This window comes from Acomys russatus, chromosome 14 (genome assembly GCF_903995435.1).
Source record: "Acomys russatus chromosome 14, mAcoRus1.1, whole genome shotgun sequence".
Classification (NCBI taxonomy): Eukaryota; Metazoa; Chordata; class Mammalia; order Rodentia; family Muridae; genus Acomys; species Acomys russatus.
In genome coordinates, this window is record NC_067150.1 from 24778004 (window position 1) to 24838951 (window position 60948).

General features: G+C 47.7%; 1 protein-coding gene and 1 non-coding gene across 2 annotated transcripts; both read right to left on the minus strand.

Annotated features, from left to right (window-relative positions):
• Nucleotides 1-12414: 12414 nt before the first annotated feature.
• Nucleotides 12415-12523, minus strand: LOC127198855 (U6 spliceosomal RNA). The gene has a single exon (XR_007831891.1). It is a non-coding gene; the product is annotated as a U6 spliceosomal RNA (small nuclear RNA).
• Nucleotides 12524-19319: 6796 nt separating this feature from the next.
• St14 (ST14 transmembrane serine protease matriptase) lies at nucleotides 19320-60431 on the minus strand. The gene is made up of 19 exons (XM_051156114.1): nucleotides 60144-60431; nucleotides 36016-36175; nucleotides 35540-35667; nucleotides 35261-35331; nucleotides 34056-34213; nucleotides 33823-33858; nucleotides 33344-33584; nucleotides 29810-29949; nucleotides 29025-29122; nucleotides 28461-28570; nucleotides 28207-28337; nucleotides 25572-25676; nucleotides 25091-25201; nucleotides 24872-24985; nucleotides 24474-24596; nucleotides 23693-23879; nucleotides 20769-21043; nucleotides 19835-19971; nucleotides 19320-19505 (listed from the first exon to the last, which is right to left on the minus strand). The coding sequence occupies exons 1-19, from the start codon at nucleotides 60219-60221 to the stop codon at nucleotides 19344-19346; spliced, it is 2565 nt and encodes an 854-aa protein (XP_051012071.1). The 5' UTR covers nucleotides 60222-60431; the 3' UTR covers nucleotides 19320-19343.
• Between the last annotated feature and the right edge of the window lie 517 nt (nucleotides 60432-60948).

Here is a 60948-nt window from a genome sequence, read left to right on the forward strand (position 1 = left end):
TTGTATATACAGTAATATTTAAGGGTTATTCAGAGTTAATTTAAGAGGAATGCCTACATGTATACTTTTAACCAGATAATGTGGAAAACATTGTGAAGCCAGTCAGTCCTATGATCCCTTCATAGAAATCACCAGGGTAACTAAACAGAAAAGCATTCTTCTTTAGAATATTTAAGGTAGCTATCTTTTGTAAGGCCTAAGAGGATAACTTTGTGATATTTAAAGGGCTTAAATTTTAGAAGGCTGGATAAATTACTTTTAAAAACTAAGCATTTTATATAAGAAAAGCTTTGTTTTCAGCGTTTTTCCAACAATCAAATAGATAGGCTGTGCTTTAGAAGTAAAGTTTCACTGTGCCGTTAGGAGTCGTAGCTCCTCTTGTCGCTCTGCATTTCCAGACTCTAGCCTTCAAAGCATCACATCAGTGATTCACTTACTCAAAAACAAGAATTTAACCATGGCTTTTACTTTCTGCATTTAAAATTTCCAAGAAATGGATGTAGATAAATGTTGTTATCCACAAATATTTAAATGAGTTTCTCTTAATAGGCCATTTTAAATAATCCCAATTTCTATTTTAAGTTTAACCACCATTCATTATATTACTAGGCTTTATTTTGGAGGCTCCGGGGGTTACGTTTACAATTTTGTAAGACAAAATGTACTAAATAAGTGGCCTCATTTCAGTCTTCTGTTGAAACATCTTAAGTCCCATTAAATAAGTTCCATGTTGAGATACATTCCCTTTGTTATTTAAAAAAAAAAAAAAAAAAAAAAAACAAGAACAAACTACTTGTGTTTTGTTAAAATGTTTTACAAAATAGAGTGAAGTAGTCAGTGCCCTGATGTGCTGAGTCACTCGTGACCCTGCTGCCTTCTGACTGCTGAGCCAGGGTCTCCTGTTCTAGAAACCAATCCCTGTCCCTTTGGAAGCTATATTAAATCTTTCACTCCTTCAAACATACAACCACCTACTTATTTTATTCTCTTAGTCTAATTAGTTAGAAGCCACTTAATGCAGTTAGTGGCTTCTGGGTCAATTTTCATGTTGTGCTTTAGTCTGTTAGCTTTGCGTTCCTATAAGGTACATAACCATACAATGTTATGCAGATGGCAGTTTTCTGACAGTGTCACAGAGAATTATTTTTTATGATGGCAAATGGACAGTCCTAATGTTTAACTGAAGAGATTATGATTTGTGAAACTAATGAGCAAGTGAGTCGGAAACTTCAGTGTACTGCATCCGTCATCTTCAAAAGGGCCTTAAAACCCTGGAGTGTACATCTGTGTGAAGGAGTGATTTTTGAGTTCTTAACTAGGGTTGGAGGAAGGAACCAGGAAAGCTCACATATGGTACAAACAGCCCAGAGGTAGGAGAGGAAAATGGATTTTAACTGTAAGTTGTTGACATTGGATGCCTTTTTTTTATTTTGATAGTTACTAAAAGACCAAACATAGAGAAACCAGAAGGGCAGTAGAACAAAATTGAGGTGGAGAGACATTGTCATAAACACAGGTATGAGGAATATTTATAACTAAACACAGGTTTTAGGTATGATCATCACAATTAAGATCTCTTGTTTTGCTTTTACTAGTATTTATCTCTGTCAATTTTGACAGAATGGGATGGCATGGGATATTTTTATTTTAAAAAATCCTTAGCAAAATGAATTTGCCAAAATCGCAATGGTTCAGATAAGCAGTGAAGTGGAATTGAGCCAGTTCTAATGCACACTGGGAAGTAGGCTGTAGGTGTTTCAGTCCAGATCACCATACACAGGAACTAAGTTTTGCTGCCTCCTAGAAACGTTGAACAGGGAATGGTACCAGCTACTATCAGGAGTTAGACTTTTCTTTCTTAATTTATACATACTAAAGTGATGTTAGATGTTTCCACATATTATAATTCTATTTTTATAATAGAAAAAGGTAGTCCCATGTTCTTGGAAATAGTTGCTGTGGAGATTTCAGACAGCGCTTTTAGAACCTTGGTTTGGGCAGTGTCTGAGCAGTGGTGCTACCCTAGCCTGCTTCTGTGACTTCAGTAGTAGTACTCCCTCCGAGTGAGAGCCAGACTGCTTCCAGCAAACACCAGGCTTCCTGTGTGCCAAGGAGAAGTTCACAAAGGACTTAGCAGTTCAGACCATAACTGAAACACTAAAAGTAGTGTTTATATTAATTTAAAATGAAAATTAAAGAAAAAATAAAAATTAAGTTTTTATTTTAGTTTTGAAGTGCCTAGTTTATAAAAGTAAATTCTTCATTTCTTTCCCTTTTAAGTTAACAAGCTTTGCTAAACCTAAAGCCCTGGGCTCAGTTGTGATGATTTATTGGTATAATCACTGATAATCATTTGAGGAGCTATGGTGTCATGACTTTTACTAAATTCCTTGTTTTCCCAAATGCCAGTTTGATCATACTTAGAGCTTGAAAAACATCCTGTAAATGATGTTGCTTACCAAAGCGCATCTCCTGCTGAGCAGTCGGTCTCTCTGTGCCAGGAGAGGTGTTAGTGCTGTCTTCAGGATAGGGGAGCTTTTTCTGTCGTTCTCATTTCCAGAGAGACCTTGTCTGACAAGGGCATGAGTACGCTTCCTCCGGGTTTTTCTTTTTAGGTAGCAGTTTTCAAGTTGACAGCTGTTGTGGAAAGTCTCCCACACTGAGAGAGTATTGTACTTCTGAAAGTTGCACTGCTTTTCTGCTCCCCGGTATTTGGGTATTTAGAAGTGAGATCATAAACTTTGTTGTTTTGCTTATACAAAATGATGGCTTCTAGTGTTTATATTTGAAGGTATTGTTTAAAGAAACAACAGTCTCTGATAGGGTAAAATTTAGTTTTAACCCAAGTTCTAATGATGTATTTAGTTTATTGATACTGGTGTCTCCTGTTGCATCAGCTAGATATTGCCTGCCTCTTTGTTAAGGCACCTTGTGGCACCTTATGTTCAACTTGAAGGATGGTATGTGGCCTCTTTGTGCCTCTACTGTCTTTTCAAAAGCCATTTTATAAAAATCTTAGGTATTTTAATATTTAAATATATATATTTGTGAAAGATACTTTTAGAACAGACTTTTTTTTTTTAACTTTAAAATTCCTGTATTCCCATTTTTAAGAGTAAACTAAAGCTTTTCCAGGCTTAGGAAGTACCTTTTTTCAGAGCCGTGATAAGAAAGTCAGATTGAGGTAATAAAGAGTTCAGTGATAGGAAAAAAGATGTCTGGTGAAGAGATAGAAATTTAAAAGTGAAAAGTTACTTTGATGTAACAAATTAACTTTTTAAAATAAAATTGTGGTTTTGCTTCTGTAGTTTCATATTTGCTGCTACAATAGCTCAGTATTTTACAGGGCTAATATATAAATATGGCCCCATTTCAAAACTGGGGTCTTTTCTAATACAAGCAGCCTAGAAAGAGACTGCACCACAGTCTGCCAGACGGTGGCCAAGTGTCCTGTGTAGCTAACGCATGCTTTAATATTTGCCTATAGCTGGCAGCACGGAGCTCCCCTGCCAGCTATAGCATATGACTCTTGGGGAACTGGCATCTGTGAAACAGGCCAAAGAGGGGACTGCTGAGGAGAAAATGTGAATTCAGCTACATGAATGGGTGTTCGGGTGTTTCCGTGTCCTCTACCCCACTCCTAGAACAATACTATTACTCTGTCAACCTGTGCCACTCCCCAGTTCACCAGCTTTGTACCAGTTGTCGTCATCTCATTCAAGTATAGCTTTAGTTGGTGACAGTGGCCATAGCTAAATTACTTGGCATGTTTGACTTTCTACAATAACAAAAAGATGGTCTTAAATTTTGTTTTGTTTGATTTCCTTTTAAAAAAAAAAATGTATACAGTGTTATAACTTCATGTTTTATATACTAGTATCTGGCTATTAGTATTTTACAGAAACCATGGTTCTCTGGTGACTACATATATATATATATTTTTGTGACTTTTTTGTAAACTAAGTGCCGTTTCAACGTTACATTTTTAGAGTTACTGTAATCAATGTGAATATCATGTTTTTCAACTCTGTTCTGAGCCTAGTGTTTGCTTTGTGAACATATGTGTACTGTATATATTCTGTATAGTTATACTGTACTGAAATATTAGCTTGTTTGATATGAGAAAGTATGTATTGAGTATCTTTTTGCTAGCCTGATTGCTTAGTTTTTTTCTAAAAAAGGTTTAAACTTTTTTTTCTTTTTAATCTTTAAACTGGCCTTTATTAATGGTCACAAATAAAGTTGCAGTTAGAAGGGATGGACAGGGAAAAATTAGCCTTGAGTGTCTTTGGATAGAAACATGAGACTAAGATTTGTTTTTGTTTTTCCTCATTAAAATATCTTACTGGTGTTTTATGAAATAAGTTTTCCTGTTGTTGTCTTTGACTCTTGGCTAAAAGGAGGAACTAGTTACTGTGAATGTGCAGACTGGAGACTGCTGTAGTGGACAACGTCTGTCAATGTACCTGAGTACAGATCCCAACACACCCAGGCAAGGGAGGGAAAGGGAACGAGGGCAGCTGGGGAAGCCATCAGGTCTGAGCGCTAGGGAACTAGGTTCCTGGGCACAGCTACTCATTGCATGGTGATTGCCTCTAGGTTTGGTTTTTCTGTTGTTTGTTTTCTTTTTGCTTCTGAAATTGTTTCATATTTACTTATTTATCATTTTGTAAATTTCTATTAACTTATGTGTTATGAGTGTTTTGCCTTCGTGCATGCCCATGCACTGCAAGTGCCAGTACTTGAGTAGGTGGGGAGCCTCCATGTGGGTGCTGGGTGCTTTGCAACAATGTCAAGTGCTCTTAATCCCGAGCCAACTCTCCACCCTCAGCTATTTCGTATTTAATGTTGATTAGATAGAGACCATTGCTCCCATTTCAGTGATGACTGACAAATGGGAAAGCAGCTTATTACAAAAGTGGTGTGCCTGTGCAAGCATAAAAGGGGTCTCAAAGAAAATGACTGTAGTGAACTCCGTCAACTAGGTTCAGGAACAAAGAGGGAAATTTTAAGACATGCTTTGGTATGGGCATTTTAACAAGTTTACCAGACAGAGTCAGCAAACTGGTTCCTCAATATCCTGAACCCGAGCCATGGATGACAGGGCAAAGGTAAAATTCAAAATGATTTTATCTTGTAGTTTTCTTTGCATAAAAATTATGAATGAAAAGATTCAGAGAATAATGCTAAAAGCAGTAACCAAAGATATGTTTTCTAAATTGGTAGAATTAAAATTAACAATTTGGGCCTTCTTTTATGAACAAGAAAACTTGTTCTAAGAAATAAAAAGAAAGTTATCAAAATATGAACATGCTAAACCTTAAAGGAGGGGAGGTGTATATAACTATGCTCAGTTACTGTGACTCTGTGGTGTCAGCAAGCTGCACAGGGGTAAATCGGAGCCTGGAAAGCAGTCCCTCCACCAGACTGCTCTAACTAGAATCAGAACGCTCTTGGCAGAAGAGCTGGTGTCGCGGTTGCTCCTGTTGTTTCTGTCAGTTCTGATTGGTGTACTTGAGTTTTCCTCCCAAACAATATTGGAGTATTTGTACTTCATAAACAAGGAACAGATCATTGCTAAGGCCATGAGCAGAGTTGACAGTACTCCCTCACAGGGCCTCGTCAGTCCCTGCCTAATTTTTCTTGCTGCCATGTTTTTAGCCGCTTTTTTTCCCATAAAAATTTACTAGTAGGCCCCAAAATAACTCTTCGTTGTGGGCAATAGGTAGCAAAAGATGTTATGCCAGAGAATCTCGATGCTTAATTAGCAATTAAAAGTGGTCACCATCATCTTACGGAACAGCTTACATTTTGCCAGATTTCTTTCTTTTTTTTTTTTTTTTTCTTTCGAGACAGGGTTTCTCTGTGTAGCCTTGGCCATCCTGGACTCACTTTGTAGACCAGGCTGGCCTCGAACTCACAGCGATCCGCCTCCCTCTGCCTCCCGAGTGCTGGGATTAAAGGCGTGCGCCACCACGCCTGGCTGCCAGATTTCTTAATTCCACCTGTGGCCGGAGTGCCCTTCAGTGCCACCTTTTTCCAGCTTCTTGGGCTGTTTCCAGGGACTTTTTCGTGCTACCTTTGCAGCATGACCTAGGCGGTGCCTTTGCCCCCTTCCCCTGAGCCTAATCCTAAGCCCTTTTGCTACTTTGACTGGAAGTCATTTACTGAGGGAGTCTCACTTACCATAGAACTTAAGAACTTAGGCAGGATCAATTTTTACCCACCTCACTTCCATACCCAGCTAGTATGTGACCAGCCTCAAGTGAATCACCTTTGACTCTTGCCATCTGGAGAGCAGCATCCACTGGGAAATTTGCTGTAGAACACAATCAAGACTCCCAGACTCTAGTTTGAAGACAAAGGCAGATATGCTCTCTTAACAATATAGACACAGCATGTGGTAGGATCCTCCAGTAGAACACTTAAGAGAGGCTGACCTTGAACTCACTGTGCAGGATAGACTGGCCTTAATCCTCGGGACAACTGCTCTTGTCCTACTCAGGTGTCTCAAACCTTTCCATCTGCTTCCTCAAACATCACAGTCCATGTTTCCCTTGTCAAGGGGGCCTCCCCGCTCTCAGGTGGGACTCCCCCTTCCATTAATATAATGTTCTGTATTTTCATTACTTGTCATTGACAACTGCAGGCCCTTGGCTTAGTAAATAAATGAATCCTCTTGATCTTTTAGAGGTGGCTTCTGAAGTAAAGAATGTTTAAAATGAAGAAAAATTAAAATAAAAAAAGAACCAAGATTGGAGAAACACCAGAAAAGGCTGGAAAATGGAGGAGCAGCCTGGCTAAAGGGATAACAAGAAAAAGCATGGGGAGGAGCCAGCACTTTAGTGTGTGCTTGAGAAGGGTTTGTGCACACTGAGGAGGCGCGTGCTTCAGAGACTCACTCTGAGCAGCCTTCGGCTGGAGAGTTATTTGCTGACTTTGTGGCATTTCTGAATGGGAGGAATCGAGGGTTGTGTTACATAGGCTTGGCTGAGGCCGAGCCAGGGAAGTGCAGAACTTCATGCCTGCCCATAATCCCATCACCTAGGATTGTCAGGAGAAGTTCAAGGCTGGCCTGGGTTTTTTTCAGTCACTGTCTCAAAATGAGAGGGGGTGGAGAGAGAGAGAGACAGACAGAGCGCGCTCTCCTGCTAGCTGGTAGGGAAACTAGTCATATTAACCAGGGTCAGAGCTTTCTAGGTGAGAACAGGATTTGCGGGAACAGATAAGACTTAACTAAGCCCATCAGAGTTCAAGTTAGAGCCTAAGAGAAGCAGCAGGTTAGGGTTAGCTGGAAAATGGGCCTTGAGCTTAACTCCCAGTAGTAGGGAATACCTGCTTTGTCCATTCCATACCCATTGCCTGTTCACTGCTCAGGCAGCCTGGCTTTGCCTCTGACTGGGAGACTGCAAGAGGACTGCAGTGCAGCATGGGTAGACTGCACACTCATGCCAGAGCCCGTCACGGCAGGTCAGAGGAGGAGCTTGCATTAGGCTGAGGAAAGTATCTCTCCTCAGAACTGTTGTACAATACTTGTTGCTAATGTACTTGCTTTCTAGCCCAATTCACCTACTGAATCAGCCTCGTGGGGTTCTGTGATCCAGACATTCTCTATGGCTTGCGAGTCATCTTCTGTTCATAAGTATTAGACAACACAAAAACCAAGTGTCTTGCCCTGGGAGGGTGGGGAGCATGGCCAACAATTAAAAAACACTTGGGGAGTATGTAGGTTAGTAAGGGCTAAAGGAAAACGTGTTGGTAGGCTGAGTGAGGTTAACACTCAGTGACAGTTAACTAAAGTCCCTAAAGAGTAGAGTGTCACAGACACACACACACACACACTCTCACTCACTCATTCACTTACTACCCTGCTTAATCTGTGACCAGGAAGGTAAGCTATCCAGAACAGAAGAAGCTCAAAGCAGGCCCTGCTGGGAGATTTAAGAGCATGAAATGGGATGACAGTGATGCGCTTGTTTCCAGGTGTCTTCTTGCACAGACTCAGAGGCCTGTCCTCCCCAGAACAAGCCTCAGAGTGGCTTAATCCAGGCAAGGATGCACAGCATTATAGATCGAGGGGTTTGGTGTTGTTTTGTTAGAGTTTGGCCATGCTGTGCGTGGTGGCACACACCTTTAATCTCAGCACTCCACTCGGGGAGGCAGAGGCAGGTGGATCTCTGAGTTTTAGGCCAACCTTGTCTACAAAGTGAGTCCAGTACAACCGAGGCTACACAGAAGCCCTATCTCAAAAAACAAGAACTTTTTAAAAAAGGCATAGCCTTTTTTCCATATCTAGATTTCTTGTTTTAACAGCATTAAAGTGTCATTTAAAATACTCTGCAGGCTAGAGATGTACTCCGTTGTGTTGTAGCATGCTCAGGGCAAGACTTATACGTGTGAAACACATGCCTTGGTGCAGAACCACTGGCCAGGTAAACAGCTATAACTGCTACTCCCAGGATGTATACACATCCATACCTGTTGTGCTCTGCTCATCCAGGAAACCTGAAGCAGCTTTGTAAAGCAAAGTAACCTGATTGCCCGGGAAAGACCTATAAAGGGTTGAGGTTTAAACGGGAGGCCATGTGTAAGTGGGACACTGCTCCACTAGTGTGCAGGCCATGCTGCTACATTTGTGTAGAGTTTCTCCAGAGCTGGGGGTCCAAAGCATCCCACCTGTGTGTGACTCCTATGAGAGTTCCAACTACCATGTGGGCAAACTCATGCAGCAGGGTTATCTGCAGAGAGTCATGTTGGACTAAACTGTGGGAAAGATTTAAGTTTTGTCACAGGTGGAAGCAGTCTTGGCGGGCTTTACCCTTGGGGCACCCCATGAATACCTTGTGACAGACTGAGTGGAGCCATCCTGGGCCTGGAATTCAGGAAGCAGACCCGGGAACCCCAACTGGGCTATTGTTTTTCTAATTGACCCTCTACGGGAGAAGGAGACCGCCCTTCCCATGTGACTGAGGCAGGTAGGGAAGAGAGAACAACAGGTTGAGCCCAGGCTTGGGCTCGTGGAGAGCAGTGAACAGGCTGGACCAGCACGCGGGCCAGAGAGACACCTAAGGACCCGTCCCGTGGAACGGATACCAGAAGGTTCACTCTTTTGTCCCTTTAACCTTTTTTCCTTCTTGTGTAAGCTAGTTGGGTTGTATAATAAAGTTTAATTGTTAAGAAACAGCCAACACTAAACAGTACATCTTTATGCACATCCACGTGCACATGTCACCTTTGTGTAACAGGTGGGAGACCTGGGGACGAGGCTTCCCTGATTGAGTGGCATTGCAGTGCTGCTGAAGTATTAGGCCCTCACAAGGCCCCAGTCCTAGCTCTGACTGCTATAAGACTGCCGCAGCTGGTGCACCAAACGCCTTTCCAAACCTGGTGAGCCTGGCCTCAGTGAGTCACCTGCAGCGCCCTTTCCTGTCACATTTCCATCCTTCTTTGGCTCTAAGGCCCTAAGTGAATTCAAGATTCCCCAGGGTGCTGGCCATCCTTCCACCAGGACCCTCATGCCCAGTTCTTGCTTGCCCCAGCTCTTAGTGTGTATTGTGGGTGTTGCAGTTCCCTTCCCATTAGCATCAAGGAGGATGAGCAGGGCATCCTCTGACAGTTCTAGAGTCCGGGAGCATAGCCTTCTGACTGGTGTTCGAGAGCATGCTAAAGATGTCAATACAGAGGTTTGACCTGCTGCAGTTCTTCACCAATCCCAAGCTGAGATAGAAGTCAAGACTGTCTAGGTTATCCCCGGTTATGTGGCACCAAACGTGCTTATTTTGTGTCCCTGAAGCTGGGTGTCGATGGTGTTGAAACACTCACTTGTACTCCTGACTTTCTTTTGTATATGCATGGAGCTTTTGCTTGCGTGCATGTCAGCACACCACATGCATGCTTGGTACTTGCAGAGCCCAGAAGAGGGCATTGGATCTCCTGGAACTGAAATTACAGATAGTTTTAAGTTGCCATGTGAGTGCTAGGAATAGAACCTGCGTCTTTTTGAAGAGCAGCCCATGATCTTAACTATTGAGCCATCTCTTTAGCCCTTAATTAGCATACTACTAACACAAAATAATGACTTTGTAGCATTTTCATATGTGAATAATGGATATATCATGTCTTGTTCATGACCATAATTTCTCATCCTCCCTTTTTTTCTTTCTTTTAGTTTTTCGAGACAGGGTTTCTCTGTGTAGCCTTGGCTGTCCTGGACTCACTTTGTAGACCAGGCTGGCCTCGAACTCACAGCGATCCACCTGCCTCTGCCTCCTGAGTGCTGGGATTAAAGGTGTGTGCCACCACGCCTGGCTAATAGTCTCTATTTTTAGGTCATCTAATGTTTTGTTTTCACATGCAAAGATACATGTCCTTTTACTCTAAAGTATGCCCTGGCTCCAGCTCTGATTGGCTGGTTGCGATGCTGCAGTTAGAACCCAGAGCCTCCAGTGTGCTAGACAAACACTGTACCACTGGGCTAGCTATACCAGACTACAATACTTGTCTTCCTGTGGATGCTTACATGATGCCATCCCTTTTCTTGCAGATGACATAATCTCATTCTTTATGGCTGAATAAATTCTCTCTCTGTGTGTGTGTGTGTGTGTGTGTGTGTGTGTGTGTGTGTGTGTGTTACATTTTCTTTATCCATTCATCTGTTGATAGGTGCTCAAGCTGATTCTATAACTTGGCTACTATGGGTAGTGCTGCAGTAGACATATTTGGGCTAAGTAGATTGCTCTTGATGTTCTCAAAAGTGGTACAGTTCATTTGGGTTTGGGGGAAACTTCCACACTGACTGCATGATGTAAGGGCCCTTTTGCCAAAATTGGGTGTTTTTAAAAATCAGCATTATGATTGGAGTGAAGTGGAATCACAATGTAGTTTTGATTTGCATTTCCCTGATGGCTAAAGATACTGGAGCATTTCCCCATATATATTGGCCATTTGTACTACTTTTAAAACGATCTGTTTGGGTCACTTAGGCATTTTAAAAATCTGGTCCACCCAGCCACACTTTATTTTTAGTCAACTGTTTTGAGTAACTTATGGTAGCAATTAGCCAGGTAAGGTGGCGAGTGGGTAGGCTTGTGATCAGGAGGCTGGGTCCTGTGTGAGATCATGCTCTCCCTGTACCTCACTTGCCTCGTTATTTTGGAGTTCACAGCTGTACTCAGTGCTTGGGGAACAGGCCTGGTACCTGGTAATAAACTAGTAAGTGTCCATCAGTTGAGTAAACGAGGAAGTGGGAATGTAAAGCTGTAGAAACTTGGGCCACAGTCAACAAAACGGTGTATAACCAAGGAGCACGGCACACATCACAAGTCACAGTGACTTAGAGGCTGCAACAGGAGAATCACTTAAGCCCAGGAGTCTAAGACCTGTCTGGGCAACATAGCCAGAACCTATCTCAGAAAGGGGTAAGGAGAGTATGTTGGGAACCTTAGTATACTTCCTCCTCAGTCACTTGAACCCTCAGCAATGAAGATGCGCCCGTTATACTCAGGCTCCTCCCAGTTCCCGGGTGCTCTTCGAAGGCTCCACGACTAAGAACGATGTCAAGAGATGATTTTCTTCCGTGAACATGCCCCAACCTTCAGCTTCCCTAGTAGTACAGATGAGCAGATAGGCTTGACAAGCAGGCCTAAAGGTGTTAGACTTATTTAACCTTAAGGAAGAAATGCTTTGGGGAGTGAGGGTTTCCAGATACCTGAAATGGAATGAAATATGAGCTGTGCCCAAAGTGACCTGAGGGACACGTCCAGGCTGGCCATAAGAGGGAAATGAAGGGCATTTCCACCAAACTTGACATATCCCAAAGAAATGAAAGTGTACTGTAAAACAAGTGCTTGCTAATGGGAGCAGATCCAGAGACCCACAGCCAAATATTAGGGAGATTTCAATCAGGTCCCTCCCTTTGGAGCTTGGGGAACCCCACAGGAGAACTGTAGGAGCCAGAGGTCAAGGACACCAGGAGAATACATCCCACAGAACCAACTAAGCAGGGTTCTTGGGCCCTCACAGACTTGAAGTGGCAAGTCATAGTCTGCATGGGTCTGTGCGAGGTCCTCTGCATATGTGATGGTGGTTGGCTTGGTGTTCTCGTGGGAACTGGGGTGTCTCTGACTCTTTGACCTACTTCTTAGGACCCTTTCCTCCTACTAGGTTGCCTTATCCAGCCTTGATATGAGGGTTTGTGCCTAATCTTACTGTATCTTGTCATACTGTGTTCAGCTGATATTACTGGGATGCCTGCTCTTTTCTGAAGGGAAAGAGGAGCATTGGATCTGGGGGAGATGGGAAGCGGGGATTGAGAGGACTGGAAGGAGGGGAAGCCACACTCATGATGTATTGAAAAAAAATAAAATAATAAAATGTTTAATAAAAAATAAGAAAATTTTTGTTTTCTTTTTTTATTTAAATATGGAACACTTCTCGAATTTGCATGTCATCCTTGTGCAGGGGCCATGCTGATCTTCCCTGTAAAATCTTCCAATTTTAGTATATGTGCTGCCAAAGCGAGCATTTTTGTTTTCAAGAGAGGGTTTCTCTACATAGCCTTGGCTGGCCTGGACTCACTTTGTAGACCAGGCTGGCCTGGAACTCACAGCGATCTACCTGCCTTTGCCTCCCAAATCCTGAGATTAAAAGTGTACGCCACTACAGCCAGGAAAAATACAATTTTTATAAAATGTTTAATTCCCCACAGCTGTGACCATGCACCCATTTCCCTTGGCCTCCCACAGACTAACACTAACCTCCACATTTGCCAAGGAACTGTATCTATTTGTTTTGAGAAAGTGGCTCACTATGTAGACCAAGTTGGCTTCAAACACATAGAGATCCACCTTCCTTTGCATGCCGACTGCTGAAATTAAAGATGCATGTCACCAGGCCAGAAGCCTGCATCTTCAACCATTAACTGACAAGAGATCCACCTGCCTCTGCCTCGTGAGTGCTGGGATTAAAGGCATGCACCAGCACGCCTGGCTGAATTACTGAGTCTTAATAGGAACCTGTCAAGTTTCCCTGCTGTATTGAAAACAACAGTCAGCTTGTCCCATCACCCTTGGATGTTCACACATTAGGACTGAGCTTATGGGGAAAGCTGACATAGCCAGTCATGGAAGGCCACCTTCCCAATGCCACACAAGTCCATTGTCACCTTTTATGGGGACACAGGTGATCAACATCTGTGCTTGCCAGCAAACCATAACTGCATGGGAGGAGGCTGCCTGGTGCTTCCTTCTGAATCACTTCCATCTCACTGCCTTGCTCCGGCCACTGGCCACACTTACAGTGTGTGAGCACCCTCTACTGTTCTTACCTGGAATGAATTGCAAGGTATATGGTATTTGCCTTTACAAAATGTTTAAATCTGATCAAAAGGTTTTTGTTTGTGCACTTAATGACCTTAGTTGTGTGACTTTTTTTTTTTTTCAAATTCTCTTAATAACAAAATGGGGTTGTTTGGTTCTTATTCATTACCCCAGTTCCATGAAAATTCTTGTTCTCAGGTATATCGGATATTCTACCAGATCTTTTGAGTCTGCCCTAGGCACAGTGGCACCCTGCCCCTGCCCCCCAGCAGAGTCCAACCAATTTTTCCAGGCCTGGCCCAAGGCAGAGGTACCTGCATCATGGACTCTGTTCCCTTTGCAGCAGCATCTCCTGAGGCCGTACAGCTTTCCATCTTCAAAGGGAGGATGGTGAGGGGCAGGGGCTAGTCCTGAACTTCAAGATGGAACATGGTGTTCTGCTGCCTACAGCCAAGACCTCAAGGAAACATTTCTCCTTCCACACTTCCCCAGGCAGAGTAGTAAGAGAAAGCAGATGGTTTGGCCCCTGAGAAAGGGAAATGCCCAGGGGCTACTGGAGGTAGCCAAAGAAGTGGAAAGGGAAAGATTTGGAAATGGAGCCAGTCAGCCTAGCTAGTGAACGTTCTTTTAGCCTTTTCCACATGTGCCTCTGCCAGGGGATTTATTACCTGGCAAGAGTTCTGGCAATTTAGAGCTCCAGGTGGACATGGCCTAGCCACTAGAGAGTGGCAGAACTCCACTGTTGCCCAGCTGTAGAACTTAAATCCACTTTCTGAGATACCTGGAACATTTACAAGGCAACTCTGGGCCTGCTGCTCCCGTGTGGTAGGAGTAACTGGTCCTCTTCCTGGCTGTGGAAAATAAAGCAGGAGGTATGTACAAGGTGGTTGTGCCTACCACTTACACTATTGAGCAGATGAGCTCAGGCCCTATGCACTGCAGAGGACACAAAGGGACACTAATCCCATTTGACAAAGGGAGGGGTACAAGCAGAATGAAAACGCAGTGAGTTCTCCATCCAGGAAGCCCATCTGCTCTCACAACATAAAGTCATTCGAAGTCATCCCCAGAAGGCTAGCCTAGGGGACCTCGAATTTGAAGCTCTTTCTCACTAGAGTGGGTGGCGTAGTATTCTTCCATTTCTAAAAGGGTGGCCTCGGCAATTATCTCTGTAAATCCTTTACACTGAAAAGCTGAAGGGTTGTGTAAAAGTCCCTGCACACAGCAAGATGGCTCAGTCCATTAGGGTGATTGCCATGGAGTTTGATGACTAGTTGCCCTCTGTCCCAGCCACAGTCGCCACCGTGCTGAGTAAATGACCAGGTCCTTTTTTCTTCCTGCCATGGCTTATATGAATAACTTGGTGTTTCGTTTTGTTTTGCCACAGTTACATCTTTCAAACAGATTTCCTTTTTTCCTAAATCTATATTCCTTTGTTGTCCTATAGACTGTCGAGGCTATGGCCCTCCAAGAGCTAAGGTGTGTTCTTCGTGAACTGGTCTCTGGATGTACTTGTTTGAGGGGACCTCTGCCTTCCCCTGAAGGACCCATTCCTCTCATTGCCTCCACACACACACACACACACACACACACCATGTTCTTGGAGTTCTGGCGTAGCCAGAACTAAATAATTCCCCTATTAAGCAGGACCATATGGAGTGGCAGAAAGCAGGCATGGAGATGTTATTATGGATTATAGGAGTGGCAGAGGAAGCTATGATAACCTCCAAGGCGAAGGCAAAGGAATGTATAGGGGAAGCACATGAGCTAAGAGGAAGGGAAAGTTGAGCCCACACCCCAGGAAAGCAGGGCCCTCCTGCTGGAAGATGCTGAGACAATGGAACAAACAGACAATGGAGCCTGTCCACCTACGCCTGGAAACACTGGCTTTTTAGGAAATGAAGGGAGGTGAGTGGAAAGGACAAGGAGCATACAGCTGCAGGCAGGGGAGGATGGAACTAGAATAGAGGTGGAGAACAGGACGATGCTCAATGAAACTCAGTTTCCAATTGGGAAGATGGAAGAACCGGTTTCCCTTACACGTGGTTGCAGGTGGCCAGCACACAGACTGCAAGCCTGGAAATGTGAAAATTGCATCACCTAGTCACATGGCATAGACTCAGAATCCATAGGTGCCTTGCATGGGTCACAGCCAGGTCTTCTGACATACTCTGATTCCCCCCCCCCCCACAATGTCTGTCTGTGTGTGTGTGTGTGTGTGTGTGTGTGTGTGTGTGTGTGTGTGTACAGACATGTCCAGCTGTTGTAGGCACCAAGCTAAGCTGTGACAAATACCTGTTATGTCTCATGGGATACTGCTTTATCTCTGCTTGCCACCTAGAGATGTAACATCTAACAGAAGGCTTTGTCTGTGCTCCCTCTCATCTTTTGATCCTGCCTAGTAATGAGCTATCCAGGCTCTGATACTGAAAGGCAGCAGGTCCCGCCTGCACACTGACTAGGGAAAGGCTTTGTGCTAGGGCTCCTTCCATGCTAACCCGAGACAGGCACTATTTCTACTGCACTGAAGGGTAATTAGAAACTAGAAGGCCTAGTCAGGCCCCACCTCCTGAGGGGCTCTCACTTGTGTGACAACACAACATTGCCACCATGTGGACAAAAGCCTGAATGACCACTTACCAGCCAGCCCTGCCCAGTGGCTCAGGGTCTGGAGTCCTAACCTTAGATCCGGGGATTTGAAACCTTCCCTCTTTTGTTAGGTTCTTTCACTGACCCGTGTTTCACAGTGTCCCCTGCAGGACCCTGATGGAAACAGGAGTCCTTTGTAGATGAAACACACAGGATCTGAATTTCTTCATTAAGCTCCTAAGGTTTTGATTAGTGACAAATAATTGAGATGCAAGGTAGTTTGGGAGGACCAGAAAATGAAGTGCTTCAAGATTCCCAACGTAAGATGGTCAGCCAGGGAAAAGACTCCATTGTGTGCGCTGAGCTGATGAGGCCAGTCGTAATCCTGGACTGTCTCAGGGAAGCCCAGCTGCACAGTTTTATCTGTGAACAGGGGAGCAATCAGCTTTGCACTGCCACTGCCATCACCTCCTCTCAAAGAGATCCAGCTACAGCCATGTGACACTGCAGCACCGATCTTCAGGTGACTTTCATCTATGCAGTGGACAGAAGCCAGGAGGCTGGATGTTAGACACCACATCTCACCTGTCAGCCTTTCACCCCACATCAGAATGCTGGAGAATGGCACAGGACACAAGGCTAGCTAGAGAATCCACAGAGCAAAATAAAATATTCAGACCCTTGTTCAAAGGCAAGAGCGGAGCATGGAACCTAGTGCAGGGCTCTTCTGGGCATGGAGCCCGGAGCACACAGGGGAGACAGCCCTACCTAGCTGCGTGAGGTAGAGGGCTGTCCAGCTTTCAGTAGCTTTCACTCCAGGCTGCAGTGCCAGTCAGTGGTCTCAATGCATTGTTCAGCCTGTTCCTCACACAGTGGCCTTGGCCACAGCTACTGCAGCCTGCACTATGTAAATCGAATCTTCTGTCACATACTTGAAGCTGAGTTCATGAATTGGAAACACAAATGTGTGCAAAACATTTTGGTCCATTGAGCCACACCCCCCAACATTCCTGCCTCAGTAAACTTAAGATGGGACAATACCCAATACCATTGCAAATACCAATAAAAGTGCTCCACAGTGCAGTGGCACCTCTTGTCTCCCCAGGCTCTTCAGTGGTACTCGTGACATGTTCCCATCAGTAAGCCTCAGTGATGAGTCTGAGTTCCTGCTGGCTGGAGGTCCTTAGCCTGTGTGTCAACAGAAAGGCCAGATCTAGCTTTTACACACACACACACACACACACACACACACACACTTTTATTTTTTGTTTTAGTACACTTGTTTGTGCACCTGCCATAACATAGGACAACTTGAGGGAAGCCTTCTCTTTCTAATGTGTCCTCTTTCCTTCCACCATGTGGATTCTAAGGATAGAATTCAGGTTGTCAAGCTTAGCCACAAACACTTGTACCCACTGACCCATCTTGCCAGCCCTCCATAATCTTTTTTGGAGACATCAATACTCAATCAATTACATAGGGATTAAATGTGACTATCATTCCAAGTGAGTTTTCAGGATTCTCCCAGCAGTGTGGGATCAAGAGCACCCCACCAGACCTTGCTCAGGGGCCCATAGAGAACCCTTGATGGTCATTAGTTCATGGCCCCTGCTAACAGTGCTTCTCCAGATGACTCATGTTGGTGACCCTTAGAAGGCCTCCAGAGTGGGCCGCTGCAGCCTGTATCTCCAAAATGAGGTCTCTGGAGTTCAAGGACCACTCTCTGAGAACCACTATCGCAGACCACAGGCCTAGGCTCCACCTCCAGGATCCTGGAGAGGAGGGGTGTGGCTCCAAAGGATAACAAGTTCCCAGGTAGAAAACCGTGAGTGTGATGGCTGCATTAACCTAGGACAGTGGGGCTAGAAACACCAAGGTCAGAGCAAAATGTTTTGCCCGTGAAGTTCTCAGGCAGCCTCTGCCCATGTGTTTGCTGCTGGGGAGTGAGTTCTTACAGCAGCTGTGGTGGACACTGAGGTGCTGTGTGGGTGGCCCAGGCTGCACCAGCGTCCCTGAAATCACGTGTGTGTGTGAGCTGGCTATATGCACATGCACCTGTGTGGAATCAACCCACACATGTGCCCTGCAACGCCTCACTCAGCATAGGCCCTGGCTCAGTCCTTCTGTCCCATGTCACCAGAAAGAGCAAAGGAATGACATTTACATGGTGAGTCAGGCTACAGTCTGAGGCACAGCACGAGTACCACGTGAGCAGTCAGACTGACTTTCTTCCTTTTGTTAAGAAAACTCACCAGGAGCAATGGTAAGTAACAGCACCAGCAGGGAGCTCAGGAGGCACAGGAGGCACAGGAGGGCTAAGTGCTGAGCTAAATGATGTCTCCCTTCACGACACTAACAGTCGCTGCGAAGGCTACAGGAGGCCACTCCTTTTTCTCCAGCCCCAGACCGCACAGGGGCCCAGCAGCTTTCTAAGGGCCTTTCAAAAGATCTCTAACCTCTCCCCAGATCCACAGCACCACTTCCCTGGGCCACTCCAAGCAGGGAGAGAACATTTTATAAAGTAAAAGGCAGAGCGGCATAGGAGATACAGGCACCCATCACTGATGCAGCATCCCCCTGTATCCATGTGCAGCCTGTGGATGCACATGCGCGTGCACACACAGCACAGGTAAACAATTCTTCACTGAAAGCAAGCCACTAGCACTGCACCTTCCTCTTCCTCTGACATGTCACCACCACCACCCATGCCCTCATCTGAGATAGAACCCGGCCTAAGTCAGGCCTGGGCAGCTGCGCACCCTGTCTACATGCTTCTCCCCCAAACTCCCTCCTGACCCACCTACTGTTGCAGTCAGGGCACCAGGCCCTGGCTTCTAAGAGAACATCAGTGATAACTGAGGACAGAAATAACCCCTGGCCTATGGAGACAGGTCTGCACCCAATATTGCACTAGAGCCTACACTAAGGGAGACTGAGTTCCAGTGTAGGGAGGGAAGGAAGAGTCCACTACCACAAGAAAAACAAGTTACCTAAAAAGAAATAAAATGTTTTACTCACACAAATACCCACCCCTGGCACCCTCGAAACAATTCCAACCTCGGGTGCCACTTTTTTTTCCTGGGGTCCCTAGGGCTGGAGCTTCCTGAAGAGTGACCCTAGGTGGCCGCAGCCCCTCCACCCATCGGGCTCCCAGGAACTCTATGAGAGTTGTTCCTTAGAGTCAGGAAGCAGGTCTCCAGGGAAGGGCCATCTTCACCCAGAATCAACTCCTTGCCACTGGCACACAAGTCCTCCCCGTAAGTCCTGAGGGCCCCCACTGTGGAAGCTCAGGTAAGAACCCTGAGTCCTGGGGATGCAGCTCACAGCGGGGGTTGTGGGGGAGAGGCCACAGCGTAAATGTTCTCAGTGGTCCTGGCCCATATCCAGGTGTGCGTTTGGGGGTACCCCTGTGGTGGTCATGCCAGGCTGTCTGTTTTTCTATACTCCAGTCTGTTCTTTGATCCAGTCCCGCAGTACAGGGAGCCTTGTGTACACGCCTGGCTTGTTCCTCTGAGCACAGCCTTCTCCCCAGCTCACCACACCAGCCTGGAAGATTCTCCCTTCTGCCTCCACACTGGACAAGGGGCCACCAGAGTCACCCTAAGCAAAAACAAATCCTGCACATGAGGCCCTTGCCTAAACTCTTAGGAACTGCCTCAACCAAACTGATCTCTCATGCCAGACTGACCTCTCCCGGAAGCGTGATCTCTCCCCAACTCCTGCTCTCCCCTGCCCAGGCTTTCTCCAGCCCCACCTCTCCCCAGTTCCAGCCTAGTTAGCCCCCCTTCTCCTCTTTCCCTAGCCCTGCCTCTTTCCCAGCCTGTCCCATTCTACCTGGCCCTTCCCCTCCCTGGCTTGGCCGTTCCCCAGCCTCAGCCCTTTTAGGCCCCTCTTCCTCCCTGACTCCTCTCCCCTGCAAGTCCACGCACCTGGCAGGAGTCCACACCCCCACTGAGGAAACCCACACACATCATCCTTGGGGTGATCTGCTGTGGCATGAGGTCCTCACAGGTGGTCTGGTTGATGACACGGATCTCGCCCTTCTGTAGGACCAGTGCTCCAGTGCCTGTGGGGACAGGTAAGCCAGGGTAGACTGAGGCAGGTAACTCCTGGGGAAAGCCACTCTACACAGGGAAAACTCAATGGAGATGCTCCCCACTGGTCAGGCTGGAAATAAACCAAGAACCTGCAGCTGACAGATAAATGGGTAAGTAGCCATTGTGCAGCCATAAAAAGTAACCAGACAACCGCACAGCGTAACTGCTGTTGACAGGTCAGATACATAGCAAGGTAAGGGATGGATGGAAAGCGGCAGGAACACCGGAAATGCCACCAACTGCTCCAGTGGCTGCCTGAAGGGAACCCCCTTAAGTCAGGGTTTCACTTTCTGTGTGAAATGTTCACCACGTACTATATTGATCTTGTAATGGAGTTTTTCAATCTAAAGTTTACCCACCAACTGCCTGCCCTACACAGGGCACAGGGACTCACAGTGGGCAATTTGCAGGCCCAGCTCAAAAGCTTGTCCAAGTTGAAAAGTAGCACCCACACGTCAGTTCACACTCACTGAGCATGCTTTTGCAGATGAATAACCACCGCTAATAGATTAAGCAACTGGCCACTCAGGTTGTTCAGGCAGCGTCAGGGCTTCAACCAAGAGCCCAACCTACAAATCCTAACACTTTTCACTAGGAGCCTCCTTTTCTTTTCCACCCCCTACCAGGCGCCGGGAAGCCTGGTAACCCACCAGTCCTGAAGCCAGGAAGAACGCTGTGCTAGACACCAAAAGGACACAGTGTACATGCACCATGGCCTTGCAGGAAGGCCTGAGGCTCTGTAGGTTCTGGCTGGCCTGAAGCTCACCTCCCTCTTGGGTGTGCCCCCAGCCTGTGACCCAGATGGCCTTGCCAGCAGGGAAGACGTGGGTAGTATCAGGTAGGCAGATGGGTCGCACAACAGTGCTGTACTCCGCCGGTTTCTCCAGCTCCAGTAAGGCGATGTCGTAGTCAAAGGTAAAGTCATTGAAGGAAGGGTGGGTAATGATGCGTTTGAGCTTGTGCTCCTGCACCCCAGAGGCACTGCGCTTGCTCTGGTCCAGCAGCCCCAGGAAGGCTGTCCACATTGTGTGGTCTGAGTACCTGGAATGGCACAGAGTAGGCAGGGCACAGTCACAGAGCTGTGGGTGGGTCTGAACACACAGCCAGCCCTCACTGAGCTCTCACTGACTCAGAAGGCTACCCACCATTAACAAAGCCGTCAGCAGCTGCTGAGAAACAGGAGACAGAGGGAGCTTTCTTACTTGGGCTTGACCCTAAACTAGATACTTTACTAAGCATAGAAAGAGGTGTTGGATACCCCTGGAGCTGATGCCATAAGCAGTTGTGACTCCTCCAGTATGGATGCTAAGAGTTTAACTCAACTCAGGTCCTCTAGAAGATCAGTGCATTCTCCTAACCACTGAGCCGTCTCTCCAGCCCAGGCCTTCCCCTTTCTAATGTCCTCCCACTCTTCCCTTTTTTCATATCTATTCCGTGATGTATTGCTGTTTGCTAAGTCACCCACTCAGTCAGTAATGGATGGACATCTACAATGTTCCAAGAAAGGCCCCAGGACCAAAGTCAAGTTTGGAGTGTCCTAGAGGTGAGAGACGTAAAAACCCATCACAGCATCCCACAGAGGACAGGATGGGACTGCATGGGAGGTAGGGAACGAGACAAGCCTTGAACTCAACTGCGGTTTAGCCAGCCAGATCCTGCAGGGTGTGGGCTGGGGTGAGCAGACATGAAGCACAGAGGGAAAGGTGGGAAGCAAAACTGAACGTGGAAATGGGCCAAGGACAGGGGAAGCTTAGACAGGCGAGGAAGTGCAGCTCCACAGCCCAGCCTGCCTGTGCAACACTCCTTTGCCTAGTGGTCTGAGACCAGCAAACACTCACACCCACCACTCTTCTCAGACACTCCTGCTCTTAAAGGTATAGTGCACAGTCACCCCCATGGACCACTCAAGTAGTCCAAACAAATCCAGGGCCAAAGGTAGCCCATACCTGTTTCTGGCACAGCCCTCATTGCCCATGTGCAGTCCTGTATGACATTTTGCCCTCTATCCTGGCAAGTCTGCGAGCTCCATGGACCAAGTCTCACCCTATTAGCCAGGTAATAGTTTGTGTGTGTGTGTGTGTGTGTGTGTGTGTGTGTGTGTGTGTGTGTGTGTGTGTGTGTGTATTTTTTTTTTTTTTTTTTAAGCCAGGGTCTCACATATATACCAGGCTGTCGTGGAACTCAAACTCACTATGTATCCAAATATACTCCTCCCTCAAGTGACCAAACCAGAGAGTCAAGAGTGTGTAGGGATGGGGCTGGGATGAGCAGATATGAAGGGTGAGGCTCTAGGTCAACAGCCCAAAGAGGTCTGTACTCCTTTCAGTGCTGTAGTCTCCATCACCCACACTGTGCACACCGGCCTGGCTTCCCTACATACTGCCTCCTGGGAGCCTCCTCTCTACAAAAGGGTGGTCACAGTAGCAGGGGCTATGTGCCCCCGCCCCCCGGGCTGCCCATTGCAGAAGAGTGCACAGCTGACAGGAAACTCAGCCCTTCCTTCCAAGGATGGGCAGTTCTTAGGAAATGCGCCTGTATCTGTATCTTCTTAGACACCAGAGGGGCTGGGGTGAGGCAGGAGCTCAGATAGAAATAGCCCCAGTGTCAAGCCTACCTACCTGTTTCTGCTACTTTTCTGACCCTTCGGACTTGGACACCTGCCTGCCTTGTCCTGAGACACCAATGTGAGGGCGCCCGGTAGACGCATACCTCTTGTGTGCTAGGTGCTGGGCCACAAGCACATTATCACCTTTAGCTCTGCCAACTCTAAGGGTGAGGACTCACTGTGTCACACGTTGTCAGTGCCTAGAAAGGAAATAAGCTGACCGACCTTAGGCAAGGCTCATCATTAACCAGCTCTAAGGAAACATGAAATGCAGAAAGTAACAACCATACAGGCTTTGGGATCAATGCCTGGGCTCAAGTCTGACTCTACTGCTGAGCTGTGCAAACCCAGACAAATGTCCTTTTCTCTCCAAGCCCCAGTATCTATAAAAATGGGGCATAGATAGACCAGGCTAATTTGTTAGAGGTGGCACACAGTAGACCTGACTGTGGGGCATGGTGTGGCACACCCTTAATCCTAGCACTTGAAAGGCAGAGGCAAGTAGATCTCTGTGAGTTCTGGGCCACCCTGGTCTACATAGTGAGTTTAAGAACAGCCATGGCCGCATCCTCCATGGTTGTGCGGAGAGCAGGGACTGCCTCTAACACAAGCTCTGGTGCCCCCTATTTGACCACTTCCCCTTGATGGGGAGGCCTGATGGCACTCAGAGGAAGGGGAAGCAGACTCTCTGGATGAGACCTGAAAGGATGTGATCATATGGTGGGGAAAGAGGTCCCCTTCTGCCACTGGTCTAGGGGAGGGGAATAGGGTGAAAAAGGGAGGGAGGGGTGAACAAGAAGATACAAGTGAGGAGATAACAATCGGGATAAAATCTTAAAAAAATATTTAAAAAATAAGAAGAACAAAGAACAGCCAGGGCTATGTAGAAAGACCCTGTTACAACAACCCTCCCTCCTCCACGCCATACACCCCAAACTCCCTCGGAAAAAAAAAGTGAGTTTTACTAAAATGGTTACTAAGTCCCATCTGGGATGCCCACTCCTCCTCCGTCACCCTGCTCTGGTGCCAGCTAACTCTGGCAGAGTTCAGACGCAGGAGGCCTCACTGCACACCAGGGTACTTACTTGAAATTTCTGTCATCCATAAAGCAATGAGCTGCAGAGACCAGCCAGTTGGGAGAGATGAGTGATGCCCCACACAAGTGGCCCTGGCCCAGGGCATGGAGGCTCACCTGCCAGGGCCACTCGCCCTCGTCCGCATTCGTGCCACCAACCACCCGAGCCTGTTTGGTAAAGGATCGCAGCCCACAGTCTGGAGAGGGGATAGAGAACCAGAATGCAGGCACTCAACACCAAAGGGAGACTCAGCACAGGAATCTCCACGGGGTATGCACAGCAACACTAGAGCAGAAGGGTCCCTATGCCTCACAGATCCTCTCTCCTCCCTCTCCCTGTCTCATGTGCATCCAGGATCTAGACACCAGCTGCTTTCGTCTTGCCCAGTGCTAAGAAACACAGCTCACAGCACAGTACCACGGGGAAAACTCCGCCAGCCTCTCCCAGGACACACAGGCAGTAGGTTAAGGCATGGATGGGTAAAGATAAAGCCCCACCTGGTGCTCGGGCAGCTAGGCTCTTTCTCCTCCAAGTCGCTCACCCATGGCCATCTAGCTATGGGCAGCCAGTATGCCAGCTGTGTCACAGAAGTGCTGACATGCTGCCTTCCCACAGAGCTGTATGCTTATGCCAAGAAGCAACGTCTCCCTTTCCTCCAGATGTGCCCTCTGAGTGGGTGCTGGGCTGGGTGAGTGAGGTTCTGCTGGGATCTCCACCCCTGGGTGCTCTCCCAGATGAGCACCTTGCACAGGAAACACCCTGGCCCACCACACACAGCTGCCCTGCTTACCACAGTATTTCTCATCCGAGCCGTCACTACAGTCCTTCTTCCCATCACACTCAGGGTTGCCCTTGCTCAAGCAGAGCCCGTTGTGGCAGCGGTAGGTATATTTGGTGCAAGAGACAACTTTCACTGTTTACGGGAAAGGACAGATATGTCACACCATCATCATCTACCTGGTCTCCTATTGGCCCCGTGCATCACACCCATGTCCACGGTCCTTGAAGACCTTCTACAGGCTCTCTGCCTTCTGGAAGGTTCCCCTCAGACTTAATACGCAGGAGATTTAGGTTTATAAACTCTGTGTGCACTCCACAGCGCCTGATACTGGCTACCACCTTGGGGTGTAGTTTCATCAAAGGACAAATGACCATCCCCACAGGAAGGCGGCCAGGGCTGGGCCTTACCACTGCCACATGAAGCCTCATCAGACCCATCGCCACAGTTGTCCTGCCCATCACACTTCTGGCTCTGAGGGAGACACTTCCCATTGGTACACTTGAAGTTCCCAGCAGGACAACCTATAGAGACACAGGTCCTTAGCAACCTCCAGCATGTCCTGACTCATTGGGCCAAACGGGCACTGGGGAGCCCCAACAGCCCCTCCCTCACCCCAGGGCACTCACTGCACCCTTCCTCGTCACTGCCATCCCCACAGTCATTGACACTGTCACAGCGCCAAAAGAGGGGCTTGCAGAGCTTGTTCTTGCACATGAACTGGTGGGTGCTGTTGCATCCTGTTGTGGAAGGACTAGAGTCAATGGAAGCTCCCGGGGGAGGGGCAGAAGGCGGGGAGCCTGGGCAGTCACAGCTGCCAGGATGCTCAGCGAGCTGCTCTGCACCACTACCTATTAATTCTGACTGATACTAGCCTGCTAGCCAAGGTTTCCAGTGGCAAGGATGAGGGGAGAGGGGACAAAACGGGTACAGAGGTGAGAACAGGGGCTCACTGGCTTGTGTCTCTCTGCCGGGATAGACATTGCAAAACTAGGGAAGGAGAAGGTCAGGCCACTGGGTGAGAAAAGGGAGGAGAGAGTAGGAGGAGGCAGGAGGGGGCGGGACATGGGATGAGAGAGGGGGGCTGGGGCAGGCCCCAGCAGCACTCACGGCAGTAGCTCTCATCACTGTAGTCGGGGCAGTCTGCCCAGCCGTCACAGCGCAGGTCTTTTCGGATGCACCGTCCAGTTTTGCACATGAACATTCCCGGGCATGCTGCAGGGAGGAGAGAGACATGACTCCCATGGCTGCCCCTTCTCTCCCTAGCAGCCACCTCAAAGCCACACTGTGACAGAAGCCTGCAAGCCCTGACAAAGAGAGCTCTTACATCAGCAGCCAGAATGAGTGGTAGCACTAACTGCCCTGGGTACAGCCATGGGGGGAGAGAAGCCAGTTTTATGTGCGGTCCTCTCCTGTCCTGTGTATCCCCAAGCAGAGGCCTGTAACATGGCACACTCCCAGTGGGGTCACAGAGCAGTGGGTCTATGTCTCCTAGTCAAGTAAAAACACCAATATTTCCTTCATGCTAACACATGATCCTGAAATAGGAATACACCTCCTTGGGTGGAGGACAGAGCAGTGAGAAGGCTTTTGTCCCTGCCTCTGCACACGCACACTTCAGTCACAAGTGTGTCCTTACATCAAAGGTATCTGGTCTTCTAGTAAGAGTTTTTGGAAGCTATGCAGTTGACTTTCATTTTATGTTTGTGGGTGTTTTGCCTGCATTTATGTCTATGCACCACATGCATGCAGTGCCCATGGAGGACAGAAGAGGCTGTCATATCCTCTGGAACTGGGCTTAACAGAGTTGTTAACCAACTGCCACATGAGTGCTGGGAACCAAACCTAGGTCCCCTGCAAGAGCAACAAGTGCTCTTAATCACTGCGCCATCTCTGAAAGGGATCCAAGTGGCTAGAGCGTGGCAAACATTGTGACAGGTTTTGCCCTTCCCTTCTTCCTAAAAACCGTTACATTCCTAAAGCTAGCTCCAAAGTCCACTCCCTTGTTTGGCCACTTCCTTCTCCTGAGGCTGACTACCAAGGTCCAGATACCAAACTACTGAAGTCCTGCAATCAAAAGATCCCTCTGGCTCAGCTAATTATCGTGCCCAATTAAAATTAAACAACTCAGCCCGCCGTGGTGGTGTGGTGGCCCATGCCTGGAATCCCAGCCCTCAGGGAGGCAGGGGCAGGTGGAGCACTGTGAGTCGAGGCAAGCCTGGTCTACAAAATGAGTCCAAGGCACCTAAGATCATGCAGAGAAACCTTGTCTCATAAAACCAATAATAAATAAATAAAAACCTCATCCTAACACGAGGTTTCCCATTGTACCTTTATAAACATCTGTCTCCTCTCTCTCCAGAGGCAGACCTTTGTCCCCCAGGGTAAAGATCCTGTCCTCCTCTTCCTCGTTGCTTTCCCTTTCTCCCTCATCCTCTAGCTCTTGACTTTGTCACTTGTCCCTGCCCTCTGTCCCTCTGGGGCAAATAAATCTCCTTTGTGCTAAGAACCTGGTCTTGGAGTATCTTGAGCCGACTTCAAGCTTCCCTTGGATCTCGCTAGCCCCTGCAGTTATAGTTTTCATTAAATGTCACTTCTGGTGTTTATAATGCCTTCCGAAGGGTTATTCCATAATACAGGGCTGAAATTAAAAGTTACAGGTTGACCATCCCTCGGGCAAAACACCAAAGCCCAGAATGTTGCAGAATCTGAGCTTTTTCAGAGCTGACATGATGCCATGGGCAGAAAGCCATACACCTGACCTCGTGTGACTAGCCAAACACAGATGTGCTGATATAATGCTATAAAGGGGCCCAAGAGAAAAAAAAAAAAGAGCTTCATCTTTGCATATGTGTGTGTGGTATGTGTGTATATATTCCTGTGCCGATGGGTGGTGCACATACATGTCTGTGCACATAGAGGCTGGAAGCCAATATCAGGTGTCTTCCTCCATCACCTTTTCCTTTTTTAGTCAGGCTTTCTCACTGAACCTGGAGCACATCAATTCAGCTCTCCCATGTCTGCCTCTCCTGATCTGTGTCACGCAGCCCAATCTCTATGTGGGTGTTCAGAAACCAAACATAGGTTCTCGAGCTATGCGGGAAACATATCTACTATCTGTGCTCTCTCCTCAGCCCCAAATTTCAAGTTTAGACTTGGGTGTCATTCCTAGGATATTTCACTGTGGTATACGCAAAGGTTTTTAAAGCCAAAACCCATGACACTTCCAGACCCAGGTACTTTAGATATGGGACACTCAACCGGTACTTATGTAAGCCAGCAAGCTGATGTTCATGCAGTTAATAGAATTTCCAAATGTTTCCAAACTACAAATTAATCCTGAAAGTGCTAGCAGATTACCAAAGTCACCGGGATGTTGAACCAAAGAGGCGTGGCCTCAGGAAGTGGGGAAGGGTGTCCTCAGGCTCCCTGCCTCACTATGGGAAGCCAGCGGGAAAGCACAGGATGTACCAGCATTTGCTCTCCGTCTCTTGTGCTGGGGATCGAACCCAGAGCCTTGCAGGTGCTTAGGCAAGGCCTCTTAACACAGAGAAACACCACCCCTAGCCTAGCCGTTTTAAATAAACAGACTTTAAAAATAAATAAATAAACAGGCTTGTTTTCCTTCAAAGCTGCTGCGAGTGAGAGGCACCTGATGCTCTGCTCTCTCAGAGGAAGCACAGCACAGAACAGGGAGCGCTTCCTGTACCAGTCCCTCCGACCTGAACCAGCCACGTTCACTCACGGTCATTGGAGTCGTAGGAGAGGTACTCAGCGAGGAACCCAGTGTCCGTGTAGGAGTGATCAGAATGGAAGCGGACTGTAATCTCGCTGCTGTTGCTGCTGACAACAAACTGGGGTCTCTCACCACAGTACCTAGATGGCAAAGAGTGAGAGGCTGAGGGCGATTCGGCTGGCAGCCAGACAACTGGGGGTGGGGGATGCCTGGGACCAGCCCTCCCAACCTCCGGGATGATGGCTACACCCCTAGGGGCTCACTTCTCCCCGTTGATCTCCACATAGTCCTTGGGGCAGGTGCCCAGTGGTATGTTGGGATCCACCAGATAGAAGAGTTTGAAGCGCACTTTCACATTCTGGTTGTTGGGCACCTGAACAGAGAGATACTTTGGGGACCCTGGCTTCTTTTGCTGCTTCTTAACCCAAAGGATGTCCATGGGAGGGCAATGGGGAACATGGCTTCTCTTCTTAATAGCAATGGACGCTCCCCCCCTCCCTCTCTCTCTCTCCCTCACTCTCTCTCTCCCTCCCTCTCTCCCTCCCTCCCTCTCTCTCTCTCTCCCTCTCTTTTTTTTTTTTTTAGGTTTTAAATTTCACTTTAAGTGATACAGAAAATATAAAAATAATATATATAGTATTACCACATAATCCTTAAAGAAATCCTTAAAGTTTACCTCCTAGGACATATGTCTGGTTGTGGCTAGTCCTGCAGCAAAGACCCTAGTCTTGTGGACCCGTTAATGTGGCTCTTTTGGGATGTTAAAGTCATCTCCCCGCCCCTCTGCTCTTCATCAAGTTGTACATACGTCCCCCCAAAACTCCTACCTTGATATTCCACGTGCAGTTGATGTTGGGTGGGTAGTGGCCTGGGAAGTAGGGGCTGCTAAATGTCCCTTGGGCTCGACTCAAAAAACCACCACAGCCTAAGAGGAAAGGCAGGAGAAAGTGGGAAATTGAAGGACCTCCTTAGCCAGAGGGCGTGGGAAGAGCTGACAAGCTTCACAGCACCTGTACTCAAACAGGACACTGGACACTGGCAAGGTGCTCACGCCAACTGCTTTTTAAAAGTGGTCCCTTAGGGGGCTAGAGAAGATGGCTCAGAAGTTAAGAGCACTGTCTGCTCTTCCAGAGGTCCCGAGTTCAATTCCCAGCAACCACATGGTGGCTCACAACCATCTATAATGAGATCTGGTGCCCTCTGGTATATAAAATAAGTAAATAAATGTTTTTTTTTTTAAAAAGAAGGGGGGGAGTGATCCCTTAGCTGGGCATGGTGGCGCACACCTTTAACCTCAGAATTCAGGGGGCAGAGGCAGGCAGACCTCTATGAGTTGAGGCAATCTAGTCTACACAGTGAGTTCCAGGACAGCCAGAGCCACACACTGAGACCCTGTCTCAACAACCATACCCTAAAAATAAATTTTAAAAATAAAAAAAAAAAAAGAATGGTCTTTGGCCTGGGTGGTCACCAAAATGCCCTTTGGTTTCATCTTCTAACCTATTCCAAGAGAGGCCAGTCTGCCAACCTCCGGGGTTCAGGAAACCCTCTAGGGCCTGCACCCCATCTGCAGCCTGGAAGCATGCCCGTCATTGGCCCCACTCATTCTTACTGCTCATCTTGGGCAGCTGGAAGAAGGTGGCCTCAAAGCCAGGGTGCCGGCGGTCAGTGTTGGTTATCAGCGTGACGAGGAAGACGTTCTGGGAGGAGAGGAAAGTCAGGTTGTAGGAGGGAGGGTAGGTGCCACACAGCCTGCAAGGCAGAGGGATGGAGTTAGTGACAGAGACAAAGCTCAGGCCTTTCACTCCAAAGTAGAGAGCCCAGAGGACCCGATTCCAAACCCTGGACCCAAACACAGAAGGCCAAGGGCAAGGTCAAAAGGCTTTCAGAAGAACAGATCATGGTGGCACACACCTGAAGCCCCAGCATTGGGAGGCTGAGATATGAAGATTTTTGAGTTCAAGGCTAGCCTGTGCTACAAAGTAAGGTTGTTTTGGAGAACAGGTCTCTCTGTGTAGTGCCCCAGCTAGCCTCAAATTCTCATCTTTCTGCCTCAGTCTCCTGAGTGCTGGAGTTACAGGCATATACTGCTTAATTCTTTTATATTTTATTTTACTGTTCTGCTTTTTTTAAATCAGGTATAAATGTAATCAATAGTATTTATTTTGGTGGCTACAGTGTGGCTGGAACATCCTGTGCCTTCTGCAAGTTGCACGGTGAGAACCGTAGGATGTTGGAATTTGTGGTCCACTCCAAGACTGCATTACCAGCCAGTGAAGCTCCCTGAGCTACAGACTGGCCTGGGGATCCAATGGAGTTTTGAGACCCACTAGACAGGCCAGTGAAGGAGACCTTAAAGCACTTGCATGTGGAGTTCCCTCCAATAAGAGTGTGGGGCCCTCAGAGCTTTTCAGCTGTCTCCTTGACAACAGATGAAAGAAGGCTTCAGTGGGTTAGCACCAGGATGGAGGGGTTTACCAGAGGCCATTTGTGGCCACTACACTGCACACAAATCCTGTGGATAGCATAACCGTGCTCAGCCTTAAATCTGGATGTTTTGAGGAGCTCAGACCCTCAGAACAAAGCACACTATACGTTTGTTCCTCATAGCTCCTGCAGGGACTTGTGTACACCTGCGAGCTGCCGACAGAAAGAAAGCTAGCAATTATTTTGCTTGCTTGCTTGCTTGCTTGCTTGCTTGCTTGCTTATTTGTCTTGGAGAAAAGGTCTCACTATGGAACTTTAGCCACTTGGACTCAGATATCTGCCTGCCTTTGCCTTGTGAGTGCTGAAATTAAAGGCGTGCACCTGGCTAGGCCTTTTTGTAATACTTTCTTATTAAGAACACGCCAAATGGGGACTGGAGGGATGGCTCAGTGGCTTAGAGCCCTTGCTGCTCTCCCAGAGCACCCGACTTCCATCCCCAGCACCCATGCTGGTCAGCTGACACTTAATTGCACACAGCCCCAGCTCCAGGGCATTGGGCACCTTCTTCTGCCCTCTGCACACTCATGGCATTCACTTGCACATCCTATCTACAGATAAAAAAAAAAAAATCAATAAATCTTTACAAAACCAAAAAACAACTTGGCAGACAGTTCTCGGTGGCTGGTTTGTGTTCCTTTCTCTTCAGAGTTGGGACTGAACTCAGCCCCACAGGAGCACTTACTCAGCTACTGAGCCCTAGCCCCAGCCCCAGCCCCAGCCCCAGCCCCAGCCAATGCTTTGATATTTACTGACTCAAAATCCCCACAGCAATGTACAGTAGGCACTAGAACCATGTGCTACAGGTAACGGCACTGGAGCAAAGAGGTTGAGAAGCTTGCCCAAGATGCTGTGCCTAATGTGTGACAAAAGGGGCGTGGGGGCACACATCTTTATTCCCAGCCCAGGAAGCAGAGGCAGACAGATCTCTGTGAATTGGAGGCCAGCTTTGTCTACACAAAGTCCCCGTCTCAAAAGCAAAAAAATAAAACAAGTAACAACAAAACAACCAAATACAGTATAACCCCTTCTAGAACTGTGCACGCACACTTGTACACACACACACACGCACGCACGCACGCACGCACGTACATGCACATACACACACTTTTGTCAGGCTGAACCCAACAGCGGTGGATTCTATATGGTGAGGAAAGGAGTCTCTGTGATGATTCGAAGCCATCAACTTAATCATCTAAAATCACCCAGGAAATGAACGTTTGACCTTTGGATGTGCAAAGGGGATGTGCAAACAGGGTGGGAGGATGGGTGAGGCCCCTGGACCATATAAAATGGAGAAAGAGATGCCAATCATTGCTCTCGGCTTCCTGATTGCAGCTGCACTAAGGCCAGCTCCCTCAAGCTCCTGCCACTGTGACTTCCCTCCCATGGGGGGCTGTGACCTAGAACCATGAGGCGGACAACCCTTTCTCTCTTACATGGCCGTTTATCACAGCCGCAGGAAAGAGAAGACAGTCACAGTCACTCGCTCTCCTGCTTGCTCATTTCTAATGTTTTCCCTACTATCATTAGTAGTTTGTGTGAGAGACAAGGAGAGACAGGGCCTCACACTTTTAGCCCAGGCTGTTCTAGAACTCACTAGGTAGCCGAGACGATCCTCCTCCCTCAGTTTTCTGAATGCTAGGACTCAGTACGAACTACCATGCCTGGCTTTAGGCTTTTCTGGGGATGAGGGGGGTACCTCCTTTTTGCATAATTAACAGTTAGGAAAGATGTTTATAGAGAAATGAGAAAAGGACTCAGTCGTGACTGTTCAGCTGTGATTTGGGCCAGGATGGATAGAAGGCTTTGACCTGCATCAAGAAGAGGCTGGCCATCCCCCAACACCCTTGAAGCTGTGAGAACTCCATCCTGACATGAGCTTTCTGCAGCACCCATCTTGGGCCAGCCCCCACCCCGAGCAGATTTATTTAGTTATTAAAGATTTGTTTATTTTTTATTATTATGTATACAGCATTGTGCTTGCATGTACACCTGCAGGCCAGAAGAAAGCATCAGATCACATTATAGATGATTGTGAACCACCTAGTAGTTGCTGGGAATTGAACTCAGGACCTCTGGAAGAGCAGGCAGTGCTCTTAACCTCTGAGCCATCTCTCCAGCCTCAAGCAGATTTATTAATGACACCTTTATTTTCTGTAATTCTGATACTCGGACGTCTGTGGTTCTGCCCTCATGGTACCAGCAGTCCCTAGAGGCTATTAGAGTCATCTCTCAATGCCTGGAGCTCCCAGCATTGCACTGCCAGCTGAGGTAAACTGTGTTGTCCCATGTCCCTTCCTCTCAGGAATTGTAACAAACCTTTTCAATGGTAACTATCTCCTGAACCACAGGCCTGGCTGGCTGTACCTGCTTGATCATAAGCCTGCTTTTCTGGCAGCAGGCTCGAGTTCTCTCAGCAGTCAGGGAAGCCCGAACTTCTCTGATTGACACTGCCAAAGCCAAGGAGCTCCTGGCCCACTCCCGGAAGCTCACACAGGTGTGTACCATACCTGCCCTCCACTGTCTGTTGCACAGTAGCCTGTGGCCAAAATGTCACAAACTGTATCCCAAGCCTATACTGCCATCTGTTTAGATGGTCCATCTCAGCCAGGGCCAGGCTCCCTCAGCCAGGACCTCCTCTCCTTCCCAGGACACTCACCGCACCACAGCATGGGGCTCCACGGGGCTCAGCGTATCATACACGGTGACCAAGTCACTGTCATGCTCATCACAGGGAGCCACGTCAAAGCTGCGGAAGGTGAGGCTCAGCACGGAGTCGGCGTCACCCCGCAGGACCCACTGGCAGCGGGCATGAGCTGGGTACGGGCTGTTGGGGAATCCAGGGGTGGTGAAGCGCGTCACCTCCCCAGCACGGGCATGCAGGGCAAAACTGCAGCTGTCTGCGTGGGAGACAAGACAGAAAGAAGGTGTGGACCGGGCAGGCCACGTCCCAGGCCTAGCCCCACCCACCCCAGTACATTCCCCTGCCATAGACACAAGGAAGAGGCTTTGGAGGGGAAGGGAAAAGGAAAAAGAGGGGCTGCTGGCCTATCAACGCCACCTGACTTCTCGGGACCCTGTGGCTTAGAGGGCACCTGGCCAGACTCCTTCTCTGCCAGGAGTCAACATGATACTTACTGTCCTGAGTCCTCTGCAGCATCCTGGGGTCAGTAGCTGAAGAGCAAGAAGGCAAACGTTTTACCGAACCTATCGATTTCCTCACTCTTGCTTCCTTATTACCCGGAGGGAGGTGCCAGTCAGCAGGCAGGCTGAGTCCCGCCAGGCCACCTGAGCCTGTGAGCGTTGGTCTCCCGACCCACTCCTCTACGGGCTGGCTCACACATTCCCACCCTGGTCTGGCCCGTACTCACGGAAAGCCACCACAGAGGTCAACACAAAGGATTTCAGCGCCCGTGCTCGGGGTGGCAATGTGACCATTCGCTCCACAGCCATGGCGCGATCAACCTCTTCCGCCAGGTGTGGGGGGATGCTGAACTCTGACAAGTAGTAGGCGATGACACTGCCTTCGCTGGGGAGACAGAGGGAGCCTAAGATGGGGCATTCCAGAGCCTACATGCTATACTACTGAGGCACACACATGGCAGTTCACGATACTCTGAGAGATGCTAGCCCTGCCTCAGGCTCTCTGTGCCACCCACCCGCATTTGTCCTTGGTCAAGCAGACATGACCTAGGGCCAGCTCAAGTTTAGGAGTGAAGAGAAAAGCTGGGCTGGGCTAGAGCTCCCAGAGGCTCAGTAGAATCTCCTTGGCTCTGATTGCTGATTTGAGACAGGGAAGAGAATGCTGCCTGCTACCCTTCATTCCAGAAGCTTCAACTGAACAAGCAAAATAAAAGTACTTTGGAGCTGGGTGTGGTAGCCCACACCTGAAATCCCAGATACTGAGCCAGAAAGGACTGCAAGTTTAAGGCTAGCCTGGGCAACGTGAGGAGATGATGTTTCAAAAAAAAAAAAAAAAAGCAAAAGAAGAGGCAGAGGTCGTCAGCTCGGTGGCAGAGTGCTCAGCATCAACTATCAGGACCACACACTTGCACACTGGGAGGCAGACACAGTGATTCCAGCCCATAGTCCCAGCTACTCATGAGGCAGAGGTAGGCAGATCTCTGTGACTTCAAGGCCAGCCTGGTCTGCAAATCTGGTGGAGGATAACCAAGGCTACACAAAGAAACCCTGTCTCAGAAAACCAAAACCAAACCAAGCCAAACAAACAAAAAATGGAGGGGAGGGGAGGGGAGCTGTGAGGCAATGGGTTCTACCCCCTGTGCTGCAGAAAAACAAAGTAAATGAACACTTTGGCAAAAAGTCTATTTTTTTTTTTTTTAAATGCACACAGAAGCCCTTCCTGGGCACCCCAACTCCCTCAAATCCAATTTAGAAAATGAATATCTTTATGAATATACCACATGGGGTAGCGCCTGTGAAAACAGTGTCTGCGGACTTTCCCCAGCCAGCCCCATCAATCCTTGCCCGGAAGACAGAGGACCAGGCATTCTAGGTCACCTGCACAAGGGACCGACACACTGATCCTGTTCCCGTCAAAGCCTCCAGCGCCCACCTGAAGGCAATCACAGTCGACCTCTTGTGGTAGGGACCCAGGACAGGCACTCCATCGTACAACAGCTTTAGCTGAGGGGACAAACACAAGGCTTACAGCTGGCCAGACAGTAGAAATGACCCCGGCCCGGCTGCTCCCAAGCTCTACCCAGCCCCGCCCCCCAGGGCTCTGAGAGCGAAGATTAGACAAGTCCTTTCTAAAGGGGCGGGGGGGAGGGGCGGGGGGGGCGGGGCGCTGAGGCGGGCAGGGCCGAAGGACTTTCCCAGGGACTAGACTCACCGCTTCCTTCACCTGGTTGGCCAGGCTTATAAACTCTGTGGAGTTTGGGTTCTCATAAGCATCCAGAAATTTCTCATTTGTGACCCTCAGATGGCCATTGAAGACCTTTTGGACCCGCACGTTCCGGTCTGCCAAAGGCAAAGAAGTGATCATAGACGATGACGCAACCCCACCAGTCCCACCCTGTTGCCCTCAGCTGGGAGGAACAAATGCCAAGAGGGGCCAGATCTGAACAGCCCCCCCCCCCCCCACCCCGGCCCCCCCCCTCCCCCCGTCATTCACCAGCATGGCCTGAACCGGCTCAGGGAGACAGCACACTGGGCCCTTCCCACTAATGCCTCTCCCCCACCCCCCCCCCCTGGCCCCATTCTCTCCCTGTCCATCACTGGTCGCCCTTTGCTCTGCCCGCTAAGGGAAGAGGGGAAACCACCTCTCTGTCACCCTCAGTCACCTTCCACAACCTCCACAGTACTCACAATGGAAGTGCCACACCAGCAAGCCAGCCGTGAGTGAGAGCAAGAAGAAGCTGACTAGGACAACTGCCAGCACCACCCAGCGCCTGGAGCCTGGCTTCTCCACTATCTTGGCATTGTTCACAGGCAGGAACTCCACACCTTCCTCAAAGCCATTCATGTTCTAAACAGGAAGAGGTTACAGGGCTCAGAAAGGCTCTTCAACAGCTCTGGTTCTCTGTCACTTGTGAGCTTGGGGGAACCAAGACTGGGCAATAGAGAAAAGGCTGCACCCAGGGGTGCAAGACACCATGCCAGTGGAAGAAATGGAGGTGCTTCTGTCCACACCCCAGTGGCTGGAGGGCATGAACTGCCCAACAAAACCCAGAGCAATGGGCGCTGGCATATTCCTACAAGTCCAGCACCTTGGAAGTGAGGGCAGCAGATCAGGGGTTCAAGACCAGCTCCAGCTACATAAGCAGTTTGAAGCCAGCCTGACCTACATGAAACCTGTTTCCGGACAAAACCAAACAAGTGCAAGACTTCAGGAGTGTCTACACCCAGCGCTGTAGATCTGGACTTGTGCAAAATGTCTTTGGCGTAAGTGACTGCCAGGTGTCTCTTTCCCAGATTTATGACTTTGTGACCCATTTAGTCTAACTAGGGCATGCGTGAGCATGCATGTGCGTCTCTCTCTCTCTCTCTCTCTCTCTCTCTCTCTCTCTCTCTCTCTCTCTCTCTCTCTCTCTGCATGTGTGTGTGTGAGAGAGAGAGAGAGAGAGACAGAGACAGACTTGGATGGGAACTATCCATTGGTGAACTGGGCATCACCAGTGGGAGGACAAGTGAGGACAATGACTTCCCCTTTCCCTGTGAGTTCAGGAAGGAGAGGTAGGGCCCCTGAGCAGCCCTCCATCCATGCCTGACTGCTGACCCACTGCAGATAGTCACAGCCGCTGTGACGTCATGATTGCAGTGGCTGTGCCTTGCCTAAAGATGGTATTTTGCAATCCTCCTGAATATCTTTCTTCTTTTCACCTCCTCTAACACAACGTTCCCTGGGTCTTGGGACTTAGAGAAGAGCAGTTTAAGTGTCTTTAGGGCTAAACCCTTATCCATCACTTATTCACAGCACCCTGAGCAGCCAAGAGTCTTCGCATTCGATGTCACATTATCACAGTACTAACACTGATATGATAGACTCCACCGCAGGCCACATTGGAACACTTGCGTCTCAAAGTCTCTGTCATAATAGATTCCACAGACGCACATCTCAGAGGTAGGCACTTAAAAAAAAGATTTCATTCCACTTCTCTCAGAAGTCACTATACAGAACAGACTGACCTCAAATTCTCAGAGATACCCCTGTCTCTGCATCCTCAGTGCTGGGATTAAAGGCATGCACCCCTCCTGCCCAGCTAACATTTAAAAATTATGTGTATGTGTGTGGATATGTGCAGGTGGGTGCAAGTGCCCAGGGAGGCTATAACAGGGTGTCAGATCACCTGGAGCTAGAGTTACAAGTATTTGTAAACTGTCTGGTGGGGGCAAATTTGGGTTCTCTGGAAGAGCAGTAACTGCTCTTTCCTGCTGACCCCTGATTTACTAAGATAATGTAAATCATAATGTCCCCCTTCCTTTTTTTTTTTTTTTTTTTTTTTTTTTTTGAGACAGGATTTCTCTACATAATAGCCCTGCTGTCCTGGAGTCACTTTGTAGACCAGGCTGGCCTCGAACTTACAGAGATCCACCGGCCTCTGCCGACCGAGTGCTGGAATTAAAGGCGTGCACCACAACGCCCAGCCCTCCCTTCCTTTTTTCTTCTCTATCCTCCCAAGGTTATAGAACCAAAGTTGTTCGGTTTTGGGTTTTTTGTTTGTTTTTGTTTTTTGCTTTTAAAGATATACTGCTATGGGTAATGGTTGACATTTGTAACCCTAGCACTCAGCAGGCAAGGGACAGTAAGACTGCCAGCTTAAAGCAAGCCTGGACTACATAGCAAACACCATGCCAACTTGGGCTACAAAGCAATACACTGCCTCAAAACAAAACAACTCTCTCAAACCAAACAAATCATTAAAAACAAAAACAAGCAAACAAACAAAAACCCCAGCCAGGTGTGGTAGCACACACCTGTAATCCCAGCACTCAGGGAGGCACAGGCAGATGGATCACTGTGAGTTTGAGGACAGCCTGGTCTATAAAGCGAATCCAGGACAGCCAAGGCTACACAGAGAAACTCTTGTCTCGAAAACAAAACAAACAAACAAAATACAACCAAACATAAATGAGTAAATAAATAAACCTCTTTTCATTAGACTATTTCACTCAGTTTTGTTTCCTCTCCTATATAATTTATTTCAATAAACATGCAAGTTTTAACATATAATTGCTAAGACCTTGTAATTTTTTTTTTCACCCTTCCCCATTTGAAGTGTGTCAAACACTCTCTTTGTTTTTATTTTTCTCCCTGTGAGCCTCTCTCCTCCTCATATCTGCTGTGAACTGCCCTTCCTCATCACCTGGGCACCTCTTGTGTCTTTCCTTGAAAACCTGTTTCCTAAAATGCCATGCCTTCATCTCTTGTGGCTCATTCTACTTTTATTTAGTTTTTCCTTTTGTTGTTGTTGTTGTTTTTATTGGTTTTCTGAGAAAAGTTCTCAACTCCATAGCCTAGGCTGACCTAGAACCGACTATTTAGCCCAGGATAGGCTTGAACTCGGTGATTCTCCTGCCTTGGAGAATCATGAGCACTTACTCATCACACACACACACACACACACACACACACACACACACACATTTTTTTCCTTTGTTTTGTTTTTTAGGGACACGGTTTCTCTGTGTAGCCTTGGTTGTACTGGAACTAGCTCTGTAGATCAGGGTATGCCAACACACTTTTAATCACAGCACTCAGGAGGCAGAGACAAGTGCGCCTCTGTGTGCTCAAGGCCAGCGTGGTCGACCCAGTGAGTTCTAGAATGGTTTGGGCCTCATAAAGAGATCCGATCTCCAAAAAAAAAATTTTTTTTAATATACTTTTTTCTACACGCACATTTGTTGATAGTTGGGATGGGTATAGAATTATGGGGTTAAAATAATTTCCATTTTGAACTTTGAAAACATTATGTTTCTAATTTTGCTTCTGAGATCATAAATCTGTTATCTCTCATTTAACGACTTGTCTTTTTCTGAAAACCTTGAAACAGACTCTGAATAGGCTCTGAATCTCCTTATCCTGCAGTCACCATATGTCCTCTGAGTTTGGAAATTTCCATGGTTTAATCTAAGAAATTTTTTCTTGTGGTATTTCTTTTTTTGTTATTGTTTGTTTTGTTTTGTTTTTGTTTTTTGAGACAGAGTTTCTCTGAATAGCCTTGGCTGTCCTGGACTCATTTTGTAGACCAGGCTGGCCTCACAGTGATCTGCCTGCCTTTGCCTCCTGAGTGATGGGATTAAAGATGTAAGCCACCATGCCCAGCCTTAATATTTCTTGATTTATTTCTCTCCTTTATTTTCTCTGTTCTACTTTTTTCCTAACTATATTGATCCTTACTTACCTTTTCTCTGTATTAGCCATATCATTCTTTAACTTTTATTGAGGTGGCTCATGTTTGCTACCAGCACTTTAATAAGGTTTTTTTTTTTAATTTCTTCCTCTTTTATTATGTCTTATATTTGTTTTGTAGATACATGCTTTTCTCTTTATATTTCTCTTAAGTACCTTCTCTTTGTATTGAAGTTTTTCTTCAAATGGTCAAGGATGCTTCAATTTCCATTCACATCATTGAGTGTTTAAAGCTTCTACTTTGGGGTACTGCTATGGTTGGATCTGAAGTGTCCCCGCAGGCTTGTGTTTTCACTGTTTGTCCCCTACAGGGTAGGCTAAGGAAACTTTGCTGGACGAAGCCTTAGATGGAGCCCATCAAAGCCAGGGGAAGCTTGTCCTGAGGAGCCGGCTTCAGTCAGGCACTTCAGTCACGGCAATGAAAAGCTACCAAATACAAACACGTATCTATAGATGTGCAACCAACAAAATAATGAATAAGAGCTTCCTTCTAGGCTCCTTCCCTGATTCCCTGCCTTGTCTCCAAGCAACCACTACTTACCGCCACTAAAGACTCATTTACTTTTTCTAGAACTCAACATGTGTTGGTACTTTTCTAGTGCTACGATAAAACAACATGATCAAAGGCTGGAGAGGTAGCTCAGAGGCTAAGGGCACAGGCTGCTCTTCCAAAGGTCAGGAGTTCAAAACCTAAAGACTACGTAGTGGCTCATAACCATCTATAATGAGATCTGGTGCCCTCATCTGGCATGCAGGCATACATGGAGGCAGAATACAGAATACTGTAAAAATTAATAAATAAATAAATCTTTAAAAAAACAAAACCTGATCAAGACAGCTTGTAGAAGGAAGGGTTTATCTGGGTTCTAGTGGGATAAGAGTCCATCACCATCAGAGTGAGAAGCATGGCTGCTAGAACTTTAAGCTGAGAGGGTTTATCTCTCCACCCACACAACGAAAGAGGCCAAGTTGGGAATGCTACATGGGTTTTGATACCTCAAAGCCCACCCCCAGTAGCATATTTTCTTCAGCAAGGCCACACCTCCTTAGCCTTTCAAAACAGTGTTCCCAATTGGGGATCACATATGGAAATGCCTGAGGAAATGGAGGACGGCACACTATGTTAATGGAATTACTTAGTAGGTACAAACACCCCTGTAAGGGTCTTTGTGTCAGATACACTTTTATTGCTGTGGGGTGACGATCTAACTGTGGAATATGGTGCATCCATGAGACAGGTACGTGTTGAACTGAGGAACGACCAAATTGTTTCAAAGTGGTTGTGTCATTTTATAGTCTCATTAACAATGCATGACAATTCTGCTCCTTGGCATGGTCAATGGGCTGGTTAGTTTTTGTCAACTGGACAGAAACTAGAGCCACCCGAGAGGAGGGAACCTCAACTGAGAAAATGCTTCCATCAAATTAGCCTGTGGTATGTCTATGTGGCTTTTTTTTTTTTCCTTTTTGGATTGTTGGTTGATGTGAGTGGACCCAGCCCACTGTGGGCAGTTCTATTCCTGAGTAAGAAGTCTTGGGTGATATTTGACCATGTCCCTTGGATGGGGACGCCTGGTGGCACTCAGAGGAAGGATAATATAGGTCACCAAGAAGAGACTCGATACCCTATGAGCATATACAGGGGGAGGAGGTCCCCCTCAGTCACAGACATAGGGGAGGGGAATAGGTAGGGAAGCGGGAGGGAGGGAGGAATGGGAGGATACAAGGGATGGGCTAACAACTGAGATGTAATTTGAATAAATTAATAATAAAAAAAGGGGAAAAAGTAAGTAAACACTATTTTAAATGTGTTTACAGAGATGCTAAATGAATAAATGAAATTTATTCACAATTAAATACAGTTTAAAATTCTATGTTCAATAAATTGCCTATTCAATTTACCATGTAAAAAAAAAGAAGAAGAAGAAGAAGAAGTCTTGGGTGGTATAAGAAAGCAAGCTAAGCTAGTCATAAGGTGAAAGCTAGTAGGCAGTTTACTTCCGTGGAAAGAAAGCTTTGGCTGTTGTTTGAATACTTGTCGTTCTCCTCCCCAACATTGCTTTGGGTCATGGTGTTTATCACAGCAATGGAAAACAAACTAGGTAGGCGGGGTTTTTGATTTTTCACAGGTGCATATGGTCGATCACTGTGGCTTTAAATGGCTTTTCTCTGATGAGTGATAAGGCTGAGTAACTTTGAACTTTTTGTTTACTCTACTGTCATCTGTTTATCTTCTTGGCCTAAGTGTTTTCTCTAATCTTTTGCCTATTCTTTTAATGACTTTTTTCCGATGCTCTTGTCATTGGATTTGAGGATTGTTTACATATATTCTAGATGTAAGTTTTTATACACTTACTACTCTATAGCTTGTGTTTTAATTTCTTAGGAAGGTGTCTGTTTATTTTACTTACTTACTTATTTATTTATTTACTTATTTAATGTATATCAATGCTCTATCTGCATGCATATTTATATACCAGAAGAGGGCATCAGATCTCATTATAGATGGGTGTGATCCACCATGTGGTTACTGGGAATTGAACTAAGGACCTCTGGAAGAGCAGCCAGTATTCTTAACTGCTGAGCCATCCCTCCAGCCCGCACTAAAGTTCTTTTGGGCAGGAATTTTCTGTGTAGCCTTGGCTGTCCTGGAACTAGCTTTGTAGACCAGGCTGGCTTCAAACTGACAGAAATACACTTGCCTCTACCTCCTGAGTGCTGTGATTAAAGACGTGTGCCATTGCCACTACCCAGCTCTTAGGAAGGTCTTTGATGAGCATAGGGTTTTTTATTTGATGATGACCAACCTGTCCGATTTTTTCTTTACTGATTGTGGCTTGTTTTTTGGTTTTGTTTCTTTGTTTTCTTCTCCTTCTTCTTCTTCTTCTTCTTCTTCTTCTTCTTCTTCTTCTTCTTCTTCTTCTTCTTCTTCTCCTTCTCCTTCTTCTCCCCCTCCTCCTCTGCCTCCTCCTCCTCTTTCTTCTTCTTTTTCTTCTTTTTGTGGTTTAGTATTTTATCTAAGCATTTTTGCCTAAGCAAAAGATTCACTCCTACATTTTCTTCTAGAAGTTTAATGGTTTTAGGTTTTAGGTTAGGGCCTATATAACCAAGGGTTTCTGTGGGTCTTTGTTTTCATTTTCATAGCTAGATCTCCAATAATTCTATCCCCTTTAATGACGAATGGTCATTTCTCCTCAGTACCACCTTTGTCAAATGTTCATGTAATTAGCTTTAGCTTTATTTCCAGACGAATTGGTTCTACCAAGCTACCTGTCTATGCTTTCTGATTACCATGCTGTTTGTGAGCCGTCGAGATGGCTCAGCAGGTAAAGGTTCTTTGCCTCCGAGACTGATGACCTGAGTTCAAGCCCTAGAAGCGCATGGTGGGGGAAGAGAACTGACTCCTACAAAATTGTCCTTTGACCTCCACATACAACCATGTCTTATACATGCCCATACACACACACACACACACACACACACACACACACACACACACACACACACACACAAATCAATCAATGTAATTCAAAAAATTTTTTAAGATTTATTTATTTGTTTATGTCTACAGCGCTCTGCCTGCATGTACACTTGCATGCCAGAAAAGGGCATTAGATCACATTATAGATAATTGTGAGCCACCATATGGTTGCTGGGAATTGAACTTATGACCTCTGGAAGAGCAGACAGTGCTCTAGACCTCTGAGTCATCTCTCCAGCCCAAAGAAATGTTACTGAAATCATTTAGCAAAGTTGCAGAATTTAAGATCAAGGAACAACAATCTACTGTGTTCCGGTATTTCCACAATGAACAATTGGAAAGTCATAGTAAAAGTTACCAGTTGCAACAGTTTACAAAGACAAACTCCTTGGGGGCAAGTCTGACAAAAGACATTCAGGATGTGCACACTGGAAATGCAGAGCATCACCAGGCACAGTAGTACACGCCTTGAATCCCAACACCCTGAAGGCAGAGGCAGACAGATCTCTGTGAGTTTGAGGAAAGCCTGGTCTACAAAGAGAGTTCTGTTGCCCACAGAAACCCTGTCTCAAAAAATCAAAAACAAAGCAAAAGAAAGAGAAAATGCAAAGCATCAATGGAAGGAAGCTCAGAGACAAATTAGTTGAGCAATGGATCCTGTTCATAGCCTAGAAGACTCAATATTAATAAAGTATCTAATTTCAAATACATCTATGATTCAATATGATCTTGATCAAAATCCTAGCACGTTTTTTATAGACACTAATTGGCTGAATGTGAAATTTACATGTAAATGCAAAGCCCTTGAAAAAGATCAAAACTGGAGAGCTCCCATGTGACGTCAGGACTAATTATAAAGGCGATGTTCTGTTCCAAAAGCTCTACTTTCATTTCCAAGAATATTTTATTCCTTGAAGAGCAGCCATTTGAGCAGCTTTTGTTAATTATCTGAAGTTACTAACTTCTTGTTCTTTCTTAGACTGCACCTCATTTTTGTTTGGCTTATTTTTTTACTTTTCTCTGTCAGAAAATAAGCTTTCTCTAGCTATAGAATGGGCCTTGGTTGTCCAGTGATGTGTAAGAATGAGAAAATATGGGCTAGGGAGGAGGGCCAGTGGATAAAGTGCTTGCTTCGGGTAAGCAAGATGACCCCAGCCTGGACACCCAGCATCCATACAAAAGCCAGGTACATTGGAGCGGAGACAAGAGGACGCCTGGGTCTCACTGGTCAGCTAGCCTAGAAGAACTGTCGAGCTCCAGGTTCAATGAAAGAATCTGTCTCAAAATATAAGGCAGGGGGCAACTGGAGAGATGGCTCAATGGTTAGGAGCACCTGCTGCCCTTCCAGAGGACACCAGTTTGGGTTCCAGCACCCGTAATGAGGCTGTAAGTCCACTTTCAGGTGGCACTGATGCCCTCTTCTGGCCTCCATAGGCACTGCAGGCACACAGTGCACATCCATACAGGCAGACAAAACACTCACACATAAAACAAAACTAAATAAATCCTTAAGTTGGAGGGAAACTGAGGAAGATGCCCGATGTTGACCTCTGACCCTTTAAGTAATGTGCACACACATGCATGTGCACCTAAGTACATGAACATACATGAGAAAAAAAAAAAACACAAAGGCTTCAGCTACACAATCTGAACAGACTATGTGTATGAGAGATATTATTTAGGACAGTCGTTATGTTTAGACATACTTTAAATTCCTAGACTAACTTCCCAACTATTTTCTTCCTGGATCTTCACAATAATCCTGGGAACCTTTCAAGACTGGCACTCTCACCCTGATTTACAGAGAAGACAAGGCCAAACACTGCTTCTGCGAAGTTACATAGCAGTCGGAGGCAGATCCATAATCTAATGGCTGCCTCCCTCTGCGGATCTCCCCACCCCCACCCCAGCGAGGGAATTGAGGGAGCAAGTAAGAGTTCTGGGGTTCTACTCAGCCCAGAAACAACTGTTTAATCAGTAACTTGCCAGCTCCTTTTTATAACCACGGTTTTCTGGCTCCATTTTCTGGCAGCAGAGAGGTCATCTTACATAACTCCATTATTTTATTGAGGAGGAAACCGAGGCTGAGTGAGCGGGAGTGGCCTGACCAAGGACTCAAAGATAGCACACTTAGTAAAAGCTAGAACGCTGGCTAAGAGCCCGACTCTCCATCCGGAGGCAGGATTTCAGGCGTGTGTGTGTGTGTGTGTGTGTGCTTGGCCTCAGAGTCCAGCCCTGGGGCTACTGGGACAGAAGAAGGTCGCAAAGAGCGTGGTGTAACTTCACGCATGGTCTCTATACAGCCAGAGACAACAGAAGAGAAAGTATGCCTGTGCCTGTCACTATTTCTACCCCTCAGATGCAAACATATCTGCAGGTGTACAAACAAAAAACACAAGGCTGAGAAGCCAGGTGCTTGCTTACCACAAACAGAAGCCTGGTAACCATGGTGGCCTCTTCCTGCCCACAGGCTCCAGTTTAGAGTTGACCAGAGTAGCTAGAAACACAACATGGCCTCGGGGCACTTGAGACAAAAGCAGAGGATAATTTCCAGGAAAACAAGACTTGAAGTAGGTAATTCAGTACAGACCCTGGGGGCCTGAAAGAGGAAAGCCCTGGGGCTCAGTTTGCAAGGATGATGACGTCAGAGTACCCAGGTCCACTGAGCTTCCTGCAGTGAGAAGGAGCCCTGTCCAAAAACCCAGGAAACGAAGTGTACAGAAACCAGAAACCCTAGAGGAAACAGTTTTCTTTCAGTCCTTTTTTGGTGTGTGTGATGGTGTTTTAAGACAAAAATAAATCACAGACCCTGGAGCTCACCTATCTCACTGCGCTCCCAGAATCAGTCCATCTCCTGCCCACGCAGCTTCAGGCACTGAGGACCCAAACTCAGGCACTTTTTTTTTTTTTTTTAAGATTTATTTATGTATTATGTATGCAGTGCTCTGCTTGCATGTACATGTACACACCAGAAGAGGGCACCAGATCTCATTATAGATGTTTGTGAGCCACCATGTATGTGGTTGCTGGGAATTGATCTCAGGACCTCTGGAAGAGCAGCCAATGCTCTTAACCTGAGACATTTCTTCAGCCCCCACAAACTCAGGCACTTTCACTAAGTGACCCATTTATCTGGAAATCACATTTTCTACTTCTACTAAGAACACTGGTTCTCAAGACCAGAGCCAGTCAAAACAAACAACAAATAAAAACCTTTTTTGCATAATTTAATTGCTGATGTACACAAGAACGTTGCAACCGCGTTATTCCCTTATGTAGAAAACCAAACATGGCTGACAGCTAAATGCTGAAGCAACAATGCTGCTCAAATCGACTCCAGGGTCCTCTCAATGAAAGGCTCCCTCTCCTGGGTCTCAGCACACACAGACCCATCACAAGAAACAATCTATCTGAAGTTCACAGCATCCCTGGTTCTGGGACCAGCAAACCAAAGAAAGAATGTGCCACCGATAGCTCAGAGCAAGTAGTAAGTGACTTTGTGTTTAGTGACAACAAAAACACTACTAACTGTAGAGAGGACATCACTATGTAGAGACTGGAAAGGAACATCCCTATGGGGGAGCTTAAATAATGTAAGCCTGGTCCAGAGAGCATCCTTAACAAAGGGAAAGAAGAAATGGGAAGTGACCAGGCTAAACAGTGGCCAAGCAAGCTAACCATGGCCCTGCACTACAGATGTTGCCCAGATTTCCCCCAGAGTCAAATATCAACCAATCAGGAATGCCCTCATTTGCATAGCAGGGGGGGTGGAAGAGGGCTGGCAAACTGAAGCCACCAGCCAGTGCAGTATACACAGTAAACTTAAACCATTTTCAATTCTGGCTTGATTTGAGTGGATCCTTTCACTGCCTGTCAATTCCCGATCACACTATACAAGATCCAGAAGAGATTCCATCCAAATCATAGGAGGAGAAAAATAAACCTTCACTCCAGACTCATATTTTATAAGTTGGGTGTGACCTGCTGGGAAGACAGAGGTAATCATGGAAACCTGAAGAGATTACTCAGACTCAGGGAGGGTGAAGGGCAGTCACATGATAAGGGCAAACCTGTCTGTGCTGCTGGAGACCAAGGTCAAAGGGCAGCAGTGACATCATCTTTTGGGGACACAGGTATATGGCTCAGACTTGCGACTAAGACAAGGGTGGCTGCATGCATGAGCCACTGCCAACTGTCACTGATGCGTGGCAGACAGTCTTCACGTAAATAATCAGTGACTCAGTGTTATCCACTCAACAGGTGGAACGGATTTCATGGTCTCACCACCGCTGGGCTGAGAGCTGTAAAACATCCCCGATGACTCTTCAAGCAAGAAACGAAAGTGCAGCGGTGATGACTGAGCACCGGCAACAGCCACCAAGGCAAGAAGACAGTTTACAGTATTCTGAAGAACATTCGCCTGCTCAGGAATGGCCCACCTTGCCAGGCAGCTCTGGACATCCTGGTCAAGGTCCCCATAAAAGCCACGGAGCCAGAGGCTCGGTCAACAGAGCAGAGGATGAGTCCTGAAGTGGAACCCGTGTGTGTGTGTGTGTGTGTGTGTGTGTGTGTGTGTGTGTGTGTGTGTGTGTGTGTGTGTGTGTAGTCTAGATGGGAGGAGCTGAATGGGCGTGTCCAGCTCTGATGGACAACTGAGGTGGAGTGGGCGGAAAGCCAGAGGTCAAGTGGCTCATTACTGGCGTATTTCACTTTACTGCACTTCACTAAGATATGGTGTTACAAGATGAATGTAAGGCCACCTTCAATCTCTGGGCACCATTTTTACAGAAGCTCAATTGGCCCTTGACATTTTTTTATTTTTTAAAGCAAGAGTGTTCTTAATTAAGTTGGTGCATTGTTTTTGTTTGTTTGTTTTAACATTTAACAGAATACAGGAAAAACATTAACTTTTTTTTTTTTTTTTTTTTTTTTTGAGACAAGGTCTCTCTGTGTAGCCTTGGCTGTCCTGGACTCGCTTTGTGGACCAGGCTGGCCTTGAACTCACAGTAATCCGCCTGCCTCTGCCTCCTGAGTGCTAGGATTAAAGGTGTGCGCCACCACGCCTGGCACATTAACTTTTATATGTACTAGGAAACCAAGAAATCTACTGGAACATTCTGGTTTTTGCAGGAATCTGAACTAAGCTCACAATATACCCCAAGGCTTTCCTGCCAGAGGGGCCCTGCTGCGAAGGACTTTCTCCAGTGACCCTCGGGCCACCTGCACACTCCCAATATCAGTCAAGAACCCAGCACAAACTCTCACCCAGAGACGACTCCTGGAACACAAGAGAAGGGACGAGAAAGCCCACACTCCAAACCTCCCGCCCAACAACAGCATTTGATATCTGAAAAGCCAGCTCTCAGCCCACAGGTGTGTCTGGTTCCTGCTGACCACACCAGCCATCCTTCCTTCCCCAGACCTGTCCAGTGGGAAGTGAGCTAGAGCAAGCATGTTGTTCGCTCATCGACTGGATTCCTGGGCCTCTCTCCCAGTCTCCACACCATGGTGTGTTACACAACCAGGGCCAGAGCCTGGGATCTGGAAAGGTTTTAAACAAGAGCCTGGGTCACTCTTAGGCAGCTGACACTTGAGAAACTCCACCTACCCTTCCCAGTTTCCGGACAGTCAGGCTCCCCCACATGTCATCACGAGGGAAGAAGCGAGGGAAGAAGCGGCCTGGTTTACCAGCCCCAGCCAGTCTATTTTAAGCCACCAAGGATGGTGGTTACCTGCAGTGTAGGCTGGCCTTACTTCCTGCCCTGGGGACCCTCCCATAATAGTTAAGGCATCACCCCTAGAGTCCCTGGGGCTGTCAAAACACAGGCTCCCCATTCACTCAGGCAGCCTCAGGCCTAGCCACATGCTGAGGACCTCCCCCAACCCTTTCACCATTTCTCCACCCAGCCCCCTCCTCTTTACTCTCTTACCCTCTCATTGGCGTCAACTGTCCCAAGAGACATGAATGCTGGAAAATGAGTGGACACAGAATTTCTGTCCATGTACAAACGACAGCCCATCAGAACAGAACACCAACAGAAGGCCAGTGGCTCTCACTGAGACTGTAAACCGAGAGTCTCCATACCTGATTTGACCATAGGGGAAAGTCCCAGGGACCTACCTGGCTCTGTCCACAACACAGAGAAACAAGCCTCTCTGCCAGGGACCAGCAGGCTCCTCCTATGTTTCTATGATGCCTCCCCAGAGAGCTGAAGCCCATAGTTTCGGCCAGCAGAGCCTGGGGACAGAAACCACACTTCCCAGCCGCAGGACACCTTCCTTCCCAGAAGAGAAGGGACACACTGTGGGGAGGACTGCCTGACATAAATCTCTTTCCTTTTTTTGTGGGGTGGAGTGGGTGTGACCCAGATCCAGATTCTGGGCTGAGCCCCCTAAGCCTTTGGGGCAAATACTTTTCATTGGGCCTCAGTCTCCCGCTCTTAAAACTGGGTTAATAACCCCTTTAGAAAAGGTAATTAGCTAATTCCTGCTAATGACAGAGGCCTCCCTTCTGTGTCCCTTTGATTTTAGTTTCCCCACCCACCACGCATCCACCCAGAGCAGACCTGACAGACCCAGGACGGAGCAAGCCCAGGTGTGGCATGGGGCACTCCATCAAGGCCAGCCCAACGCACTTGCTTGAGCCACAGAACCAGAGAGACCTCTTCCAGCACCCTCTCTCATCTCCTCCATCCTCCCTCATCTCCTCCATCCTCAGTCACACTGAGATCTATCACGTGACTCTTTGATGTGGGTGATGGGAGGATGGGATGAAACAGTGGCTACAGATTGATTTTGGTTGGTTTGTTTGTCTGTTTTTTGTTTTTTGTTTTTTGTTTTTTTTTTCGAGATAAGGTTTCTCTGTGTAGCCTTGGCTGTCCTGGACTTGCTTTGTAGACCAGGCTGGCCTCGAACTCACATCGATCCACTTGCCTCAGCCACCACCTCTGCATGCGCCATCACGCCTGGTGTGGCTAGAGATCGAAACCAGGCCTAGTCATTACCTCACTGCTCTTCCTGCCCAGGGTGGCGAAGCGCAGCAGCACAACCTCACTGATCTAGCCCACCTGGCCCCAGCCCCTAAAAACAAACCAGACAACAGAAATGAGAGGTGCAGCAAGCAGCTCCTAACTCCCTTTCAATCATTTTCTTGACTTTTCACCGAATCTACATTCCAGTTACACAGACTAGTGTGTTTTGTACTATTGCAATTTTTGTTGAGATAATTGAGATTTCCGCAAAATTGTAAGAAACAACGGAATGCTTTGTAGGCTTTGCCCACGTTCCCCCTATGGCAGCACTTCAAAGATTTACTAGTGTGGCATTGACATAACCCACAGAACTTACCCAGGGTTCCTGTCATTCTTGTACATGTGTGTCTTTCCATGTGCTATCACTGGCTTAGGTCCTTGTGTTCACTGTGGACAAGGCTGTGCACTGCTTCCAACAAGAAGGTCCCTGCCTTTGTCTTTTTTTGGCGGGGTTGGGGGTAGACTCTTTCTACATAGTCCTGACTATCCTAGCACTCACTGCATAGACCAAGCTGGCCTCATACTCACAAAGTGCTGGTTTTAAAGGAGTATGCCACTATACCCAGCCCGTTGTCTTTTTAAACCACACCTACCTTCTTCTTGCCCTCCCCGTCCCCCACCTCCTCAGTCCCTCATCCACTTATCTGTTTAAATTTCAATGCAGGATCATTTTTAAATGGCCATCTAAATACATACAATATGTAGAGTTTGGGGAACATAGCGCACCCTCTTTCACGCGCACGCGTGCGTTCTCTCTCTCTCTTCTTTCACTACCCATAATTCCCTCGGGAACCACTCAAGATATTGTTTCTATCAAGAGATCAGTGCCATTCTTTTCTATTATTGAGGAATAATGCGGGGTATACAGATACCACAATTTGTGTCTTGAGAGGCCACGGGGATCTGCAGACAAAACCCTCAAGCCTCCACAAATTGGTAAGATTCAGAAACATATGCTCCGTGGCTCCCAGGCCCCTAATTAAGCTTGGGATCTAAGGCTTGGTTAGAGTAAAAGGACTGAACTTGCAAACAGAGAAAGCCTCTCCGCTGAGTCCATAATTATAAGACAGACTCTCGGGAGGAGTCGGTAGTGTGCGGGGAGGGCCTCTGAAGCTCCATCCCTGCTCCGAGGCCCAGAGGTAGTTCCTTCTCCAGGAAATCACACTCTCTCTGGACACCAATTTCCTTCCTCTCTCCACGGTGTTCGGCTTCAAGAAGACCCCCTTCACTATCAGCACCCAACCAGTCTGGTTTCTCTGGCTCAGGGCAGTGGCCAGCAGCCACGGCACTTCCTGCTCGTGTGTGTTCTAGCTCTTTCTCTAGCTAACCATGCCTGCTTCCTCCGATCGGTCTAACAGAATGTTTTCCAAACCGCTGGCCACCGGGCTTAGCCTCATTAGTCATATTCCCGAGGATGTGATCTAAATTCAACATTGTGGCACGCAGGAGATCTGAGCCAGTGGGATCCATGAGGCGGCTGGTGGCCAGCCCCCAGCCTGACCGCTCCATTTCCGTTAATCACCCAACAACAGGTAGCTCATCCAAGGAAAGGGATAGAATAATACAGCTACTAAGGGAAAGATCGTGTGATAAGCCAAAGTGTCCTTCCAAAGGCTAGGTCGTTAACAAGGGGAAAAGAAGACAGGCTGAAATGGAAGTCATATTCGTCTGGAATAGTCAGCCATGCACCCCTATTCTCAGAAGACTGACTGCAGGGTTCGAGGATGATAAACTTATCAGGTGCTGAGGTCAAGTCACTTGCATAAAAGGAAGTACTGTTTGCATAAAACTTGTTTTCTGGGGAAGGGGGCTTTCGAGACCAGGTTTCTCTGTGTAGCTTTGGCTGTCATGGACTCGCTTTGTAGACCAGGCTGGCCTTGAACTCACAGAGATCCGCCTGCCTCTGCCTGCCTGAGTGCTGGGATTACAGGTGTGTGTCACCTCACCCAGGTTGCATAGAACGTTTACATGTCCTTCTACCCTCAAACCATCTCTACAGGTAAATTTCTACATGTTACAATGTTGGTGTGTGTTACATGTTTCAGAGAATAAAAGCAAGAAAGGCCTATAGAGGTGTACTTCTTCTGCAAGTAATTTCAATCAGTGTTTGGTTCGATCTGCAGAGCAGATGCAGAGGATTAGGGCTAATTCCTGCCCTTTACTACCCGTCAGATGTGTCCTCAGAACTCTCTGGCACAGACCCCCTTCCTAGACTCTCAGCATGATGGGGGAGGGCAGAAAAGGAGCTATGGTTCAACTCTGCAGTTCCAGCATGGACCACAAGAGCTAATAAAGACCAGTGACGCTGTTCAGTGGAGAAAGACGCTTGCCAAGCCTGACTGCCCGAGTTCAGTCCTCAGCGGACTCCTGTAGATGACTTCCATATGCATGCCATAGGGCCTCCACAGAAATTTTAAAAATATTTCTTTAAAGCAAAAAAAAAAAAATCAGACCTTTAGAGAACACCAACAGCTGAACAGCTGTAGCACCTCTTACTGGAACAAGGGTGGAGCAATGACGGTGCAGTGGGGAAGAGTGTTTGCACTCTCACAGAGGACTCGAGTTCAGTTCCAGCACCCACACCAGGGAGCTCACAAGCCCCTGTAACTCCAGCTCTAGGGGATCTGGTGTCCTCATCGGCCTCCGAGGACACCTGTACATGTGTGTTTATACTCACAGTGATGCACACACATACACATAAATGAGAATACTTTTAAGGTTTAGATCATTACCTTGGAGAACAAATTCCAGGAAAAAAAATCACTTTATTTCTTTAAAGATTTGTTTATTTATTTTGTATATATGAGTGCTCTATCTGCATGTACATTAGATCCCAGTATAGATGGCTATTAAGCCAGGATGTGTTTGCTGGGAATTGAACTCAGGACCTCTGGAAGAGCAGACAGTGATCTTAACCACTGACCCATCTCTCCAGCCCCTGTCCAATTCACTTTCTAATCTGCTTCTTTCTACACTGCCTGACTTCCAAGCCCTCCCCTAACTTTTGTAAACACAAACAAACCTTAAGAGAACTCGAATATCCAGCACTTGGGAGACAGAGGCAGGCGGGTCTCTGTGAGTTCGAGGCCAGCCTGGGCTACATAGTAAGGTCCAGGAAACCAGATCTGCATAGTGAGACTATCTTGAAAAAAAAAATGTGTGTGTGTGTGTGTGTGTGAGAGAGAGAGAGGGAGAGAGAGAGAGAGAGAGAGAGAGAGAGAGAGAGAGAGAGAGAGAGAGATTGCATAAACATAAACAACAACAAATTGCTACAGTACTTCATTTAAAAATTGACTGGCTGGCATTTGGGAGGCAGAGGCAGGCAGATCGCTGTGAGTTCGAGGCCAGCCTGGTCTACAAAGCGAGTTCAGCACAGCCAAGGCTACACAAAGAAACCCTGTCTCAAAAAAAAATAAAAATAAAAATAAAAAATAATAAAAAGACTGGTTCAGCGGTCAAGAGCACCTATTGCTCTTGCAGAGGACCTGGATTCAACTCCCAGCACCCACAGTTGCTCACAACCACCTGTAATTCCTGTTCCAGGGGTCCAGTGCCACCTTCTGCTCTCTGCAGGCATCTAGTCTGCACACAGTATACATACATACATACATACATACATACATACATACATACATACATACTGACAAAACACCCACACATACAATAAATGGAATAAATCTAATTAAAAGTAAAATAAAAATACTGACTATCTGGGTTAACCATATTTTCTTTGAGAATATACTACACTTTCTTAGCATCTTAATATATTTTTTATTTATTTGTGTAAGGGTGTATGGTGCGTGTTGCGGTGTATCTGTGCCATGGTGCAGGTGTGGGGGTAAGAGTACAACTTTGGGCCGGGCGTGGTGGCGCACACCTTTAATCTCAGCACTTGGGAAGCAGAGGCAGGTGCATCGAGGTGAGTTCGAGGCCAGCCTGGTCTACAAAGCGAGTCCAGGACAGCCAAGGTTACACAGAGAGACCCTGACTCGAAAACCAAGAAAAAAAAAAAAAAAAGAGTGCAACTTTGGGAGTCGATTCCTTCTTTCTACTGTATTCTGGCAGGACCTTGCTTGTTTTGTGATATGCTGAGGATTTGCTGGCCTTCTAGCTTCTAGGCAATTTTTAAAATCTCTGCCTCCCATCTCACAGGAGAAGCCCTGGGATTACAGATACGAGCCACTACGTGTGGCTTTTGTTGAGTTTTGGGGATAAAAACCATGCTTGTTTGGGAAGTGCTTTCGCCTGCTGGGCCATCTCATGACCCTCAGAAATAGCCTTTAATACATCCAGATAAATATGGTGTGGGAAGGGTGGAAAAAAACTCTTACTTTAGAGTTGGGACAGCCACATGACAAATGACAAGCCTGGCCTGGGGTAAGATCCCTGTCACCTGAAAACTCTGGGGGGGACAGGGTGGAGTTGGCTCCTCACTCTGAGCCATGGAGGGAGGCGGTTTCTGTTTCCACCTGGGAGAATGGTGTCATGTGGGCAGCTTTTCCTCCAGACTCAGGAGGACACATTCTGTTTCGGCAATCCATCCAGAGGGCCAGCCAGTTCCTTCTGAGTCACCCTTCAACCATCAGCGGCATCAGCCTTTCCCTCCCAGCTTAGTGTCACCCACAGAAGCCAAGAGGCCAATGTCCCAAGTCTGAATGTCCCATCTGCTTTGTTGCTAACGAGGAGAAGGCACAGTGCCCAGAAGGAAATGAGAGGCAGCCCAGAGGCCACCACACACAGGGACCCTCTTTAGCATAGGTGCTCAGATATTCAGAAACCACCAGACCTTAAGACTCCCAGTCCCCTGTGCCCAAAAGACAGATCGCTGCTATGGCTTTGGGCACCACAACACACTAGATAAAACTCCACGCACCAAGTGAGGAGAAGAACGAGGCAAAGGAAATGAACTGATCAGATTTGTCAGCGTGGGATGGGTGAATTGTTTTCCAGTTGAAAACTGCAGCTTGCGGGGGTTTTTAGTTATGCACATAATAAATGAGGGTGCCATGTTGAAGTCACTGCTGCTATGCTCCTGGTTCTCCGTGTTAAGTCAGCCCAGAAAGCAGACAGGTTCAGAGTGAGAGGACTTGGGTGCACCGGTGCTGGCGCCTAGTGATCACCACTTCTCTTTTTATGTGCTCACGGCACCCTAATGATGTGTCCTCGGATTTGGTGGGGATCTGCGTCAATCACTCCTGTCTTTGGAACACGATTTTATAATAGCATTGTGGTTAAGCTCCTGGGCCTTGAAGTAGCACAGATCAAGGTCTGACATCGCGCTCTCCCTCCCACTGCCTTTGGGCAGTTTACACAAGGCTTGTGAGCCTCAAAGTTTTCATCCATAGTAAACTATGCTTTTAGTTTCTCCCGCGTCAACACTGTGGGGAGCGAGACAGCCGGCTGCAGCAGCGCACAGAGTTCAGCAAGGGAAGAAAGGAATCCGCGGCCTTTCCTCCATCGCAGTCATGATAACTATTATACCTGGGCGTCACAGACAACAAAGAGCTCCGAGATTCTGGCCAGTTAGACAACAGCTACAAGACTACTTCCAGAGAAGCCCTGATGTGTCCTTAACCTCGGGCAGAAAGAGCAAAAGAGGAAGATGAGCTGAGCGTCTCAGGAATTTTTAGTATGAGCCTGCTTCTGGAAAAGCTGTCAACGGGCCGGGGCAATGGGGGCTCACACCTTTAATCCCAGCACTCGGGAGGCAGAGGCAGGCAGATCGCTGTGAGTTTGAGGCCAGCCTGGTCTACAGAGCAAGTTCCAGGACAGCCAAAGCTACACAGGGGGAAGTGGGGAGAATAATTGCTGACAAGAAGCTGAGTATTGCTCTGAGGCAGGATTTAGCAACACATGCACAAAGCCCTGGGTCTAATCTTTAGCATTGCAAACAACTACTAACAAATAGACATAATTAATAAATAATTAAATTAGAAATTGGCTCTGAGCCAGGCACGGTGGCACACGTCTTTAATCCTAGCACTCGGGAGGCAGAGGCAGGCAGATCCTTATGAATTCGAGGCCAGTTTGGTATACAAAGCGAGTCCAGAACAGCCAAGGCTACACAGAGAGATCCTGTCTCGAAAAACCAAAGTAAATAAACAAATAAATAAAGGCTACACAGAGAAATTCTGTCTCAAAAAAACCAAAATAAATAAATAAATAAATAAATAAAGACTGGCTCTGCAGGGAACAGGTGCAGGCATTTTTTTATCTCTTATACAACAGCTATTTACATTGTATTATATACTGTAAGTAATTCAGAGGTGAAGGATGTGTTTGGATTGTATCTGAATAACTACACTCCACAAGATGGTTTTTACCACCACATACAAAAGTATGTAGCACACAGCCCCAGTATGTGGCAGGCTACACCACGTCACCTTGTACAATCCATGCTTACACATCGAGCAGACCACCTAACGACAAGGTTCTCAAAGTGTCTCCCTACCACGAATCCAATCATGGCTAACCCTTGCCTAAGGGACACGAATACAGAGGGGCACTGTGACCTCTGAGAGGATAAACCCTTGCCTCAGGGACATGAATACAGAGGGACACCGTGACCTCTGAGAGGATAGTGTAGGCTCCAAGTACTCCCAGCAATAGCTAGTGCTGCCCATGATCCAGCCTTGTGGCCACCACACGGAGCTTGATAACATCTTTAAGCCCCCTCACTCTGTCCCGTGCCCCCTCCCGTTTCAAGAACACTTGGTGGGTGGAACCACACACTAGAGAACAGACAGACAGACAGACACCATGGAACTGCGGGACCGCAGCACTCGTAAGCCACTGTCCACAGAGGCCAGGCCGAGGGAGGAAGCAAGCTTGCTTCTCCTTCTGCGGCCACGGATGTTCCTAAGCAAAGCCACCGAGCATAGGAGACTCTCAATACAGAGGTCTTCTCCCTGCCTCAGCTTGCCAGACTCCTAGATGAGGATGGCAGGACCTGGGGCAGGGGTGAAGGGCGGGTCCTCTAAGTACCCACTGGAAAACAGTCTTCCTTTCCTCTGCCAGCACCTCTTGTTCCTCACCCCCCAAAAACACTCCCAGACTCCCAGTGCCCGCTGCCTCTTCCATTGCCTCCCTCACCCAGCACCCAGTACTTGGAGAACAAAGAAAGGCCGCTACAGGTACAGTTTGCCTAGCGGGAGGGAGAGGAGTGAGATCTAAGGGAAACTGAGCAGGCCACTCTTTTTTTGTTTGGCTGGTTTTTGTTTTTGTTTTTTTTTTGGGGGGGGTCAAAAAACAGGATTTATTTCATAGAAGCTGGAGAGTGGGGGAGTGAAAAGTGACAGAGCTCAGGGAGATGGGCTACACTGCAAATGGCTGCGGGTGTGGCTCCCCAGCACACCCTCCGAGGAGCATTGCCCTGTTTTCAGCCAGGCCACCCTGCACTACTGCAAAGTCAGGAACCCACTTAAAGCAGAGATTCTCCTGATTTGCCCCCAAATATAGCATCCTCCCATTGGTCTCAGGGCCTTTAACCTCAGAAACTCTGATCTGAAAACCACCGCGGATTTACAAAGGTATCCTATACAAAGCACTCCTTTGACTCTTAGAGATACACCTGGGTCGTACATGGCCTCCCGTTTCATAGCTAGGACAACTGAGGTTTGCTGGGATTGGATAACATCTCAGGTCACCTGGCTAGACAGCGATGGCCCTTGGTTCCATGTTTGCCCCTCACCTTGAGTCATCACAAGGTGTCTGCCCTGAGATAGACACAGTCCTTCTACATGCCCACTCTGTGCTTGTCCATACTACCCACAGCGACTTAGATGCTTCTCAGTACCTGGCAAGGGTTTGGTCATTGGGTACTTAGTGAATACCTGTTATGCAAATGAGTGATCGAATACAGGGGTAAATGTTTAACCGATTAACAGGTGACTTTAAATACCCAAGAGTTGTAGGGCCTAGCTCCCAAACACCTGATTTTCACCCACAGTCTCTAAGTTCCCAACCTGTCTCTCTAGTTAGGGGACACTCTAAGGAAATCATTACTGGCCATATACACATAGTTCGTACGCAGATATGCAACTTCATAGCCAGCATCAAACACTGACCAGGACTTAGCCATTCAGACAGGCTTCTCAGTTCTCATAGTGGCCAAAACTGAAGCTGGTATCTGCTCGCCTGCACAGACCTGGGCAGGGCACACACAGTTCCAGGATACACATGACAGGAAAAACAACACAGCGAAGTAACTCCTACCCTCCATGGGAGTCATGAGGGACCAGCACAATCAGCCTTGGGGGGAAAAGACAGACAAGTAACAACCCAAAAGCTGCAGTAGTGGTGCCCCTGAGACACAGCATGACCAGAGCCACTGTGGCAGAAGCTACCCAAGAGGCAGCAGCCATACAGAATGGTCAGAGATATGCCAAGGCAGATCTGCAGACCCCATTATGAATAGGCACTCCTGAGTGATGCCAGGGAGGAGCAATCAAGCCTGGGGTGGGAGGTAGATTTGAAGACTTCCTGGAGATATGAAAGTGAGCTGTGGTTCACTCGCTTGAGGACACACTGCCTCTTGTCAGACTTTGTGGGTGTCCACATGTCCCAAAAGATTAACTTCCTTAAAGGAGTCGGTCACATCAATATTGGTCCCTGAGAGTCCCTTTGAGCACTGACTGCCTGGCCCAGCACTGGTATAGGGTTCGTTCAACCGAACTGGAAAAAAAATACGGAGTGAGCCACACATGAGAAAACCGGCAGAAGTTACTTAGGAGTCAGGCAAGGGGTGGAGAATAGATGATGAAAACCTAGGGGGAAAGCAAGGTGGAGTTACTGGGGAATAGTAATCAAGCAGGAGCCCCGGGACCAGAGAGGTGAGCTCCACCCTGGTTCCCATGGGGGGAGGAACTTTGTGCTCCTCCCCAGAGGTAACGTAGAGAGGAGACCGAGTTCAGTCACCAGAGGACCCACTTTCAGTATCAGCGACAGTCTTCGAAAGGGAAGTCAGGAAGGGCAAACATGAAAGGGGAGAAAGAAACATCGTCCTGAAGACCAAACACCCAACAGCAAGGCTACCTGACGAGGAGGCAAGAGCCCCAAGCAGACAATTACTAAAGACCACAAACACCCCATTTATGGAAAAGAAGAGAAGACGGCAGCAGTGGCAAATGCCGGAACACATCTCTCCGGCTACACAGGGTGAAAAGTGGAGGCAAAGGGCTCGCGGACCCCCACATCTGCCCTACTCCAAGTCACCGCAGAAAGAGTGCATGAAAAGGTGGCGGAGGGGAAGCTCCAGGAAACTGCCTCTGCCCGAGCAACAAGTCTTGCTCACCAGCCTTTGGCTGCTAGTCCCACCAGAGCACTGCCCCGACCCCTTGCCGCATCTCCCCCCGGCCCCCACCCCCGTGTGTGCCCTTCAGTAAGGCGACTAACGCCCTCCGCCACTCCGTACACTAAGTGTAATGCTTTTGAGGTCTCTTAAGAGATTTTACATGCTTCTGCCTCCTGTTTCTGTAACTTCCAGAAGGCTCAGGACTCAGGCTCCCTCACTACTGCCCAGACAGCCACCTACTCAGGGGCCAACATGCCCTTCCTCAGCTCCACCTCTCTGTGTGGACAAAGCTCTGCTTAAGATTGCCCCTACGAAAGATCCAAAGCGCCTTTTGACCAGGAAGACTAAAACGAGTTGCTGTAGAGGCCAAGGACAGACAAATCTCCACGGATATGTCCTTGCCATAGCTCAGGTCACCCACCCATCGGAGCACAGAAAACCCAGAGCAATGGGGCCCCCCCATGGAGGTCCTATTCAAGCCAGCGAGAGAAGCGAGAGGGCAGGAGGCAGGAGTAGCGCCCCATGCCTCCGGGCCCTGGGGCTTCCCGCCTCCTAGATGGCCCGCGCGAGGCAGATCTGGGACCGAGGTCCGACCAGCCCCGCCCTGCCACCAGCGGCCAGGCACCCACCGAACAGGAAATTCCACCTGTGCGCCGGAGCCCAGGCCACCCACGGGCCGTAGAGCGGCGCCCAGGCGAAACCAAGAGCCCCCGCGCAGGTGACGGTGCGCGCGGATCCCGACTGTGGACGCCCGGCCCCGGGTCCCCGGCCCTCGCCCACCTCTAGCCTGGAGCTGTACTTGAGTCCCGCGCTGAAGTTGGAGCCCCCTCCGGCCTTGCGGCCCCGATTGCTCCCCATGGTCTTGGCGACCCGACCGCTGGTCTCAGACGCGTGGTCCCTGCGGGCAGCCGACTACCATGGCCCGCGGGGCGTTGGGTACACAAGGGGCGCGGGGCGCGAACGGAGGCTCGGGCCAAGTTCCGGGGCAGGCCCAGAGCGCCCGGCCGGCAACAGAGGCTCTAGTTCTCATCCTTCCTCCTCACGCAGGTAGTTTCAGGGTGTGGCCTCCCGGGTCGCCCCGCCCCGCCAGCCAGCCAGCACCGGTGCCCGCACACCTGTTGCGGCTAGTCCCGCCTTCCGCCATGCCCCCCAGGAAGCTCCTCCTCTCCCGCCAGAACCCCCGAAAAGGAGCACCGCGAATTTCTGGCTCTTTCTTCCTCCAAATCACTGCTGTCTTTTTCTCCATGAGCACAGTCCTTTAGCCCTGCCTTTTGATACCGACCATCTCTCCACTACTCCCTTATGGAACTTTTTTTTTTCTTTTTGGCTTTGGTTTTGGTTATTCAAGACAGGGTTTCTCTATGTAGCTTTGGTTGTCTTGAACCGCTTTGTAGACCAAAGATCCTCCTGTCTCTGCCTTCCCTGAGTGCTGGAATTACAGGCAAGCGCCACTGCGCCCCGCTCCCTTTATGCAATTTTAATCTCTCTCCTCTGGACCTTTCCCTACAAGCAGCCATCTTGCCAGATGCCTGTGTCTCGGTTATTGTCCCTCCTGAGCCAGAGGCACTGACTGACTTGGTCTGTG

Bases quoted from the DNA above. Each gene is read 5' to 3' on its own strand.
- St14 (XM_051156114.1), bottom strand. From the start codon at position 60,221: ATGGGGAGCAATCGGGGCCGCAAGGCCGGAGGGGGCTCCAACTTCAGC. The intron at 33,859-34,055 runs GTGAGTACGGGC...CTTGCTCTTCAG, and splicing joins GACCTCTGTGGTGGCTTTCC to CTACTGACCCCAGGATGCTG. The intron at 19,972-20,768 runs GTGAGCTTCAGG...CTGTCCCCACAG, and splicing joins GGGGCACACCCAAGAGGGAG to GCACTGGAGCACTGGTCCTA.